The following is a 70,578-nucleotide window of genomic DNA, read 5'->3' on the forward strand; positions in this document are numbered from 1 at the left end:
TATTTCATTTCTAATTTCAAATGTCTTCAAACAGACCGCACATTGCTTCCTTGACACGCTCTATGTTATAGGACTGTCCTTGCTTTCTTGCCGAGAGCCGTGTAGGTGGGCGGGTTTCACAGCAACCTGGTAAGCTTGTCTCAAGTAGGTTCTACTCTAATGGAAAACCACCGCCATAGGTGTACAGGCTTGAGTGGAAAATCAAGTACCTAAATCCAGCACCAATTTACATTACAGTTACTACTGGAAATAATAAAATGAGTGGTTAGAAATAGTTTCTCCTCCCATTTGCTTTCAGAAAAAGAAAGTTGTCGGTTGTGTCACAAAGACCTTTAGAATCTCGTGCCCATTGAGATTGCTGGGTGACCGTGCAAACAGCCCCTTGTTCACCCTGCCGCTGGTCGTTCTGTGTATTTTAGAGAGACTGGGGCACTGGCTGGGTGTCATCCATACATCTGGTGGTTGCACGAGGGTGCTGGAGCAGGTTACCCTATGGGAGAGTGAGCCGTCCCAGAGGATATTAAAAGGATCCCATTTGCCCTCCTGCCTTCAGCTGTCGGATATCCCGTGGGTCAATGAGGCAGCTCCATTGTTAGGGTACATTTTGAACCAGCGCTGGTTTCCCAGCTCTGTAGATGCTCAGGGGCTGGTGGGCTTTGGGGCTGCCCTTGAAAGGGATCTATGATTCTGAGTGTGGGTTTTTTTCTGGAGCCTTTGTTCTGGAGTTAGATGGGATGTTAACAGAGGACCTGGGTTGTGCATTTTTCATATTTGTAGCTTCAACAAACACAGTGCCCCGCACACCGTGGGTGCTTGATAAACGTGTGCTCGCCGGTGTGGGCTACTAATAAGGAGAGTGCACTGTGTGTTTGGGGGTTAATTGTCCAGCTCTTCTGCCTATCATAAGGCAAGTACTGCACCAGCTTTTCAGTGCTTGCTGCAAAACTGTTGGCTTCTTAGCAGCCCGAAGACATAGTAGGTGATGATACTGGGTTTTTATCAGGGAGGAGGTAATTGCAAATCATCCACTCAGGAGTGTTAGGGCTGAAAGAGGTAGTCCCGACTCCATATTTTACATACAAGGTACAGGTTCAGAGATGCAGTGACTTGTCCAGGGTTACCAGCCAGGTGAATGTCAGGTCTGGATGGGGACCATGCTTGGGAATCTCAGTTCAGGGGCCACACCCCGTGGCGCGCTGCCTTGTTGGAGACAGATGATCACTGTGAGGGGGGTAAGCTTTTCCCAGGGTACACCCACAGCTGTCCCAGGCTCTCCAGGGCTCCCCACCCTGGTTATTGAGGCACCTGAATGATCCCAGTCAGCTCTGCTTTTTAACATCTTGTTTCTACTATTAAAACTTCGCTGTTTTTCCTGCATCTGTGTGCCTGCCTGTAGCTGCCACCTGCCTCTTCTCCCTCATTACTTCAGATTAGTTGCAGACAGGAAAATGAGACATCTATGCTAGAACTATATATACACTGAAAGCAGGTAGCCTGGAATGAAGGTCTGAGGGCCTCTCCTACAATAATACAAAGAATACATATCATTTATTGTGGCTTGGTGTGTGCTAGATGCCGGGTTAAGCATTTTTCTGAACATTATTTCCTCTTCACATCCATGCTGGGAGGAGATAGTTTTATTCCCATTTTACAGATGAGGAAGTAAAGTCACGGAATGGTGAAGTTAGTTGCCTGAGATCATAAAGCTGGCACAGACTTTAGTCGGATTGAAATGCAAGTCTGCCTGAGACCTTTGGCAGTCTGACTCCTGTAAGGCTTTGTTAGGACTGCCCAGAGAACGTTTTTGCTACATCCCAGCTGTCTACCAAGTTGCAAATCATTTGGTTCCCTAGGCCAGATGCAGAGGAGGAGCTGGCTGCAGATTTGTGGAGATTTGGTCTCAGAGAAAATGCCTGTTTCTTAAAGATATATTCTATGTAATGAAATAATAGTTTAGAATGTGTCTTCTAGACTGTAAAGCACGTGAAGTGGTCATTACTCACAAATAAAATGTTGATGATGAACTTAATGTCAAGTATGTTTTAAAAATAACTTTAAAAAACTGCCTGTGTTTTGTATGGCACACACTTTGAGTGAGCCAGGAAGATCCTGCAGGTCACAGTTTGAGAATCCCTGTTTTAGACAAAGCATGCAGAAGGTGTCTTAGTCATCAGGAAAGATGAAATCTGGCAAGGAAACCATGAGTACAGGATGCAGGAAGGGCTTGCTCAAGGAGAGGAGCAAGGAGGAAATTATAGTGACTCTAAAAATAGGCAGGGAGGAAGGTTCTTCATCAGGGACTGGGGAAAATGTGGTCAGTCATCTGATAACCATCTGATAACTAAAACATAACAGCTGTGGTTCTTGTAAATACGCATTTTGCCAGAAAATAACCTGATGTGTGACATTTGGGTAGTTTTGTCTTGATTTGGGAACAGCTGCCATCTGGGTTTCCAGCATTATTTTGGCATATCTGCTTCTGGTGTTAGCCAAAGCATTCTTCAAGGCCACAGCATTGGTTCAGTTGATTCACTGGGTCTTTGGATGAATTGCTTTGACCTGAATTGCTCACTTTACTCAGATAAAGACACTTTTTGGAACTCTTAAATGTATAATTATAGCAGCTTAATTTAGTAACATCTATTGTTTGTAACCTGTAGAAGAGTGTATCAGTTAACTTTTTTTTTTTTGAGTTAAGAGATTCTTTTAAATTTAATCATTTTGGTTGATAATAAAGCTTATTTACACTTGTTCTCCCCTTAATAGGAACAGAAAATAACCACCCACTATCAGTCCTACATTATCCAGTAACATCTTAAAGAGTAACTAAATCTCCCTACATTTTTCTCTTTTCTTTTTTTTTAATAAGATTTTTTTAACATCTTAATTAGAGTATAATTGCTTTACAATGGTGTGTTAGTTTCTGCTGTATAACAAAGTGAATCAGCTATACATATGCATATATCCCTGTAGCCCCTCCCTCTTGTGTCTCCCTCCCTCCCCTCTAGGTGGTCACAAAGCACAGAGCTGATCTCCCTGTGCTATGTGGCTGCTTCCTACTAGCTATCTATTTTACATTTGGTAGTGTATATATGTCCATGCCACTCTCTCACTTTGTCTCCCAGCTTACCCTCCCCCTCCCCATGTCCTCAAGTCCATTCTCTACGTCTGTGTCTTTATTCCTGTCCTGCCCCTAGGTTCATCAGAACCTTTTTTTTTTAGAGTCCATATATATGTGTTAGCACATAGTACTTGTTTTTCTCTTTCTGACTTAACTTCACTCTGTATGACAGACTCTAGGTCCATCCACCTCACTACAAATAACTCAATTTCATTTCTTTTTATGGCTGAGTAATATTCCATTGTATATACGTGCCACATCTTCTTTACCCATTCATCTGTCGATGGACACTTAGGTTGCTTCCATGTCCTGGCTATTGTAAATAGAGCTGCAATGAACGTTGTGGTACATGACTCTTTTTGAATTATGGTTTTCTCAGGGTATATACCCAGTAGTGGGATTGCTGGGTCGTATGGTAGTTCAGTTCTATTTTTAGTTTTTTAAGGAACCTCCATACTGTTCTCCATAGTGGCTGTATCAATTTACATTCCCACCAACAGTGCAAGAGGGTTCCCTTTTCTCCACACCCTCTCCAGCATTTGTTGTTTGTAGATTTTTTGATGACGGCCATTCTGACTGGTGTGAGGTGATACCTCTTTGTAGTTTTGATTTGCATTTCTCTAATGATTAGTGATGCTGAGCATCCTTTCATGTGTTTGTTGGCAACCTGTATATCTTCTTTGGAGAAATGTCTATTTAGGGCTTCTGCCCCTTTTTGGATTGGGTTGTTTGTTTTTTTGATATTGAGCTGCATGAGCTGCTTATATATTTTAGAGATTAATCCTTTGTCAGTTGCTTCATTTGCAAATATTTTCTCCGATTCTGAGGGTTGTCTTTTTGTCTTCTTTATGTTTTCCTTTGCTTTGCAAAATCTTTTAAGTTTCATTAGGTCCCATTTGTTTATTTTCATTTTTATTTCCATTTCTCTAGGAGGTGGGTCAAAAAGGATCTTGCTGAGATTTATGTCATAGAGTGCTGTGCCTATGTTTTCCTCTAAGAGTTTTATAGTGTCTGGCCTTACATTTAGGTCTTTAATCCAGTTTGAGTTTATTTTTGTGTATCGTGTTAGGGAGTGTTCTAATTTCATTCTTTTACATGTAACTGTCTGGTTTTCCCAGCACAACTTATTGAAGAGGCTGTCTTTTCTCCATTGTATATTCTAGCCTCCTTTATCAAAGATGAGGTGACCATACGTGCGTGGGCTTATCTCTGGGCTTTCTATCCTGTTCCATTGATCTATATTTCTGTTTTTGTCCCAGTACCATACTGTCTTGATTACTGTAGCTTTGTAGTATAGTCTGAAGTCAGGGAGCCTGATTCCTCCAGCTCCGTTTTTCTTTCTCAAGATTGCTTTGGCTATTCGAGGTCTTTTGTGTTTCCACACAAACTGTGAAATTTTTTGTTCTAGTTCTGCGAAAAATGCCATTGGTAGTTCGATAGGGATTGTACTGCATCTGTAGATTGCTTTGGGTAGTATAGTCATTTTCACAATATTGATTCTTCAAATCCAGGAACATGGTATATTTCTCCATCTATTTGTATCAACTTTAATTTCTTTCATCAGTGTCTTATAGTTTTCTGCATATAGGTCTTTTGTCTCCTTAGGTAGGTTTATTCCTAGGTATTTCATTCTTTTTGTTGCAGTGGTAAATGAGAGTGTTTCCTTAATTTCTCTTTCAGATTTTTTGTTGTTGTGTATAGGAATGCAAGAGATTTCTGTGCGTTAATTTTGTATCCTGCTACTTTACCAAATTCATTGATTAGCTCTAGTAGTTTTCTGGTAGCATCTTTAGGATTCTCTATGTATGGTATCATGTCATCTGCAAACAGTGACAGCTTTACTTCTTCTTTTCCAATTTGGATTCCTTTTATTTCTTTTTCTTCTCTGATTTCTGTGCCTAAAACTTCCCAAACTATGTTGAATAATAGTGGTGAGAGTGGACAACCTTGTCTTGTTCCTGATCTTAGAGGAAATGGTTTCAGTTTTTCACCATTGAGAACGATGTTGTCTGTGGGTTTGTCATATATATATGGCCTTTATTATGTTGAGGTAAGTTCCCTCTATGTCTACTTTCTGGAGAGTTTTTTTTTATCATAAACGGGAGTTGAATTTTGTTGAAAGCTTTCTCTGCATCTATTGAGATGATTATATGGTTTTTCTCCTTCAGTGTGTTAATATGGTGTATCACATTGATTGATTTGCATATATTGAAGAATCCTTGCATTCCTGGGATAAACCCCACTTGATCATGGTGTATGATCCTTTTAATGTGCTGTTGGATTCTGTTTACTAGTATTTTGTTGAGGATTTTTGCATCTATGTTCATCAGTGATCTTGGCCTATAGTTTTCTTTCTTTGTGACATCTTTGTCTGGTTTTGGTATCAGGGTGATGGTGGCCTCATAGAATGAGTTTGGGAGTATTCTTCCCTCTGCTATATTTTGGAAGAGTTTGAGAAGGATAGGTTTAGCTCTTCTCTAAATGTTTGATAGAATTCACCTGTGAAGCCATCTGGTCCTGGGCTTTTGTTTGTTGGAAGATTTTTAATCACAGTTTCAATTTCAGTGCTTGTGATTGGTCTGTTTATATTTTCTATTTCTTCCTGGTCCAGTCTTGGAAGGTTGTGCTTTTCTAAGAATGTGTCCATTTCTTCCAGGTTGTCCTTTTTATTGGCATATAGTTGCTTGTAGTAATCTCTCATGATCCTTTGTATTTCTTCAGTGTCAGCTGTTACTTCTCCTGTTTACTTTCTAGTTCTGTTGATTTGAGTCTTCTCCCTTTTTTTCTTGATGAGTCTGGCTAATGGTTTGTCAATTTTGTTTATGTCCTCAAAGAACCAGCTTTTAGTTTTATTGATCATTGCTATTGTTTCCTTCATTTCTTTTTCATTTAATTCTGATCTGATCATTATGATTTCTTTCCTTCTGCTAACTTTGGGTTTTTTTCTTTTTCTTTCTCTAATCGCTTTAGGTGTAAGGTTAGGTAGTTTATTTGAGATGTTTCTTTTTTCTTGAGTAGGATTGTATTGCTATAAACTTCCCTCTTAGAACTGCTTTTGCTGCATCCCATAGGTTTTGGGTTGTCATGTTTTCATTGTCATTTGTTTTTAGGTATTTTTTGATTTCCTCTTTGATTTCTTCAGTGGTCTCTCAGTTATTTAGTAGCATATTGTTTAGCCTCCATGTGTTTGTATTTTCTACATTTTTTCCTGTAATTGATATGTAGTCTCATAGCTTGTGGTTGGAAAAGATACTTGATACGATTTCAATTTTCTTAAATTTACCAAGGCTTTATTTGTGACCCAAGATATGATCTATCCTGGAGAATGTTCCATGAGCACTTGAGAAAAAAGTGTATTCTGTTGTTTTTGGATGAAACGTCCTATAAATATCAATGAAGTCCATCTTGTTTAATGTATCATTTAAAGCTTGTGTTTCCTTATTTATTTTCATTTTGGGTGATCTGTCCATTGGTGAGAGTGGAGTGTTAAAGTCCCCTACCATGATTATGTTACTGTCGATTTCCCCTTTTATGGTTGTTAGCAGTTGCCTTATGTATTGAGGTGCTCCTATGTTGGGTGCATAAATATTTACAATTGTTATATCTTCTTCTTGGATTGATCCCTTGATCATTATGTAGTGTCCTTCTTTTGTCTCTTGTAATAGTCTTTATTTTAAAGTCTATTTTGTCTGGTATGAGAATTGCTACTCCAGCTTTCTTTTGATTTCCATTTGCATGGAATATCTTTTTCCATCCCCTTGCTTTCCATCTGTATGTGTCCCTAGGTCTGAAGTGGGTATCTTGTAGACAGCATATATATGGGTCTTATTTTTGTATCCATTCAGCCAGTGTATATCTTTTTGTTGGAGCATTTAATCCATCTACATTTAAGGTAGTTATCGATATGTATTTCCTATTACCATTTTATGAATTGTTTTGTGTTTGTTATTGTAGGTCTTTTCCTTCTTTTGTGTTTCCTGCCTAGAGAAGTTCCTTTAGCATTTGTTGTATACCTGGTTTGGTGGTGCTGAATTCTCTTAGCTTTTGCTTGTCTGTAAAGATTTTAATTTCTCCATTGAATCTGCATGAGATCCTTGCTGGGTAGAGTAATCTTGGTTATAGGTTTTTCCCTTTCATCACTTTAAATGTGTCCTGACACTCCTTTCTGGCTTGCAGAGTTTCTGTTGAAAGATCAGCTGTTAACCTTATGGGGATTCCCTTGTATGTTATTTGTTGTTGTTCCCTTGCTGCTTTTAATATTTTTTCTTTGTATTTAATTTTTGATAGTTTGATTAATATGTGTCTTGGCATGTTTCTCCTTGGATTTATCCTGTATGGGACTCTGCACTTCCTGGACTTTATTGACTATTTCCTTTCCTGTATTAGGGATTAGGGAAGTTTTCAACTATAAGCTCTTCAAATATTTTCTCAGTCCCTTTTTTCCCCCCCTTCTTCTTCTGGGACCCATATAATTCTAATGTTGGTGTGTTTAACGTTGTCCCAGTGGTCTCTGAGACTGTCCTCAATTCTTTTCATTCTTTTTTCTTTATTCTGCTCTGTGGGAGTTATTTCCACTATTTTATCTTGCAGGTCACTTATTCGTTCTTCTGCCTCAGTTATTCTGCTACCAATTCCTTCTAGAGAATTTTTAATTTCATTTATTGTGTTGTTCATCATTGTTTGTTTGCTCTTTAGTTCTTCTAGGTCCTTGTTAAACGTTTCTTGTATTTTCTGTATTCTATTTCCAAGATTTTGGATCATCTTTACTATCATTACTCTGAATTCTTTTTCAGGTAGACTGCCTATTTCCTCTTCATTTGTTTAATCTGGTGGGTTTTTACCTTGCTCCTTCACCTGCTGTGTGTTTCTCTGCCTTCTCATTTTGCTTAACTTACTAAGTTTGGGGTCTCCTTTTTGCAGGCTGCAGGTTCGTAGTTCCCATTGTTTTCGGTGTCTGCCCCCAGTGAGTAAGGTTGGTTCAGTAGGTTATGTAGGCTTCCTGGTGGAGGGGACTGGTGCCTGTGTTCTGGTGGATGAGGCTGTATCTTGTCTTTTTGGTGGGCAGGACCGCATCCGGTGGTGTGTTTTGGGGTGTCTGTGACCTCATTATGAATTTAGGCAGCCTCTCTGCTAATGGGTGGGGTTGTGTTCCTGTCTTGCTAGTTGTTTGACATGGGGTGTCCAGCACTGTAGCTTGCTGGTCATTGAGTGGAGCTGGGTCTTAGTGTTGAGATGTAGATCTCTGGGAGAGGTTTCGCCGTTTGATATTATGTGGAGCCGGGAGTTCTCTGGTCGACAAATATCCTGAACTCGGCTCTCCCACGTCAGAGGCAGAGGCCTGACACCTGGCTGGGGCACCAAGACCCTGTCAGCCACATGGCTCAGAAGAAAAGGGAGAAAAAAAAGAAAGAAGGGAAGGAAGGAAGGAAGAGAAAATAAATTTATTAAAATTAAAAAATTTAAAAATTATTAAAAAGAAAAAAATTGAAAAGAAAGAAAGAAGAAAGCAACCAAACCAAAAAACAAATCCACCAATGATAACAAGTGCTAAAAACTATATTCAAAAAAAAAAAAAAAGGACAGACAGAACCCTCGGACAAATGGTTATAGCAAAGCTATACAGACAAAATCACACAAAGAAGCAAACACGTACACACTCACAAAAAGAGAAAAGGAAGAAAAAAATCTATATCTATATATAAAGAAAAGGAAGAGAGCAACCAAATCAATAAACAAATCTACCAATGATAATCAACTCTAAATACTAAACTAAGATAGACATAAAACCAGACACAAATTAGGTGCAGAAAGCAAACCCCAAGTCTACAGTTGCTCCCAAAGTCCACCTCCTCAATTTGGGATGATTCCTTGTCTATTCATGTATTCCACACATGCAGGTACATCAAGTTGTTTGTGGAGATATAATCCACTGCTCCTGAGGCTGCTGGGAGAGATTTCCCTTTCTCTTCTTTGTTCGCACAGCTCCTGGGGTTCAGCTTTGGATTTGACTTCGCCTCTGTGTGTGGGTCGCCTGAGGGCGTCTGTTCCCCGCCCAGACCAGACAGGGTTAAAGGAGCAGCTGATTAGGGGGCTCTGGCTCACTCAGGCCAGGGGGAGGGAGGGGTACGGAGTGCGGGGAGGGCCTGCACCAGCTTGAGGCGCGCCGTGCGTTCTCCCGGGGAAGTTGTCCCTGGATCCCGGGACCCTGGCAGTGGCGGGCTGGACAGGGTCCCCGGAAGCGGGTGTGGAGAGTGACCTGTGCTCGCACACAGGCTTCTTGGTGGCGGCAGCAGCAGCCTTAGCGTCTCCTGCCCGTCTCTGGGGTCCGCGTTGTTAGCCGCGGCTCGCGCCCGTCTGTGGAGCTCGTTTAGGCGGTGCTCTGAATCCCCTCTCCTCACGCACCCCGAAACAATGGCCTCTTGCCTCTTCGGCAGGTCCAGACAGTTTCCCGAACTCCCTCCCGGCCAGCCGTGGTTCACTAGCCCCCTTCAGGCTGTGTTCACACCGCCAACCCCAGCCCTCTTCCTGGGATCTGACTTCGGTTAACATTTCTCACATAAGAAAACAAGGCTCGATGACTTAAAACAGAAACCGTTTATTATTTCTCATATGTCTGTAGAGATTGGCTGGGGGTCAGTAGGGTATTGGCTGTTACAGGTTGGGCTCAGCCAGGCGGCTCTGGTCCATGTGTCTCTCATCCTCCTGGCCAAGCTGCCGTGTTCTTCCCACAGCGAGGGTAAAGGTGCAGAGGGTAGGCGGACACACTCGACCCCTCTTAAGGCCTGGGCTTGGGACTGGCCTGCTATCACTGCTGCCTCATTCTGTTGGCCAAAGCAGTTTCCAAACCCAAGCCAAAGGCTGGAGAAATGTATTCCACTCCTTTGATCGGAGGAACTGCAATGTCATTTATGTGGTGAAGGTGGTAAATATAGGGAGAGAGAAGAAACTGGAACCCAAATGCAATCTACCATAAATAGTAATAAACTGCCACTTATCCAATACTTATTGTGGGCCAGGACTATGTATATATAATAATAACTAACATTTATTTAGCACTGTGGGCCAGACACTTCTACGCACTTGACGTGAATTGTTTCATGTAATGCTCACAGCAGTGCTATGATATAGACCCTAAGGTTATTCCCAGTTTCCATCCAAGGAAACGGGAGGAGAGAGGTTTAGTAGACTTGCTCAAGGTCAAAGCCAGGTAACCCTGCGTGAGCACCCAGGCTCCAGCGCTGTATGTGATCTGTTACTATCGTCAAGGACTTTTGAGAATACAGAGGCCCGGATCACTTAAGGGACTTGTCTGCAGTCACTAGGCGGACACAACTTTAGCATCCTGGCCCACGTGACTGCTGGCTGTATTCTTCCCACTGTGCTGTCGGCCAATGAGCGTTAATTGAGGAATGTAGCTTTATTCTGTTCACTGACTGTGATGTGGTCAAAGGCATAAAATCCAGGTATGAGATTGAAGCTGATCATCTGTTGTTTGTCTAGAACCCTCCAGTCTTGTTAGCTTTCGTCTCAGTCCCAGTGACAAACTCTAAATGTGAAAGATGTTCCTTTTGTCACTTGTTGATTAATATTCCTTGAAAAAAACTTATTTCCATATGCATAGCCCAAAGAGAAGTGTCAGCAGTTAGACATACTGATGAGAAAAAGGCTTTGTGTTTTAGTAAAGGTTAATTAAGACCCATCAATTTTTTTCCTTTAAAACATTAAACTAAAATAATGTAATTAGCTATTTTTTTCCTCTCTACTCCCAGAGGGCAGATGTAAATGTTCCACCTAAATGAAGCTATTTATTTAAATTCATCCAGATTTCTTTGGAAGTTTTGTACATCTTTCTTCTGCCATATCAGCTTAGAGCTACAATAATTTAATAAGTTTTTCCTAGGGTGAAATTGGATGCCCTTTATCGATCTTACACTCAGGGGGCATTCAATTACTTAATCTGAAGTGGTATATCTGGGTCTCTCGATTACAGCTTTGTTATAAACGGCTTGCTAATGATGCTCGGGGTGCCTAGGTTAATAGGGGCCATCCTAGCCAGGGCTGGGTAACTGAACGCTTTCTATTTTGGGACCAGTTATGTGATCTCTTACAGTGGTACTAGGTTCCCACAATTACAGCCTGCACGCACAGGGCACAGTGCTGAGGCCAGGCTGGGGAGCAATCTCACTGAAATGTATACCTGAGAACTCTGGTTTAATACCTGAATGGGAGCGCCAAGGGTCCTCTCTCATCTGAGTCCACTGGCACCAAAACGTGGACATTCCAGACAGGTGAAGTGCAGTGATATCCATTGCTCATTTCTTAAGAAAGAATAACCTGGGTGTTAGATTTCGGAATGACTGTTCTTGGGATAATTGGTGGCATATGGAAAAGGCCAATCCAGGAAGAAAGCAACAATCCATTTTCCTTTCAATCCAGTCACATGAATTTGATTTTTCCTCACCGAGTTATGTTAGTTCATAGTTATATTTATTTTAAAGATCTTTTTGAAACCATACGTAGTGTGCATCTATGTATTTGGGCAAATACAAATACTTTGTGTTTGGACAAATCCTAGCCCTGACCCAGCCTTCCAGAGTCTTGCCCCTGCCTTTTCTCCCATCCGTTTACCCCGCCCGCACCTGCCGCATAGCCCAGCGGTCTGCTCTCCTGGTGGTCCCCATGGGCTTTGATCTCCAGCTTTTCTTCTTCATGGGGTCTTTACTTCCCTGATCTCCACGTAGCTGGCTTCCTTCTCATCATTCAGAGGTCCCCTCCTGAGTTAGGTCTTCCCTGGCCATCCTCTCTACTCTATCTCCCCTTCCTCTAAGGCATCAGCTCTCCCAGGGGATGGAGGCCAGGGATGCCGCTAAACATCCTACAGTGTACAGAACATCCCCTGACAACAAAGAATTATCTGGCCCTGGTGTGGCATTGAGAGCTCCTGTTCAAGGGTTTCCTTGTTTTCTCCCTTTATATTTTCTTCCTACCCTTTATTAGCATCTGAGATGGTGTTATTCATTTGTGACTTTTTATTGTCTGTTGCCCTGCAGCCCCTAACTCCTGGTGGAGAAAAGCCCTCCCTGTCATGGTCACTCCGGCACCATTGCTGTCGAGGCTGACAAGGGTGGCCTGGAAGCCTCCAAGCTCCAGGTCCTGCACTTACAAAGGCTCACAGCAATGTATTCACCTGGTTATATGGCTGTTGTTTTTATATTTACTTATTTATTTAATAAATTTATTTATTTATTTTTTATTCTTGGCTGTGTCAGGTCCTTGCTGCGGAGCGCAGGCTTCTCATTGCAGTGGCTTCTCTTGTTGCGGAGCACGGTCTCTAGGCGTGCGGGCTTCAGCAGTTGTGGCTCACGGGCTCTAAGAGCACGGGCTCAGTAGTTGTGGTGCATGGGCTTAGTTGCTCTGCGGCATGTGGGATCTCCCCAGATCAGGGCTCGAACCCGCATCTCCTGCATTGGCAGGCGGATTCTCAACCACCGCGCCACCAGGGAAGGCTTGGCTGTTGTTTTCAATCAAGTATTTGACATACTATATGCTGGCCATATGTTTTGATGGAATTTGTAAGTGTAAGATAGTTTTACATTTTTTTCCTCCAAGAGAGCACCCCCGGGGTTTTTTCCCACACCAACAAAATCTCCAACTCTTAAGACACCAGCTGGGTGTCCTACAATTCAGTTGAATTCTTACAGTAACTCCCTGGAATTAGCACAGACTTCACGGGTCAAGGGCTCAGTCCTCTGAGACTGCCTCCACTTCAGGCCACAGTCACAAGTCTTGGGTCCCCAGGCTACCTACACTTCTGTCCTAATTGGCTGCAAATTCAGAGGTTCCCACAGTCCCCTCCTCAGGTTCCATAATTTGCCAAAATGATGCAAAGAACTCAGGAAAGTGCCTTACTGACTGTTACAAAGGAGATAATACAAGAACAGCCAGATGGAGGAGATGCACGGGGCAGTCTGCGGGGAGGGTCTTGGACCTTCCACGCCCTCTCTGGCTGCACTACCCGCCCAGCACTGACATGAGCTCACCAACTAGAAAGCTCTCGGAATCCTGTGTCATTTAGGGGGTTTTATGGGAGGTTCCGTTGTGTAGGCACAAGTGATTAAATCTTTGGCCATTGGTGATTAACTCAATCTCCAGCCCTTCTCCCTTTCCTGGAGGCTGGAGAGGCAGGGCTGAAAGTTCCAAGCTTCTAATCAAGGTTTGGTCTTTCTGGCTACCAGCCCCATCCTGAAGCTCTCTGGGGGCCCCAGCAATAGTCACCTCACAAGCATAAACTGAGGTGTGGTTGAAAGGGGCTTGTTATGAATAACAAAAGGTGTTGTCCCTGTCATCCCTATCACTCAGGAAGTTCCAAGGGTTTTAGAAGCTCTGCGCCAGGAACAGGGGACAAAGACCGAATACGTATTTTTTATGACATCACAGCCCCCATCACATGCTGGTTTCAGGCCTCCACACCTGGACTTGCATCTCGGGCAGTGCCCAGTGCACAGTCTACCTTCAGAAGGGATCTGGTGAATCACAGAAGGGAGGAATGAATGAATTATAGGAGAGTGTTTCTTTGAGGCCCTTAAGGCATCTGGAATTGTCTCCCCAGTTCTCTGCTCCCCGTTTTACATTTAAAAAGTGAGACGTGGCATGAAGAACCTGGGGTAAGACAGGAATAAAGACACAGACCTACTAGAGAATGGACTTGAGGATATGGGGAGGGGGAAGGGTAAGCTGGGACAAAGCGAGAGAGAGGCATGGACATATATACACTACCAAACGTAAGGTAGATAGCTAGTGGGAAGCAGCTGCATAGCACAGGGGGATCAGCTCGGTGCTTTGTGACCACCTAGAGGGGTGGGATAGGGAGGGTGGGAGGGAGGGAGATGCAAGAGGGGAGAGAGATGGGAACATATGTATATGTATAACTGATTCACTTTGTTATAAAGCAGAAACACACCATTGTAAAGCAATTATATTCCAATAAAGATGTTAAAAAAAAAAAAAAAAAAAGTGAGATGTGGAGTGGGAGGTCCGGCTGGAGGGTGCAGCCTGCCCAGGGGACAAATCCTCTGGCTCACCACGTCCCAGGCCTCTCAGTTGAGACTGTCCGAGTCTCTGCCTACTCAGGTCTATTTGTTTATTTTGCTTGTCAAAGGAAACCTTTGTTCTTGTTGAGGAATGTTTTGCCCATCCTGTTGGGTCCAGATTTTGTACATTCTTGTCTTGGAGCTTCAAAGACCATGTTTGGAAAAAAATTGAATTAGGCCTCCTGTAGCCAGAGAGACAGAAGGGTGCGACCGGCTCCCCGCTGCGATGCTGGTTGGAGCCTCATTTTAACCCCACGTGGCCTTGTTTTCGGCGTGTGAAAAATGTTTTCTTGGCTTAGTGAGTGGGTTTCCAAGTAGGGGAGCTTGCCCTGTTGTTTCTCCTGTTGGGGAGAATTGTTTGTACCCAGTGATGGGTCAGGGGTGATTGAACAAGTTGGGGGCAGAGGTTTGAGCCTTGAGGCTCCTGGCACGTCCTCCCACTGCTCTCTGGGATGAGCGGGTGGCGGCCCGAGGCACTGGCCTGGTTCCAGCCGAACCCTCCCACAGCCCCTGCTCCTCTGCTCTTCTCAGAACTGCTCTGACCTGTATCTCAGCCCTTGCTTGCTAGCATTCTTCAAACTGCTTCCTTGAGACAGTAGTGAGAGTTCTTTGGCCAATTATGTTTTGGAAACATTGTGTATTATATTCTTCTCCTGTGAAAAGTCCTACTCTAAAGAAGTCTGTGTAGTTTGGTCCATCTCACCTTTTCTCCAGGTCATTTAAGCACCGACCTGTCGACAACACGCAGGACGTCTTGTGGAAGATGTTTTAGGAAACTGCTTGACTATTTCTTGGTCATTGTGTTTTGACAAAACATGGGCCTTTCGGTCCAAGGGAAGGGAATATTTCTGCTGGTGAGTTTTGATTGTTCAGCCTTTCAGCCAACGTGAGAGGGGGCTTAACGCAGGGTTAGTTAATATCACCTTCTCTAGGATTGTTGGAGGGGTGTGTGTATGCAGAATTGGAGGTGAGTCTGCCACCCTTGGGTAATTCTGAGGTGCTAAGGAAAAATACTGGAGTGGGATTACCCATCCTTGATTCACTTCAGATGTTCTTGGCATTCACTGACAATTAAAAAAGAAGAGCAATAGTCATTGATGATGCTATTATTATTCATGTTATCTACCTTTTATGGGATGCTAAATACGTGTAGGCATTATGCAAAGTCTTCACATGCATCAGCTGATATACTACTTGTTACACACTTGAAAGGGAGGTACTTTTTGTCCTGATTTGACTGGTGAGGAAACCAGAGCTCAGAGAGGTTATATGGCTGGCTCAAGGTCACACAGCTAGCTAGTATTGTTATACCACTGCTGCAAACTAAGTAGGTCTCCTTTTTTGCTCTTTTTACAACATCCACAAAGAAGTGTCATTTGGGCAACGATACATTTTATAACCGCAGGATTCTATTAATGGATTTTGAAGAGTCATGTTTTCCCCAGGATGATGAAAGTGAAAAATTGTTTTAGGGTCTAAAGTGTTCTGTTGCTCAGGGGAATACTGCACGTTGGATTTAATGGCTTAATTACTTAAAGTCAAAAAATTTTTTTAATATGATACATTCTACTGAAGGAGAGAATCATTTCAGTGTTTCTAAATTTTCATTAACTTTTGCGTCCTAAACTAGTAATAAATGTTAGCTCTAGGTTAAGAGACTATTGGTGCTACTGGGAGAGTAAAAACCATTTTCTCTGCCTGCTCCCACCCTAAACATCCGCCTTCTTGGATTTTTTGTTGATTTAACAGCACTGATATTTCAATTCATCCCTCAAATTCATAGTCTGACTGTGCATGAATCTGAGAATGACTGCAAGTCCTGGGACAGGGGGATCCAGTCACTTAGATGTGTCAAGGCAAAGGCATAACAGAATATGTGGGTTGTGCAAAGTAGGAGGTGTTTAATATGGTGCTGGTGGCGCTGGTGTTGGGGCCACATTTGGAGGCAGAGACTGAACTCCAAAGCCAAGCACCAAAGACCTGAAACCTCTCCCTTTATCCTATATGAATTTCTGTAACTTGCTGTGACCCCAGTCGGCTTGGCTAAAATTGAGAAGTGGAAAAGAAGCGTGAACGTCTCTCCTTGGAAGATGGTCCCAGGGTTATTGCTATCATCACATAATGTAATACAACCTCTTTTCTCTGTTGTTTAGGCGACCTGACATCTTAAAGATTTTGAAGAGGAGACATTTCAAAGGAACACAGTCTGTAAAAGAAGAAATCCTCACGGACTCTGTGTGGATGGTGCGCCAATCCATCCTTCACTGAGGCCATGAGATCTTCTAATCCCTTGGGTGTTCCCATGTTCTCCAGTGAGAACTCCTCCACTTCAGTTGGTGCCATGGGAAAAACCTGAAGGACAGGAAGAATTGCTCCCGACCTTGTGGCTTTTTCCAGGATTGCAGTGGCTCTTACAGACCATGACAATTGGAGATCATTCGTGTTGTCTTTCGGAGTCGAACCAAAGAACACGCTTCCTCGTTCTCTGGTGTTTTAGCACCTGATCATTTTTATATTTGTTTCTGTTGCTTGTGCCTTTCAACCATCGTATGTGATCACGAGACGTCCTTGAAGTTTTCCAGCACCACTTGCAGGCATCCGGACTCCCTGGGGGCTCGCCCATGGCTCGGCGGGCCAGCAGCCCAAGGGCGTTACGATGAGGCACTGCATTAATTGCTGCATCCAGCTGTTGCCCGACGAAGCACACACACAGCAGGTCAGCTGCCGAGGAGGCCCCCATCGCAGTCGCCAGGAGTGCCCCATGTGCAAAGGAGAAAACAAAATTGTGTTTCGAGTGGACGGTAAGCAGATGAACTTGCTTGCCGTCCTCGAAGTGAGGGCTGAAGGGAATGAGAGCTGGAGTGGGTTTTTGCGCTTCAAGAAGGGGAAGCGATGCAGCCTCGTTTTTGGATTGATAATAATGACGTTGGTGATGGCTTCTTACATCCTTTCTGGGGTCCACCAGGAGCTTCTGATCTCATCGCCTTTCCATTACGGAGCCCTCCCCAGCAATCCCAGCTTGATGGATGGTGAAAATCCGAGTGACACAAAAGAGCATCATCACCAGCCCTCTGTAAATAATATTTCGTACGTGAAGGACGATCCAGGCATTAAATTAATTATCAACAGCATCACAGCCAGGATTGAGTTCACAACCAGACAGCTCCCAGACGTGGAAGATCTCAAGAAGCAGGAATTGCACGTGAGTAGCCTGGCGCTCATTTCTGTGGACTCATTTTTTAAAAATTGCTGCTTCCTTTCCTGTCACCACCTTTGGGAAGAAAATGACCAAAAATTTCTCAAGTGTAGCAATGGTAATTTGACAGCCTTGTGGATGAGAGCTCACTGGGAGGTCCGTGTCCGCGCTGTCAGCCCAGAGAAGGGAATTCTGTACTGAATGGCGCAGCAAGCAGTGTTGAAGGACGCCCCTCCTAATAATTCCTTTCCGGGACTTTTTGCTTATAATGTGGCCCTGGCAGTTAAAGTTGCTTTTGTAGATTACCGTCATCTTGTTTCTAGTCTGTCCTAATCACAGTGTTTGCCTCTAACGGCCATTTAAATATCCAGCTACATAGTCAAAAGTTCCAACTCTTTAATTTAGTTAGATTGCTGTGTGTGTGCGTGCGTGTGTGTGTGCGTGCAAGGTAAATCATGGTAGAATGGAGTTTGAACTTTTATTTTCATTCTCTCCAAATTTTATTTTTATCTGGGGTTAAGGAAAAGCATGGTCATTGGCTGTTTATCAAGTTTTGCTTTGTTTTAGTATTTAGCCGTCATCCAATAATACTTCCAATGTGAACGCTGTAATAAGCCTCAGGACAGGATCATACTGTGGACAGAATGTGCCTGTGCTAATGTTTTCCCCTCGGTGCGTCTCTCCCCCTTTTTGTCTTTTCGACTGCAGATGTTTTCGGTCATCCCGCACAAATTCCTCCCCAACAGTAAGAGCCCCTGTTGGTACGAGGAGTTCACAGGGAGGAACACCACCGACCCCTATCTGACCAACTCCTACGTGCTCTACTCCAAGCGCTTCCGCTCCACCTTCGACGCCCTGCGCAAGGCCTTCTGGGGCCACCTGTCGCACGCGCACGGCAAGCACTTCCGCCTCCGCTGCCTGCCGCACTTCTACATCATCGGGCAGCCCAAGTGCGGCACCACCGACCTCTACGACCGCCTGCGGCTGCACCCGGAAGTGAAGTTCTCCGCCATCAAGGAGCCGCACTGGTGGACCCGGAAGCGCTTCGGTGCGTGCGCGGTCCCCGGTCCCCGTGGCGACGGTGCACGTGGGGGTCTCTCGCCAAGCCCGGTGCATCTGCCTCCTTCATCCAGTCGCTCCTTACGCGCACGTGGGGGTCGGGATAAGGGGTCACGGTCAGGGTTGGCGTGGGAGCCCTGAGACTGACCCGAGCGGGGCTGTGCGAGGCCCCAGGAGGGATGCAGGGCGGGGAGATGAGAAAACAGGCCGAGATGCAGCGATCAGACAATTCTCTGGTTTAGGGATCCCCGGGCAGACATCCAGCAGGACCGAGCACCCAGCTCCCGACCACCCGGTGAGCGCGTATGCAGCCCCGGCGGTGGGTAGGGCGAGGGCAAGGGGTCAGGATCAGCAGCTCCTCTTGTTCGGAAGGGCACGCGCAGCACCCGGGAGTGGTGAGTGCTGGCCGGGTGGACGTCTGTCGGGGGCTGTGCGTCCAGCTCCCAGCTCCGTGCTGTTCCTGCTGGAGCCTGGCACCCACGTGCCCACCCCCGGAGGTGGCGGGAGAAAGACGGCTGCATGAGCGGGGCTTCCGCTTCCTGCCAGTTCATCCCAGGGCCCTGAGTCTGTCGTTGAGCTGCTTCGGGCTTCTTTTCTCTGACCTGACCCTTCGGCTTCGCAGGGTCAGAATGAAAGCCCCAGGGAGATAATTCTGGGAGACCCTGCTCACAGCGCCCCACCCCTTTCCCGCGGGGTTGGCATGCAGGCTGCTTTGTGCTCGAGCCACCCATCCGCCCTTGGGTCACTGTTTCCTCTCCTTAACCTTTTCCCTTCTGCCAGGAGACGTTTGGTCACTGGAGGTAAGGGATGACAAATGCCGAAGTTCGGGAAGCCGTCGAGGGTGGTTTCCGTGCAAAGGACCTAGGTGGCTTGGAAGGGAATTTTGAACGTTTTCCGTATTACAGCCTAAGTTGAGACCAACTCTTAATGTGTTTCCCGACAAGCATTTGACTTAATCCCTTTGATGTTCCTCCTGGAGTGAACAGAAGCGTACATGTGTCTTCTGTGCTTGGCAGCGGCAGCTATGGGAGCCAGGGTTTCTCTACTCGTCTGAAGAGTGGCCTCCCCTACGCAGCTCACCATTTTCCCCCGTGAAAACCAGGTTCCCACTGGCAGAGGAGAGAGAGGCACAGGGGCATGTGGGCCTCTGGTGTCTGGCCTCCAGTGTCACTTTGAACCTCTTGCCCCTGGATGCTCTCTCTCCACTTTCCATTAACCTTGGTGGCTGTGGTTTAGGGCAGTGTGTTGTTAGTACATTTTCAAGTGGAATGTACCCACTTCTGAGGCAAGGGCAAAATCTAGGCTGCATGTGGCTGATGCCAGAATAACGCAGGTGTCCGTCCGGGGACCATCGATTCCCCTTATTGTTTGGACAGATGGACAGACTGCTTGAAGGAATAGAACCTCAGGAAGATGCTGGTCGGCCCTGGTGTAGAAGACTCATCTGAGCTTCAAAGGATGCTGCCCCTCCGATGGGCTGCCTTTTCTTTTGATCCAGCGTGTGTATCCTGACACCACTGCTGCCCCGCCCCTGGGGGGCCTCACCTGGTGCACATGTTAACCAGCCCCAGACTCTCTGTCCCTCCGAGTAGACTCGATTCTAGTTCTTGAACAGGCATGCCAGCCTTTCAGTGGCTACCGTGCAGCTTGATGGTGGTGCATTCCACCCCTCGAAGTGCACGTGGGTTAAAAGCTCATGGCCCATTCACAGACGCCCCTCCCTCTCTTGCAGCTCTTTGGGCTGAGCCTTGGCTGCTGCAGCTGGGCCCTTGGACCTTTCCATCCCCCGTGGTCACTCCCCGGAAGCCATCAGCCCAGCCGTGGCAGCTTTGTCCTAACTCCGGCTTCCTGGTTCTCGTAGGAATCGTCCGCCTGAGAGATGGTCTGCGGGACCGCTATCCTGTGGAAGATTATCTGGACCTCTTTGACCTGGCTGCACACCAGATTCATCAAGGACTGCAGGCCAGCTCTGCAAAGGAACAGAGCAAGATGAATAGAATCATTATCGGTATGGCTTCCGTGTAACTCCGCGAGGGCCCCCCTGCTTCTGCCCTGGGCCAGGCGGGGCTTCACTGCACCTGCGAGCATTTGCATGATGCCTGCCGGCGGCTGCCGTGCATGCACTTCCCCGCTAGCCATCACTCTCACCCCCGTGCAAAAGGTTCATAGTGCTCGTGCAACTTCAATAAAGCAGAAATGTTTAGTAGACTCTCTAGTTCTGTGGAGACTCAAGCACACCGGAACTGGCTTTTTGGAAAAGTTGCCATTTCTTTGCGTTTACTTGAATTAAGCTTGCATGCTTGATTTCTTTTCATGGTACACCCACCTGAGTAAGTTTGGTTGGGGGATCATGAATGTAAAATGAACCAGTTAGTCATCAGTTTAATTCTTGTGGTTTTTGTACTCCCTGGCCGCTGGGACCCTGCAAAGACGGAGGTGGCCTCTCCTGAAATAGACACCGCCCTATTGCATCGTGGGTGACTAATTGCTGTTGAAAAAGCTTAGGCCTTGTCAAGCTGATGCCTTTAGACATTCAAAATGAGGTGGTTTGATTAATAGCCATTTAAAAAAAATTCACAAGAGTGTTTTATAAAAAACATACCTATTCACTCTCTCTATTGGATTCAGCTTAGGAGAAGACATTTATCCACGTACACCTCTGAAAGGGAGAAATTGAATCACATATTTTGCTTAAATTGATTACCTGAGGCAGTGATCTATTTTTGTATTCTCCTAAATCTGTTATATTTTGATTCTCTAAATTCGGTGACTCTATTAGTGACTAAAAGGAATTGTAATCAACCATTTGAAAGGTGGATCTTTACTTGACTCCCATATCCAGGGGGACAGGCTTACATGCCTAAGCCCCAATTTATTTATTTATTTTTAACTCAAAGAAATCAGGTCCTAGGAGCCGGATGAGATCACACCCTCTGGCCCAGTGTGAACTGGCTACTAGCTATTTTCTTGCAGCCTTGAGTTCTAACACCTCAAATTACAAACCTTAATTAATATTTGACTGTGACTCCCATACCATATGCCTCTGGGAAAATCTCATGTTCCTAGGAAAGAGCTAAAAATATGCATCCTAGGGTCCGGAAATAGAGCCTAAGATAATGAATGAAAAAGGAAGGCTTTAGTTTGGTTTCCTAATTTTATTTACTTCTGGATTTAGAAATGAAAACTAAGGAATATATCTACAGCTCTGATGTTCACTTGAAGCAGAGTTCATTGAATTTTACGGTAGATGGAAAGCCGGCATCCAGCTCTGATAGTGCCACCAGCCAGCTCTGTGCCATGTGACACGTCGGTCTTTGCGTTCGTGAACTCAGTCTGCTCATCTGTAGAATGGACTTGTTGGGCCGGATCAGTTCTGGGCTCTTCCCAGCCCTGAAATGTGATTTAACTCTGCTTCAGCTTCTTTCGTTAGATCCTTGGCAGAAGCATACTGGTCTTCCTTCATCTTGGCTGATGGGTCAGAGAGGGCCTTTTCTCGATGGTCTGGGCTAATGGCTGGAGTCATGAAGGACTCAAGTGGCTGGGTTCTTTGGGCTGGGGAAAGGCCAGAGAACCCCTCCCCAGTGCAGAGAAAGGCCCCTGCCTCTGCTCTCATGGCCGCCCGGCTCTGCCCTGTCAAAGTGCTCACGTGGGGCTCTGATTGTTTATTGAATTATTGATCTTCCCCTAGATTGTGAGGTTTGAGAGGGAAGGGTCTCTCTTGTTTCCTGCATCTATCCCCAATGCCAAGCATAGTGCCGGGCACATATTAGACACCAAATCAGAGCTTTCTGCCTGGATGGATGAAGGATGAATGAAGGAAGGATGGATAGATGGATGGGTGGATGGACAAGCATAGAACCAGTTCATTTATGGGACTGACAAAATTTGTGCCAACTTAGTTTTACATACTTCCCTTGTCCTAATATTCCCTTATTCATTTTCAGTAGAATTTTCAAAGGACTTCTGATTGACTTGTTTTTTCTGTATTCTATGGTATTATCTCTTTAAAAAAAATAGAAATAAAGATCAGAATAGTAATGCTCACCTGGACATGATTGCACATCCAACAGAATACATAGGGCCCTGCTAACACTCTGCATGGCTGTGATGTGCTCATCACTGATCAAAGAGACTTTTGGCTCAGATTTTCACTGAATAAGTGACTCGGAGATGTATCATATAATCCCATGTAAAGTGTTTTGAAATCGAGTGTATAATTAGTTGATTGATTTGTTTTTCTTTCTAAATCTCTGAAGACGGTCCTGAAAAAAAAAAGTCAGGGAATTGGTTCAGTTATCTGAGATATAAATGTCGAAATGTCTGTGTCTTGTCCTCTCCCCTGTCCTAGAATGTGTGTTTAACGTTAACACGCTTCATTCACACAGACTGTGATCAAACAGGGGCTAGAACCGGCTTCCTGTTCACGCAGTCAGCACTGAGTGAACGCCACCTGTGTGCAGGGTGACGGGGTGGGTGGGCACGCAGGATGGAGGTCGCATGAGCCTTCCCGCAAAGCCTTCCTCTCGTTTGGTCTTAGAGTGTGCACTGGGACTGACCCTTGTGATTTCAAGGGAAGATTGATGCAGATTGCGTGCAGTTTCCTAATGAGAAATGAGGATAAAAACAATGCCGGAAGCAATAACTGTCATTGAGAGGGAGAAAAGTAAATGATCAGTGAAAAAGGCCGCCACAGCCATTTCAAGGAGCAAAATGATTAACCCAGAAGTTCGGATCCCCGAACTTCTCCTTCATCCCTGACACGTTCTGAAGGGAACCGTCTAGTACAGTCTCAGCGGACCCTTAAAATGCCACAGAGCTATGCACCGTTAGCAAGTTAAACATCGTGAAATTGGGAGGCCAGATGCTAGTAGAGGTTTTTCGGCACATCCTGGAGAGAGGAGCTGGGAGGAAGAGGGATGCTCAGTGTTGCGTGGATCACCTTGATCTCCAGATGGAGGTCACAGAGGGGGGGAGGGGGTGACACAGCGGCAGAGGGTGGTCATCAGCCTCCTTTTCCCGGAGTCCCGTCTGCCAGCGTGGCAGACCAGCTCACCCGCTAACACCTGTTTAAGAAGGTATCACAGCCAGGTTTGGCCCCTAATTCAGGCTGCTCTGTGGGAGCCCGTAACTCAGCACTGCTCACTCGTGTTCCATTTCCAGGGGAGGCCAGCGCCTCCACCATGTGGGATAACAATGCCTGGACGTTCTTCTACGACAACAGCACGGATGGTGAGCCCCCCTTTCTGACCCAGGACTTCATCCACGCCTTTCAGCCAGACGCGAAACTGATCGTCATGCTGAGGGACCCTGTGGAGAGGTGAGCAGTGTAGATTTTTCGTTCTGGGAAAAGAAAAGGCAGTTCTGAAGAACAGTCTTCTTTCTCATCAGAAACAAGATTTTGCTGCTGCTTCTTTTTTTTTTTTTTTAAATAAACAAGCTTAACTTGCAATGTTACTGCTATTTCTTATGTAAACATTATTCTTGGGGCAATCTTCACTGCATCTAAATAAACCGAGGACTTTTTTCTTAGCCATTTTGACCCTGGTCTGTGGGCCTTCGGCCTCGGCCGATCTGACCTCGGGACATGCCCCTTGGGTGATGTCCGGCCATGAAAAATGCCCTTAGAATTGGGGATATCGAAGTTCTCCGCAGGGTTTAACTCCTAGAATTCCTTGTCTCCCGACTTGATTGATGCCTTTATCCTGTTGGCTCTGAATGTGCAAGCTCCACCTTTCCTTGAGACACCAAAAGGCAGAAAACGACTGACAGAGCTGCTTTGTTGTAGAGGGCAGGAGGTGCCCGGTGCAGATGAGGCCAGGCTAGCACGGTATTGAACCGAGGGTTGTCTGAGGGTGGCCAGGCCGGCACTGGGTGATGCTGAGGTCACTGACGACACCTGTGCGGATGGCAGAGTCTTAGGGCTGCCAGGACTTTAAAATCACTTAGTCCACCCCTGCCCCGCCCCCCGCCCCGGCCAGTACCCCTACACCAGAGATAAGAGGCTCCAGTATGGTCCAGGAGTTCCCCACCCAGGATGGCCAGTCCTGCTCAGACAGCTCTGAGAGAGCATCCTTCCTGTTTTGAGCACAAGTCTGTCTTTTGGGAGCATCGACACTTCGGACCCATTTCTTCCCTACGCAGACCATGTCTAATCCTTCTAAATGGAAGAGCCTGCCAGATATTGAAGATGGCGGCCACAGCCCTGTGTCTTATTTTCCTTTGAGCTAAATGCCTCTTGTTATGGATTTAATTAATTAATTACACCCTCGCCCACAAAGATGTATGTGAATGTGACCTTGTTTGGAAATAGGGTCTTTGCTGACGGACTCAGGTTAAGATGGGGTCACACTGGATGAGGGTGGGCCCTAATCCAAGAGCTGGTGTCCTTATGAGAAGAGAACATTTGGACACCGAGACCTGCAGACACAGGGAGGACACATGTGACGATGCAGGCAGAGGTTGGAGTGATTCTGCCAGAAGCCGAGCCTGCCCGGGGAGGCCGGCAGCCCCAGCAGTGGGACACAGGCCCAGAACAGATTCTCCTCAGAAGCCGCAGAGCGAACCGGCCCTGCCGACACCTGGATTTCAGACTTCTGGCTTTCAGAACTGTGAGAGAATAAATTCCTGCTGTAATAAGCCACGAGTTTGTGGTAGTGTTACAGCAGCCCTAGGACACTAATACCCGCCAGTTCCTTCCTTGGATGGCATACATTCCTGGCCCCGTAGCCTTGCCGATGATGACGATTTTAAAAACACCTATAATCTCCTACCCAGATAGTAATTATTTTTATTTTGCTTAGTTTCTTCCAAAGTACGTATCTCTGTCGGTAAGTGTAGTACGTGTGTGCGTGCGTGTGTGATGTGCAGCTGTGTGAATGTTCAGTCTTGCAGCTTCTTTCATTTCGAATTGTTGATTTACCTCCTTGTCCCCATCGTGGCGTCTCTGAACGGCCCCCGGGCACCACAGTCATCTGGTCAGAGAGCTGGATGGCCCTTGCTCCGTCTCCACCCCTGCAGCCCTCCCTCCTGTGTCGCACCATGGGGCCTGTCTCGATGCTGCACCTCCTTCAGCCTCGGGAATCCATCCGCTCTGCTAAGGAGGCAGCCCTGACCTCGGAGCAGCTTGCCACGTCCTGCCTGCTAGTTCCCATACCTCGGGAGGCAGGAATTTGACCCTTCTGCTCAGAGCGTGGGCTGGTCCCCCACGGCTTGAGAACACTTGACACAAACCAGCCATATTCTTGTGTGGATAAGATTACATAACCGTCAGCCTTGAAAGGCCTGGTGATTAAGTGACCCCACGCTGCCCACTGAGGTGTTTTCACAGCTGCTCTGCCATGCCCCCGCCCCCCCGCCCCCGGGCCGCCCCTCCTGTAGTTCACGAGGCCGGAACATTCTCTCTCGGGGGTGCTCGCTGCTCGTCCAGTGTCTTCCTGTCACATCTCCCTGTTCCTCCTTCTGTGGGAGGTCACACTGCCTTGACTCCAGAGGGCCAAGAGGGTGAAACTTCAGCCTCTGTCACTCCCTGGGCACAGAGGTGGGAGCCTTGGGGATGGGGCGCTCACAGGCGTGGCCATGGTCGTTACCATCTGCGGTTCAGCCTGGGTGGGGAGGGAGGGCGAAGTGTGGCACCGAAGAGGGAAGGAGCTCCTAGTCGGGGGTCCAGAAAGGCCATTCTGGAGGAGCTGAGGCCAGGCGGGGTTTTGAGGGCTGAGTAGGAGTTTGCCAAGTGAACAGAGTAGCAAGGTGGTCAAGGGGAAGGAGTGTTCTGAGTAGGGAGCAGGGAGAGCACGAAGGGAAGGACCGCGTGTTCTCTTGGAGAGCGGGGCCAGCTTCCCTGAGTGTGTCCCTTTCTCCCCACAGTCCTGAGTCCACCTCTGAGGACACACGCACCATAAAGGTGAGCTTTTAATAGGTAGGGTCGTCATGCTGCCTGGGTTCAGGCACTGAGTGGGGAGCTGGACCTGCCTGACTCTCCTCTCAGACCCCAGCCCCAAATCCCCCTTTCAGAAGGCTCTTGGGCCCAACATGGTGTCCTCTTGTTTCCTTTTTTTTTTTTTTTTTTAAGGAACAGATACTCTACTTATACCAGAAACTGAAGGTTCTTAACTTCCTGGTGCTCACTTAACAGAAAGAGATCATCAGTTAAAATGTTCATCGATTCCCAGTCACATGCTGGGCACCATGCTTGGTGCTGAGCAGACGTGTAGGTGCCTGTCCTCCGGGAGCTGTACTTTGTCAGGAAAGCGAGACATTGACTCTCATGATGCATGTGATGGTGCCAAGGAGAAGGGCAGGTTGCCATGGTGACAGCCTCATCAGGAAGCTGACCCAGTCGTGGGGTTGCCTGCTGTATTTGTCATCTACTGCTGTGTAACAAATCGCCCAGAAACTTGGCTGCTTAAAACAACACACTTACTACCTCACACTATCTTCTGTGGGTCGGAACCCGGCACAGCTTTCCTGGATCCTCTACTTCAGGGTCTCTCCCAAGGTTGCAGTCAGTGTGTCACCAGGGCAGGGCCTCATCTGAAGGCTTGACTGGGTAAGGATCTGCTTTCAAGCTTGTGTGGTTGTTAGCAGAATTCAGTTCCTCAAGAGCTGTTGGAAGGAGGGCCACCGTTCTTTACTGGACGTCGGCTAGAGGCTTCCCTCAGTACCTTGCCACTGGGCCTCAACAACATCAGAGGTTGCTTGCTCCATCAGCGCCAGCAAAGGAGAGAGCTGCTACCAAGTTGGAAGCCTTCATCTTTGGTAATCTGAGCACCAGAGTGACAGCCCATCACCCTTGCCACGTTCTCTTGATGAGAAGCAAGTCACGAAGTCCAGGCCATAGTCAAGGGGAGGAGATTACAGGGAGTGAATACCAAGAAGTGAGGCTCTTGGGGACCATCTTAGAAGTTGCCTCCCGGGACTTCCCTGGCGGTCCAGTGGCTAAGACTCCACGATCCCAATGCAGGGGGGCCTGGGTTCGATCCCTGGTCAGGGAACTGGATCCCACATGCCGCAACTAAAAGATCCCGCACGCTGCAACTAAAAGATCCCGCGTGCCGCAACTGAGACCCAGTACAGCCAAATAAATAAATAAGTAAATAAATATTTTTTTTTAAAAAGGAAGTTACCTTGCACACCTCCTTTGCCCGTGCTGCTCTCTGTTCCTCCAGGGAAGCACACCCTTAGAGCCAGAAGAAGAGCAAGTACCAGTGTAGCACCATGTGTAGTGGCAGGGCCCGCACACGCATTGGGGAGTGTGTGTGCATGTGTGTATTTTCTGTGTGGGTTACCGACAGTAGCAGCTGTTCTATTGCTTTTTAAACATTTATAAAAGTATGTAACAATAGGAATTTCTTCTTTTTTGAACCACGTGACTCATAACCTGAAATGACTGGCTTATTTCCCATCCCAACCAGAAAGGATGATAAATTCTGGGTGGTTAGGTCACTCTTGAAGAAACAAACACTTGGGACCCAGGTTTCTATTAGTCTAACTGGGTCCTGTGCCGTTAGCCACTTCAGCCATTCCGTGACCTTGCACTTCTGCAAGTGGGAGATTCCCTGAGTTGCTTGCTGCCAGTGGGATTGGACCAAATTGTTCTTTCCTTCTACAGATAGGCTCGGAGAGGAGTGGGGAGAAACCTTTATTTCTAGTTTTAGATTGACATTTAGCCTTTAATTCTATAACTGATCAAAGGCAGACGGTTTGAAAATGTTGGAATTGTAAGCAAAATCAAATCAATCACTTTAAAGTTTCCAGAGGAGGATGTAAACAGCAAGTCCATTTATTTTTCTGGAGGGGAAGAGAGAATAGTGGAAAGCGGATGGGATGTTTCTTAAGGGCCAAAAGGGCCAGCCAGGAATTCCTGTTGCAAGTTTCTCTATGTTAGAGATAACGATACTTTAAAATTCAAGTTCATTAATTTGAATTAACTAGGCTAAATCGGCCCAGTTAATTAAAAAGAAGCCACCAATTACAAGCAGGATTTTCCTTCATTTAGTTCAGTGCTTAAGTGGAAAAGACTTCTTTTCAACAGTGCTCACACTGGCCTCCTGTCTCTTCATTTGTGAGACGGTTGATAGAGGCTGACTCTTAACGCAGAGGTGGTTGTCTCCAATGTAGTTCATTCAGAAGGCGTTCGGAGAGTGGTCCTGCGCCATCGGTCCCGGACTTTACCGTCTCTGTGTCTTGGTCTTAATTCTGGGTGTAGTCTTACCACAGTGCATGGAAATGACCACCTCAGGAGCCTTTGGTTTTCACGGTTAATGAAGGTAAGTCAGAAGGGAAGGAGAGCTCAGCTCCATTAAGAGTAGAACTTGATTTTGACCCAAATGTTTTGAGCCTTGGAACCTAAGGAGTTTTTTTCTTCCTGTGCTTTTATAAACTGATTTCTTTTAACAACTCACTGGGCTGGTTAAATAATTATTCTACTTATGGTGGTAAACGAGGGATGGAAGGAATGAAGCTCTAAATGAAATGCATCCATTTATGTACCGTTGTTCATTCAAACAGAGAGTAATGAGTGGGGATGAACCTTTGGACTAGAACCTTGAACCTTTCATGAATTTCACTCCATCTCCAGAGTGGCTGGTGGCATGTGTGGGTGGTGAACAAGGACCCAAGATCATTGTGGTAGAGAGACAGCCTCAGGGACCAGATGGTCTGTATTTGAACCCCAGCTCTGCCACTCACTGGCTGTGTGACCTTGGGCAAGTTACTCAACCTCTCTGTGCCTCATTTCCTCATCGGTGAAATGGGGGAAAATAGTCCTACCTCTAGAGTTGTGAGAATTAAATGACTTAATGCGTGTAGCATGTTTAAACAGTGCTGGGCAAATGGTAAATATTATATAATTATTAGCCATTATTGTTAGGCCACATTAGTGGCAAATAATAACAATAACCAAACTAAGCACTCATGTACTCATGAGACGTTTATTGAACACCCTTGATGTGCTGGATGCACTGCATGGATTGGAGAGCAAAGTCCTTCCTGTCTGCCCTCCTGGAGTCTTCATCCGGTGGAGGGGTGGGAACCTAGCATTAATTGAGCACTTACTCCACCCTGGCTCTGTGCTAAGCCCTTTTCAGGCATCGCCTCCTTTGAACTTTGCAAGCAGGTGAGAGGGCTGTCATGATGCGTCACAGGTGAGGTGTGTGGGCTCAGTGGGGTTGTCACCTATCCACCCGTCACCTGGTTAATAAGTGGCCAGACTGGGACTCAATCCCATGTCAGTCCGACCGAGGATCCAAGCTTTCCACCTCTACCGTAGGTCAGTTAGTGGGGTGCAGACTCTGAAACAGCGTTTTGTGTGCAGGAGGTTTATGAGTGCTTTCGGGACAACCCCTGTGAGGGGCGACAGGGCAGGACTGACAGAGGGAGGGGTCACAACAGAGGTCTCAGCCAAGCCCACGGGGAGCTGTGCCCCTGAGATGGCCCTTCCGCGAGGCATCTCCCACCCACCAGCCATTGGCTGTGTCTGACCTGGGGAGGTTGAACCTCGGGTGGGGCAGGGCTTTTCAGTGAAGGGACTGAACTGCAGCCAGGACCAGGATGGCTCCCCACTTCTGCAAAGTTCTGTGAGCAGTAAGGGTGCCAGTCTGTGTAGGTACCTAAGCCTGGACTCTGCTCATTCAGTTATCTCCGTATCAGTGGCATCAGGATGCTGACCCAGGGCAATAACCAGGTCTCGTAGGAGGGAGCTGAGCCGGATCGAAGCTTCGGGATTGCTGTGGACCTCTGACTCCGGACGAGAATCTCTATTGTGACTCAACAGGTGCCAAAAACCTTCTCCAAACAGCCCAACTTCTCCAGGTCTCTGGAAGCACCGATTTAGTGCCAGAGACATGTTCTCAGGCAGAAGAGGAGCTCTGGCGCTCCAAGGCCGTGAGATGTGTTCTCTATAACAGATTTGCACGAGGATTAAAAAGCAGGCTGTTCTTTAGCACCGACAGATTGATTTTTAATGTAAACTGTCTCAAATGGAGATTAGGAGAGCTCCCCTGTGGGCAAGAGACGTAGCCGTGGAGTGTAGGGGCGTTGGAGTATAAAGGCCGTGACGACAGCCACAGATCAGTTTCCACTCCCCCGCCCCCCCAGGTCCTGCTCTCTTCCCTCTTCCCGCTTTAAGGCCTTGGAGGGTTAGGAATCCTAGGCAGCGGTCTTGCGGAAGACTGTTGGGGAGCGTCCTAAGCTGCTTGTTAATTTCCTGGTGGATTCAGGCATTTTGCTTCTGAGAAGCTGCCTGTCTGGGTGTCACTGACACACCTTTGTATGGGCCCTAGAAGTGGTGTGAGGTCACTTCGATAGAGCTGCGCTGTGAGCTGCCCAGGGCAGGGAGGGGGAGCTGGCCGGCTCCGGGCTGGGGCCACGCGCCCTGTTCTCTGAAAGCCGTTCAGGAGGGACCGCATCTTGTTGGTGGGAGGAAAACCATCGTGCTGAAAATTCCTGTGTGTGGAATGCTGTTTATTTTGGGAGAAGTGTTTACAAAGTCATTGGCAGACCTGAGTGTTCCCACATGGATGGTCTGCAGAGGGAGGCTCTGTGTGCCGAGGAGCGCTGTCCTCGGTCTGCAGAGATTGGAAGGTGATGCGGGCACGGAGCGCTGACTCTGGGCCACCAGGTGGAGTTCAGGGACGTCTGCTACCCAGAGTGCGGGGCTGATGAGTGAACGCGGCCCGTGTCACGGCCCGGCCAGCCTGGGGAGTGGTGGCCATCGCTCTGCAATGAGGTCCGCCACCTGGGGATCTAGGTCTGGCTTCGCTGCTGCCTTACCCAGGGGTACCCCACCCATCCTCTGTGCGCCTGCCTTTCCTCACCTGTAGAGACACCTGGTGTCGGGATCACGGGCGCATCAAGTGAAAGTGCTTTGTGAGACATACCGGGCTCGTAGGTAGAGAGGATGTTGGCATTGCCTCCATCTGTGGATGTTCACCAAGGCCCCGTGATTGGATGCTCAGGGAGAAACGGTGGTGGTGGTGGTGGGGGGTGACCCAGAACCCCTCTCGTGCTCAAGGGGAGCAGAAGACCTGGCCCAGGCAACCCTCATGAACCAGAAGCTTTGCATCCCTTTGGACCTTTTTAGGTCCAAGCCTGTATGTTCTTCTCTGGCAGAAAATGAACTTCATCAGTGTCACCCGCAGGCACAGCCTGGGTGACTCGAGACATTTCCTCCAAATAAGCTGCTCTGGCCAGTCCTGCTTCAGTGTTCCTCGTGATGAGATGTTCACGGTGTGTGATTCAGTGGACGAAAGGGCCTCCTTCCCAGCTACATTAAAGGGTACTTTTTCCTGTAGGAAAAATAAATATAATCATTATTGATGACACCGTGTCGGAGGTCGGGAAGTGATCAATCAGTGATTTGGATATGGACGCCAGCAAATGGAGAGTAATGTCCGGCTGCTCTGGCTGTCACTTTGGTAACCACGTGTATGTGACCCTCCACAGCCGCGGAACACTGTGCTCTCACGGGGGAGGGGGTGGATTAGAAGATGTGAGTGAGCCCACTCTGCGGGGCTGCTGGTGATGAAATGTGACCTTTCACACGTATGTGGCTGGCCGGCAGGTGCTCCGGGAGCACAGGGAGGCCGGGGCGAGCACGGCCTGGGGTGAGCCCATCCAGCAGCCGTGGCCGCCCCCAGCCATCCACAGCTTCAGCGTCTGCCCCGGGTCTTTCCTCCAAGCACGGCTCTCTGAGACGGCCGAGGGGTGAGCGGAAGCCAGGAGAGATGGCGAAGCTCCAGGCCTCCGACAGCCTGCACTTGGCTGGGCGGACCTGACCCTGAGGCTCGAGCTTCTGGGGGCCTCTTGGGCTGGAGGATCCGAGCGACTTCTGACCCAGGCCCTCTGGGGACTGACAGGTGAAAGCCGTCAGTCCCTTTGGGGTGATGAAAATGTTCTGGAATTAGATGATGCTGGTGTTTGCGCACGTTTGTGCATTTACTGAAAACGACTACATCGTTCACTTTAAAAGGGTGAATTTTACAGTGTGTGGATTACCTCTCAATTTAAACACGGTATGAACAAAAATATCACAAAAGGAGGAGAAACCCGCCGCAGTGGGTGGTCTCACTGAACAAGTAACGCACGAGCCGAGCCGGAACCTGCAGGGGCCCCGCCTTGAGGGAAGGCTGGTCAACATGTACCTTGTCCTCTCAGAGCCAGACGGGTAAAATCGAATGAACTATTTGCAGTGACCAATGAATGGTAGCTTATCCAAGTGATGAAAGGTCAGGAAGTGAGGACGGAAACTGTGACAGGTACCTGAACCTCTGTTTGTTGTTGCTGTGATTTCTAGATGCCCGTGCGGTGCTCCGTAAACGCATCTGCTGTTCCTGGTCACGCCAGTGCCACTCCTGTTCGTCCTGAATGTTTGCTGCTCTATTACACGTGCAACTGCTCTTCAGTCTCCTGTAACTTACTGAGTAGTTCTGTAACAGAACTGACTCTTGCTACCAAATCACTCTGCACCTAAAACAATAAAATCTTAAAAACAAACAAAACCCCCAGAGCATCAGCTGGCTAGTGCCCCACTCAAGTCAGCTGCTGACTTGGCTACATCCCTAAACTGTGAGGCTGGGCCAGGTCCTGCTGGGTCAGTGGGCTTTGGGGTCAGGCAGGCCTGGGTGGGTTTGGGGCCAACCCTGAGGCTTCCTGGGCAGCATGACCTTAGGAAGCTCTGTAAGACTGGTAACGACAGTGCACATCTCAAAGGCTGGTTATGAACAGGGAAGGAGGATGCACGTGCAGTGCCGAGCACAGGGCCGGGGGAGGGCAGCCCTCAGTGGCCACGAGCAGGCACGCGGCGGGTGGACACCAAGAGGATTCTGGGAGCTGAACCTGTACAGCACTCGAGTGAGCCCGGCTGGAGGAGGGGCCCACGGAGTAGTGGTTGCCCCTGTTTTCCGGATGATCAATACACCCATCTCTGCTCACCTGGGCTCAGAGCAGTGCCCTGTCACTGTTGGGTGCATTCAGCTGTGACCTTGGGTAACCACCAAGATTTTACATGTTGAGACCTGCAAGCTCACTGATGGCCACTCCTCTGTTCCCTTGGGAAGAGACGCGATCCCTTCCAGAGGCACCAGGTGGAGGGAGCCCCTGCCACATCCACTCCCCTTCCCAGCCATGCTGGGGTCCCGGGACCTCTGCCCCGGACAGAAAAGGCGTCTCGCCCCCATGAGCAGGCCTGCCGTCCCAGGGCCACCCCAGCGGCCTTCAAAATAACCGCAGCACAGAGGCCTGGAATGTCTTTGGACTTATATTTGGAATTGCTGTTGGAAACAGTTCTGGCCACATATAACACCCATCTGTTTGGGAGGGTTTGAGAGTCAGAAGATGAGGTGGTCCCGCAGGAGGGGGGTTGGCAGCACCAAAACTCAGGGCTGGGGGCAGGGATCAGGGTCAGCTGGCCCTCACCAGCCAAGGAGCTCTCAGCCCCTGCAGCCTTGACCTTTGCCGCTGGGGCCGCTCCCGCCATGCTGGACGGGATCAAACCAGCCTTTCTTCCTGGCCCTTCTACCTAGGGTCGGTCCTTCAGGAGTCTGGGACATGTCTTCTCCCAGCTCCGAATACCCTTTTAGCTGTTGAAGCTGGCACCCTTCTTGCTGAGTCCTGCTTCTCCAGATGGAACGGCCCCTTCCCCCTTACTGTTTGTCAGCCAGCACTGAAGGCAAGTGTCCTTTGGGGCTGGGACCCGCCAGGGTGGAGGAAGCAACGCCCTCCCACATTCTCAATGCCGTACCTTTGTTAATGCATCCTGGAGTCGCGTCAGTGTCCCTGCAGTTCTGTGAGGATTCGTTATATACTTATGTCAACTAAACCCCTTGTGCATTTTCCAGGTTGGCCTCTTTCCCCTACTTCATCATTGTACAGTTGGTTTTAAAGACTCAAATGTGGACACTTAGGCTGATTTCTTTACGTTTCCACTTGTTACATGAGTGTGCCTGTAACTGAAAGGGGGGGTCTGGCTGCTCGCTGCTCGAAAGCCAGTAAAGAGGCCAGGTTGGTGGAAGGGAAAGTTTGCTTTACTTTGAATGCCGGCAACCAGCGGGGTGGGGGAGGGCGGACGCCTGTCCAAAGGCTGACTCCCCCTCCCCCAACAATCAGGGGGCAAGAGCTTCTATAGACGGAGGGAGGGGGCTGCGTGCAGAAGCAGCACAGCCAGCTCTGACAGTCATCTTGAAATCGGTCGTCGGTGGTCTGACCAGCGTCATCTCGATTGTTTTAGGTAGAGTTAATCTTCAGTTCCAGGGTCGGTTTGTTTCCATTTCTTTGAGGCCAGTTCTCGGAATTGTGGCAGCTTATGTCGTGGCTACAGTCCGGTCACCATGTAGTTAATTTCCTCCACCTGGTGAGGGTTCCAGTATCTATAAGACAGCTCGCAGGATGTGGCTCAGAATATGATCTGTAGCCCTTGAGGAGGAACTAAAGGTCCTTGACTATGCTTAATGACTAAACTATTATTATTTGGTCTCCTTTGACTGTTTTCCTTTGTTTCTGCATTTTCTCACTTCTCTGATTAAACTTATTCTTCGGCTACAGTTTTTCCACAGACAAAAGGCAGGCGGAGGACACGGGGGGCGAGGACCCTAGGGTGCTCCTCCGTTTCATGCCTACTCTAGCGTTTCGAGGTCCGTTTGGATACTTATTCATGATATGTTTGCTGTCCTTCTCAACGTTTTCTGAATGGTTTTAGCCCGTCCAAGTGGCTTTGCACTAATCCAAGGTCATTATCTGACTCTTCTCTAGAGAGTAGTTGTGGGGAAATCATAGTATGGTTCGTTGAAGACACATGGCAATCGTCCACATGGCCATCGTCCTCCCGTACACACAGGTCACTCTTCTAGGGTCTCAGGGTGGGAGAGAGGGCTGGCAAAAATGACTCCTCGGGAATCAGGGTTGAGAATCTGGACTAGTTTCTTAGGGGCTCTTGTAACAAATTATCACAAATGTAGTGGCTTAAAACAACAGAAACTTATTGTCTCATGGTTCTGGAGGGCACAGGTCAAAATCAAGGTACTGGCAAGGTTAGCCCCTCCTGGAAGCTCTGAGGGAGATTCCATTCCATGGGTCCCCAGCTTCCTGTGGCTTCTGAAATCCTGACATCCCTTGGCTTGTAGGTAACACTTCAGTCTCTGCCTCTGTCTTCACATGCCTTCACATGCCTTCACATGTGTCCCTGTCCAAGCCTCTTCTTATAGGGACACCGGTGCTTGGATTTAGGGCCCACCGTAAATCCAGGATGATCTCATCTGGAGGTCTTCAACATAATTAGGTCTGCAGAGACCCTATTTCCAGATAAGATCCCATTTGCAGGTACTGGAGGTTAGGACTTGGGCATATCTTTTGGGAAATCTATAGAATCCAAATGGGAGAGGGGGAGGGGAGAGGTCCCTGCTCAAATAGGGCATGAAGGACTTGTTACAGACATGCATCCCAGCATGTGTGTGGGCTCTAGGAAGCCCACCACCCACCCTGAGGGCAGATCCAGGGTCTCTGGGGGACTGAGGGGCAGGAGAAATCTCCCGTCACCCTCCCGAGGAGGTGGGCCTGGCCATGAACCTGATTCACAGAAGGTGGGGTCCTGAGTTCATTTCATTGTACCCCAAACAGATGACGATCAGTATTTTCACCCTGCTGGGCCTGGGCTGGCCTGGTTGGACCATTGAACACGTCCCAGTTTGTCCCCTAGAATTACTTCTTGATCTCTAAAAATTGTATGGAAAGCTTCTTCATGAAGTTAATATTCTTCATGAAGTTACTATGTGTTTAAAATTCAGCCAGGTTTAGAGGCTCTTGTTTTATTCATGAGCCCCACGCCTATAAGAAATGTTATTACCACAAAATAAACAGCATGGAAGGCTTGAGCCGAGGGTTGGGTTCTTAAGTGGCAGTTTACGTGATAGAATTCCAATTCTGCCAACAAATTTGGATAGCTGTGTGGGAGTCCTTGGTAAGAACTCTGGACTTGGACTTCCAATTAGGCACAGATTTTGATGACAGCTTCAGAGGCGTCTTTCTTGGGCAAAGTCGTAATATCGACAGTACTCATAGGAAATGTGTGAGCCAGAAGAAACCTCCATCAGACCCATTGCCACAAGGTGCCCGGTTGCGTACAGCTCAACTGCACTTTGAGGTCCATGCAAATCTGGTTTTGGCGTTTATCCATCAGCTTTTAGATTATCCTATGACCGACCCTGCAGTGACAGGTGCCATGTTTGTCTTGATGGAGGTCCTGTTTTTGAAGGGGGAAAACAGCACAGCCAATGTGGGGGGACACTTGTAATGGGGGGACAAATGTAGTGTCATCTGGGTCCTGTATTTGGGTGAACATGGATCTGGGGGAGGATCTACTCACCTGAGCATCTCTAACGACTAGTCTTGAAGCAAGTCATTTTGGAGGTTTGGCTGACCAGGCTGAGATGTACGGACACTTTCCAGTGTGTTCGGATTCTAGGCAATCTGTGAGCAGATCCCAAACATCTCAAGACTTCTCAGAGGTGTCCTCTGTGGACACTGGCAGTGGATGATTTCTAAAGGGCCGTGTAGAAGGCACTGTGCCAAACGCCAGAGGGGAAGACAGTCTGGTCCCTGAGAAGCTCTGCTCTTTTTAGGAAATCTTTGGAAACGCCTACAGCTGTAGCGAGAGGTGAGGGGTGCTGGGGAAGGAGTGTTTGCAGCTGACCTGTGCACCAAAGGTACTGCCGTCTCTGCAGGGGTGAGGTTGGCTGAGTGCCACGACGGAAGCCCTGGGTGCAATCAGCGGTGCACATCTACAATCCCCAGACCTGTGGGTACCTAATACGATTTGCTGAATTTCCTTCCCTGGAAAGAGGGAAGCTATAGGTTGGAGAAGTTGGCAGAATAGAAAGTATGGAGCTGAGAAAGAGAGAAACGTGACACCACAGAGCAGGGAGCCAGTCTGAATCAGCCTGGTTTCTGGGCAGCTGGGGGTTGAGTGTGAGGGTGTCGGGCAGAGCAGTGGGGGGCCCTAGAGGGTGTGCATTGAAAAAGGCATAAGAGGGCTTCCCTGGTGGCGCAGTGGTTGAGAGTCCGCCTGCCGATGCAGGGGACACGGGTTCGTGCCCTGGTCCGGGAAGATCCCACATGCCGCGGAGCGGCTGGGCCCGTGAGCCATGGCCGCTGAGCCTGCGCGTCCGGAGGCTGTGCTCCGCAACGGGAGAGGCCACAACAGTGAGAGGCCCACATACCGCAAAAAAAAAAAGAAAAAGGCATAAGACAGAAACAAAGGGGTGATTTTTGAAAAGCAAAAAAAGTTAAAGACTTACCCTCTCTGCCTGCAGAAACAGAGGAGAAAAGGGCATAGGAAACTCACAACAGAACTCAGAAGTTCTGTTAATAGAAAAAATGACTGGGGGGCTTCCCTGGTGGCACAGTGGTTGAGAGTCCGCCTGCCGATGCAGGGGACACAGGTTCGTGCCCCGGTCTGGGAAGATCCCACATGCCGCGGAGCGGCTGGGCCCGTGAGCCATGGCCGTTGATCCTGCGCGTCCGGAGCCTGTGCTGTGCAACGGGAGAGGCCACAACAGTGAGAGGCCCGCGTACCACAAAAAAAAAAAAAAAAAAAAGAAGACTGGGGAGTTCCCTGGTGGTCTAGTGGTTAGGATTTGGTGCTTTCACTGCTGTGGCCCAGGTTCAATCTCTAGTCAGGGAACTGACATCCCGCAGGCCATGTGGCATGGCCCCACCCCCCAAAAAACAAAGAAAGAAAAAATTACTGGGTGACAATGGAATAAGGTTTATACTGGGCTGCTGTGTATGTACTATCTTATCTACTTTTACGGATGTTCAAAATTCCCCCAAATTAAATAAATAGGGGAGTGCCGTAATAATAGATACATTAACTGATCCCATCCAATATGACCTGATACATCTATGTTTTAAAAAACTACAAAATATGCAGATATATGTTTGTGCACGGGAAACTTCTGGAAGGATATATAAGAAGCTGATAACGAGGGTCACCCCTGGGATTTCTATGGATTATCTTGTTTATACGCCACGAGGAGAGCACAATTAGTACTCCTGTTTTACAGATGAATTTAATGCTAGACACCGCGTCCCCGCTATGACTTAGAGTACGGGAGAGAGAGCGGGCCTGGGCATCAAAAGTTGGGGCCACAGGGGAAACTGGGGCCAAAAACGTTAAAACAAGGCTGCGCTCGTTACAGTGCTGTAACTTGCTTTGTTTTACTTATTGTTTATTTGATATAAGAAAAGAATTATCCCGTGGTAAAAGAAAGTATCTATCTGTAATGTTGAAAGTCCAGTAAAGTATATTTTCAGAAGATTTGCAGAAAAGAAAGAGAGAAAGAAAATTATTCTGACTCGTGTTAAAGAATGGTAAAAGGCAGTTTATTCAGGGCTGTAGCAATAGGTGCAGGGACCCCTGTGGTCGGGTCTTGCAGTAGGGGAACGAGATCGTGGCCAACTCCAAATACAAGGAAGAGTGGGAATTTATAGCCAAGGAGGATGTGGATCGGTGGATGGGAAGTTACTAAGAAGAAACAGCAGGGGTAAGGCGGGGGGGGGGGGAGGTTGGCTAAACGGACCTAGCAGGATTCTTGTTGAAATTCGGCGATACAGAGACCCACAAGGAAGTCTAAAACTCAAGGCCATGTTGGGAAAAAGGTTCAGAGGAACCTGAGAACAGTTTGGTCAAAGAGAGACGCTGTCTGCTCCTGTGTGAAAACACTGTTACATACGTGCGGTGGGGTTTGTGTGAACAGATCCATGTGTGTGGACTCTGCATGCGTACATGGGGGTATTTTTACACTGTGTTAAAAAATAGGTCCCTATCAACCTAGAAAGATACGTTTCATAATTTTTGTTTTAACGTTCAGAGTCTGTGGTAAGGGCTGGGAATTTCACGCGGAATTGTAATACGGGAAGAGCGACAGCTGTTCCGTTATTACTGCCGCCGGCAGAGGAGAGGGGAACCGGAGCGGACGTAAAATTTTCACGGCCTCTCTCTGCTGTTGTACGGTCTTTGTATTCTGGTGTTTTGAAGTTCACTGTTACTGTGAAAACAGTCACGGCCTGAGGCGCCTAGAAAGAACCAAAAAAAAAAAAAAAAAAGAAACCACAGAAACTACGGGTGGCTTGTCTGGGGCCAGGAGAGCGGGTGGCCCTGGGATGGGTGAGGGTGTCCAGGGTGGTAGGAAGTGGCTCTCTGCCGGGGCGGTGGGGCGGGAGGTCGGGGGGTGGCGAGAGGAATGGTTGTGTTTTAATGAACCAAATGAGGCCATATAATTGCTTGTAGATTTCCATTGTCACTCAGATGTCCAGATTTCACATTCCCGGTGGTAAAAGATACCCATTTGTTTTATTCACAGGTTGTACTCAGACTATCTCTACTTTGCAAGTTCGAATAAATCTGCGGATGACTTCCATGAGAAAGTGACAGAAGCGCTGCAGCTGTTTGAAACTTGCGTGCTGGGTTATTCACTGCGCGCCTGTGTCTACAACAACACTCTTAACAACGCCATGCCTGTGCGTACGCGGAGGGGCTGCTCGGCGGTTATTATGCGAGGGCATTGTGCATCGGGATCTTAGCAGATAAACAGAGAAGCATTTTCATGTGCAAATGCCTCTCCCCGTGCCTTTGAGCGGTGGCTAATGCAAAACAAATAGTCATGGATGTAAAAACTGTAAAAGCTGACGGACCCTTTCAGCTGGCTCCCTGCTTTCTCCCGCGCCGATCTCCCAGTTACAATGCTCTCTCCTCCCTCTGCGAGAGAATGAGGGCGCATTTAGGAAAGCACACCCTGCAATTAGGATTGGCAGACCGACTCTCTGATTGTCTTAAGAGCGTTCTCTCCAATGCTGGATTGTTTTGTTGGTTTAAAAAATTACCCACCAGTGACTTTCAGTGTCTCCGACAGGGTCTTAATGGAAACATATTTTCCATTGATCCCTTTTTTCTTTGTTCTTGTTTGCCTTCAGGAATATAGCTGTACGTTTCTTGCCCGTTTTTTTCTTTTAAAGCACAAGAAGCTGTTGATGGTGAATTCAGCACGGTTTAGCTAAGGGATGGTTTGCCTTCAGGAATATAGCTGTACGTTTCTTGCCCATTTTTCTTTTAAAGCACAAGAAGCTGTTAATGGTGAATCCAGCGCGGTTTAGCTAAGGGATGGTTTGCCTTCAGGAATATAGCTGTACGTTTCTTGCCCATTTTTCTTTTAAAGCACAAGAAGCTGTTAATGGTGAATCCAGCGCGGTTTAGCTAAGGGATGGTTTGCCTTCAGGAATATAGCTGTACGTTTCTTGCCCGTTTTTTTCTTTTAAAGCACAAGAAGCTGTTAATGGTGAATCCAGCGCGGTTTAGCTAAGGGATGGTTTGCCTTCAGGAATATAGCTGTACGTTTCTTGCCCGTTTTTTTCTTTTAAAGCACAAGAAGCTGTTAATGGTGAATCCAGCGCGGTTTAGCTAAGGGATGGTTTGCCTTCAGGAATATAGCTGTACGTTTCTTGCCCGTTTTTTTCTTTTAAAGCACAAGAAGCTGTTGATGGTGAATTCAGCACGGTTTAGCTAAGGGATGGTTTGCCTTCAGGAATATAGCTGTACGTTTCTTGCCCGTTTTTTTCTTTTAAAGCACAAGAAGCTGTTAATGGTGAATCCAGCGCGGTTTAGCTAAGGGATGGTTTGCCTTCAGGAATATAGCTGTACGTTTCTTGCCCGTTTTTTTCTTTTAAAGCACAAGAAGCTGTTAATGGTGAATCCAGCGCGGTTTAGCTAAGGGATGGTTTGCCTTCAGGAATATAGCTGTACGTTTCTTGCCCGTTTTTTTCTTTTAAAGCACAAGAAGCTGTTAATGGTGAATCCAGCGCGGTTTAGCTAAGGGATGGTTTGCCTTCAGGAATATAGCTGTACGTTTCTTGCCCGTTTTTTTCTTTTAAAGCACAAGAAGCTGTTGATGGTGAATTCAGCACGGTTTAGCTAAGGGATGGTTTGCCTTCAGGAATATAGCTGTACGTTTCTTGCCCGTTTTTTCTTTTAAAGCACAAGAAGCTGTTAATGGTGAATCCAGCGCGGTTTAGCTAAGGGATGGTTTGCCTTCAGGAATATAGCTGTACGTTTCTTGCCCGTTTTTTTCTTTTAAAGCACAAGAAGCTGTTAATGGTGAATCCAGCGCGGTTTAGCTAAGGGATGGTTTGCCTTCAGGAATATAGCTGTACGTTTCTTGCCCGTTTTTTTCTTTTAAAGCACAAGAAGCTGTTAATGGTGAATCCAGCGCGGTTTAGCTAAGGGATGGTTTGCCTTCAGGAATATAGCTGTACGTTTCTTGCCCGTTTTTTTCTTTTAAAGCACAAGAAGCTGTTAATGGTGAATCCAGCGCGGTTTAGCTAAGGGATGGTTTGCCTTCAGGAATATAGCTGTACGTTTCTTGCCCGTTTTTTTCTTTTAAAGCACAAGAAGCTGTTAATGGTGAATCCAGCGCGGTTTAGCTAAGGGATGGTTTTCTGCTACACAGCACCCGGGGTTGTCCTAAGTGCCTTTTCAGCAGGTTCGCCGCAGTGGGTAAGCCTTCTTCAGCGAAGCTAATATGTCACCTGCCCCGGAGCCTGGTTCACAGCCTTGCTCTGCTGAGCGTGCCATGTGGTGAGATCTGCTTGAGGTGGAGGCTTGGGAACCCCCAGGTGCGGTGGGGTTCAAAGTCAAGAGGGTTCACCCCCTCTTCCTCATTATCTAGGCCATCTTATCTGGCAGGATGCACAGAGGCCGTAGGTAGGATTCCAGGCTGTCCTGCTACGCACACAGAGGATCGACACAGAATCTGGCTGGGGGTGTGGGGTAGAAGGAGTGGCCTTTGGAGCCAGAGAGTGGTGTGTGTTCAGTTCCCACTCGGGCAGCTGACTCTGGGCAGTTGTCTTAGCTTCTCTGAGACTCAGCTGCTTCATCATAAAATGGGGTAATAGCACTGCTTCACTAGGCTGTGGTAAGGGTTAGAGAGTGGTAGTTCATTCGCGTGTAGGGGGCGAGAAGGTAATCCTTTTCCTCTACCCATCTCAGGTTCATTGACCGGGGCCCTGTAAATTAGACTGACGGAAGATAAACAAGAGAAAAGCAATCAGAAGTTTATTAACACATGTGTATGCACACGTGCACATCTCCACGGGAGCCCGGGTGATGAGTAACTCGGATGGGTGGTTGGTTAGAACTCGGGCTTATATAGCGTCTTAACAAGAGAACCATAAATATGTAGAGAAATGACAAGACAAAGGAAAAGGACTTTGACTTTCTAGGGTGGCAAATTGTGGGAAGGCAGATGTAGGTGGGAGCCAGTGGTCAATAAGGGCTAGTTTTAGCAAGGTCTGTCATGTGGACTCCTTTGGTGCTGTCTCCAGGCTGATCAGGGTCTAGAGGTGTCCCCGGTGATTAACTTCTGTCCTTCCTGCTAGAGAGAGGATGAGGGGCACCTTGCAGGTCATCATCTTGTTCGGTCCTCTCCGTTTCCCTGAAATCCAAGCCCATTTTACAGATGAGGACACAGAGGCTCACAGAGGTTAACTCTCCCACCCAGAGTCACGTAGCTTGTGATGGGCAGGCTCAGGGTTTAATCGCAGGTCCCATGGCCTTTGATGAGGCTCACGGCATTTCCACCTTCCCTAGCTGGCTCCTAAAAAGGAGGGTTTGAACCGGCGGGAGGCACGTGCTTTTTAATTCAATTCCATGAATTGCTGAGGATGACGAGGCATCTCTGGTCAGAATGAGACCCCAGGGCAGGATCAGTGACAGGATGGCGGGGCCGTGAGGTCACGCGGATCGCCGTGACCCTTCGGTCCCTGGAGAGCTCCTGCATAGTGGGAAGAGCCAGGAAGGCAAGAGCGGTCGGAAACCCTCCTCCTCGGGGTGAACCTTCATTTCTGGGATGAGAGAAGCGAATTTCCCTCCAGCTGTGAATCCCAGCTCAACCACAGTGCGGGGAGGCCCATCTTTTTCATACATACGTGGAGCGGGGTGCTACCCCGCTTAAGACCTTCCCTGCCTTCCTGTGGCCCCTGAGCGCACGAGCCCGCCCCGCCCACCTGTCCACCTCCTCCAGGCCACCTCCCCTGCCTCCCTGTCCACTGCTGCTCTCCAGCCACGCTCTCTCCTGCTAGGTCCTTGTGCCTCAGAGCAGGGCTTTGCAAGGTGTGCTCCCTGGACCAAGAAAATCCGTCCCCCCGGGAACTTGTCAGAAATGCAAACTCTCAGGTCGAGCCTCAGACCCCAGAATCAGGAACTTTGGGGGTGGGCCCATCAGTCCAGTCTGTTTAACAGCCCTCCAGGTGGGTATGTTTTGTGCTTGGCCTGGAGAAGCCTGGTTCCAGAGCCTTCCACACTCCCCTCCCCGGCACGTGCTTCTCCTGGTTTTTGCAGGACTCCTCACCTTTCAGGTCTGGCTTCAATCTGACCTTCTGTTCTCTCTCTCTCCACACTATTCATTTCCCCACAGCATGTGTCACAACTGGCGATTATAGATCATTGTTTCTTCACCATTTTGGCTCTGTCTCCACTAGATTACAAGCGCCACGTGGCCAGGGGCCACGTCTGTTACATAGCAACGTCTCTCCGTTGCGTACCAGGGTACCTGGCGTGCAGGATGCACTAGATTATTTGCAGAATGAATGAACGGGGAGTTTGTGAAACTAGTGGAGAGGCTGAGTAGAGAGTTCCAACCAAATCCCTAATGGGGACCAGAGAGGTTTGGCATGTGCCTGTCAGGGGAGACTCTGCACTGGCTCCTTAGCTGTTTCCCAGCACGGGGCGGGGACAGGCCCCAAGCACAAGTACCTGGCTTCAGGACCAGGCTCTGGAGGGTCTTCTCCGCTGACCCTGGGCAGGCAGGACCCCGCACTCCCTGGGCCTTGGTTGGTTTTTCCATCAAGAGCCGGCTGAAGCAGGTAACCTCAAAGGCTTCTCTCCGCTCTGGTGTTTTAAAATTTTAAATGTACCGGGCACTTCCCCTAAATAACCTTTTTATGTTCATTCCATTTTGATTCTCTGGCCGGTACTGGGGAAGGGTGCGGAAGAAGTGTTGAGTGGCTGTCTTAGGTTTGTTGGTACTTACGCTGTGCACACTGTAAACTGTCGCTCGAGGCGAGCGGCGCTTCCCTTAACTGGTAAGGGGTCTGGGGGTTGGAGTGAGCCAGAGGATGGAGTGTTCAGGGGGCCAGGGGAGGCTTCCCCACCTCTCTTCCCCTGAAGAGCCCCCAGATTTGTTCCCTGCCTGCCCCCAACGGCCCCTCCGCTGCCGGACCAGCCCTCCTGGGAGAGAAGACTCAGCTGCTGGAGGCCTGGGCCAGGGGAGGGGGCTCTCCCCACGAAGACACAGACCCGCTTTCAGGGCAATACTGTCACCCGTGGACAGGTGCAGGGACCTCTGCAGCTACTTTAAAACACCCTCATCCTGCCGCAAACTCCCAGCTCCTTTCCTTCTAGAAGGTTCTGAGTAGCAAAGGCGGGTTCCCCGGAAGATATAAAGCTCATCAGGCTGGTCCTCCCTGGGAGGGGCCGGCCTGCGAGGCTGACAAAGAACCAGAAAGCTCTCGCTGGCTTAACAAGGAGACGGTCTCATAGCGGTTTGTCTGTGTTGGAGGCGACGCGTGTATTTATTTCCGAGGCTGGCATGTGCTCATCTTCTCTTTAGCTCTGGTCCAGCTTGACGTCTTTTCCTGAGCTGGTGTCTAAGGTAGTGACAACCTGAGGGCTGTAGACAGCTAATGAAGTTTGGAGACAGCTTCTCCCCTCTAATTGTTTTTCTTCCTCCACCACCTCCCACACAATTAGAAAAACAATGAAATGGAGTGAGACTAGCAAGAGATGAAACTAGTGCCTGTACCTATTTTGTCAAGCGTTTCAGCGTCTTATTGTTGCCACCGCGTTCAGTGTGAGTGGCTGGGCGCAGGCCACTTGCGGCTGGGATGATGGAAGAGCCTGGTCCCCGCCCTGGAGGAGCTCAAGGTCAAGCTGGGAAGGAGAGGAAGTAGGATGTGAAAGTGTCGGCTGCAGGAACTGAGACTGGGCACTGGGAGGGGGTGGGCCGGGAGTCCAGTCAGACCAGGGACTTGCCCCACGTGGAGAGCCAGGCGAGGCCAGGCATTGGTGTGGGAAGCTCACGCTCAGAGACTAGAGGTGGGAGCGCCAGTCAGGGGGCTGTGACAGTGCCAGACAGGCGCCGATGCGGCCTGAACAGAGACGAGACGGGGGCAAATGAGAAGCAATTGGGAAGACCACAGTGAGGCAGAGCCAGAGGCAGGACACAGAGCCGGGTCCCAGAGGACGTGGTGGGTAGGGGCAGGGGTGGGAGTGCCGGAGAAGGGGGGCCTCCGAGCAGAAAGGGAAGGGCCTGTTCCTTTTTGGAGCCTTGCCAAGAGTTTAGAGCCCACTTTGAAGTTAGAGGGAGCAGTCCCCAAGACTCTCTTCCTTCTGACTCCATGTGCAAGCTGGGTGCAGTCCCCCAAACCACTGTCGGGTTCAGTAATTCACTAGAAGGAATCACAAGACACGCTGATGGCTGTTATACTCGAGGTTGCGGTTTACAGCAGGGAAGGGTCACAGACTAAACTCAGCCAAGGGAGGAAGCACGTGCGATGATCCACGCAGAGTGTTGCCATCCAGGGAAGCCCACCCAAGCCTCTGGTGTCCCAAGCACTTCTTGAGGCTCCCTCACGTAGTACCTGCCTGACCGACCTTTATTGTCCAGTCCCTCCTGGAGGTCAGGCCGGTACTGCATGGCCCAGAGCCCGCATCATAACTCACACTGTTAGACTGTCCAGTGGCCAGACCCCCCGAGGCCAGCAAGATACCCTTACCAGGCAGGACATTCCAGGTGGCCTAGAGATCACCTTCCAGGAGCCGAGGACAAGGGCCAGACCTCTCTGTGGTCAGGTTCACGCTTCACCACGCATACTTGCAGCTTGGCATGAGACAAGGTACAGGAGGAGGATGGACCCCGATGCGTAGGCGGAAAGGGATGGCTTCGTACAGCTCTGCTTATATTGGGGTGTGCTCACACACTCAAGGTCATGGACGTCCGTGTGGCGCCAGGCGTCTGGCTGTTCCCTCTCGGGGCTTGTTGCTGGAGCATTTGCCGCCGTTTCTCACGGCTGTGCTGTGCTGGGCATAGGAGCTGAGGCAGCCGGGATATGTGCAAAGAACATTTGCGCCATCGGTGGGTATGACCTTGGCCTCTCCGTTCTCCCTACTCCTCACCATGAAGTGGTGTGGAGCTACCTGCGGGGTTGACCTGAGGATGGCATGGGACCCTGAGGGTGGGAATCCTTTGTGCGGGGGGCACCAAACCCATCATGGAGAAGCAAGAACACGTGACATTTAAAATCCAACCTCTGGGGCCTCCCTGGTGGCACAGTGGTTGAGAGTCCGCCTGCCGATGCGGGGGACGCGGGTTCGTGCCCCGGTCCGGGAAGATCCCACATGCCCCGGAGCGGCTGGGCCCGTGAGCCATGGCCGCTGAGCCTGCGCGTCCGGAGCCTGTGCTCCGCAACGGGAGAGGCCACGGCGGTGAGAGGCCCGCGTACCGCCAAAAAAAAAAAAATCCAACTTCTGAAGGCAGTTGTTCGCTGGGACAACTCTTCACTGTTGGTTTATAATGACGTGTGTAATACGTTTGGAAAAGCGCCTTTGGTGTCGGAGGAATTACCCCTGAACTAACGCCTGCCTTCTTCGGTCCTAGGTGAGGCTGCAGGTCGGGCTGTACGCCGTGTACCTTCTGGACTGGCTCACGGTCTTTAATAAAGAACAGTTCCTCATTCTCCGCCTGGAAGACCACGCCTCTAACGTCAAGTACACCATGCACAGGGTCTTCCAGTTTCTCAGCCTCGGTATGAATGTCGCACTGGAGGCCCACGGAGCAGGGCGCGAGCTCCGAGGACACCGGCTCTGTGAGGCGCTCCCCGCGTCCCACGCAGACCCCTGAGCCGAGCAGGGCGGGGCTGAGCCGGGAGGCCAGTTAGTACCTGTTTGTCAAGCACCACGTGCACACGGGGCCTTGCGCATGGTGTGGGGAGCCGTCTCTGCGGAGGAAGAGATGGCCTCTCGTCTGGGAGCTCCCTCACTGGAGGGAGAGGAGGAAGCCGAGGCTCGAATAGCCGAGTAACTGGTAGAGTGACATGGGGGAGGTTAGCGATCTCACGGTGGGTCCGTACACGTGACTTGGGGGCCCAGCCGCTGAAGCGATCCTGGAAGGGAGGGTGTGAGCTGGACACCCTCTGGGCTCCACCCTGGACAGGGTGTCTGGGCTCCTGGGACCGTCTCGCAGAGGCCTCAGGGCCTGGGGGTCGGGGGGGATGGACAGGTCCGTGCTTGTCTCAGCTTTGCTGGGAACCCCTGGAGGCACAGCCCTGTGGCTGGGTTTGGGCTCCTGGGCCTCTAGGGAGGGGAGCCTGCCCCCAGCCAGAGGAGACCATCCCCCTGAGTCCCAAGGGGCACTTTGTGGCAGCAGGCCAAGTTGCTGGCCACGGTGACGGCTGGTAGAGGAGTGTACGTGGGTGCAGGGTGCTCCCCCGTAGGTGGCACCCAGGACCACTGGAGAGGCTGGAGCATCCTGCACATTCCTCCCAGAAGCCCCCACGGCCCTGTCTCACGAGCTTGCCTGGGAATTTTGTTAATTGAACTTTTCCTGAAATCTGTTTGCCCACCACTGGGACTCGGGACCCTTTTGTCATTTGATTTTCTTTTTCCTTTTCTTGGAGAGCTTGTAACGTGATGGAGTGTGATTACTTTTTCCTTTTAAGGCCTAGAACCATTTTTCTTTGATTTGGCCACCTGTAGACTCTGTCACATTCATGAGCTTGTCTTTAATCCCTAAGATGGACAGTAAGGCCAGTTCTGTCCCTTCCCTGTCACGTAACCCGAGGACACTGGGATGTCGTTTTTCTGTGCATGGGCTCAGGACTTCAGACTGATCGCGAGGACCCGGGACACAGAGGCTGAGCAGTGGTCCTGGGGGTTAAGCGAGTGAGAGGCTTGCGGTCCCGAGGGCTGAGGGTGGAAGTGGCAGCCTCAGGGGGCAGCACGAGGCCTCTCCCCATGGATGTGCCTGCTGCAGGTGGAGGTTCAGCCAGTGGGGGTCTCTGGGCACAGGTGGCCTCTCCCCTTCCCCCGTGGCCATTGACAGCACGACACACAGGATGAAATACGGCCCCATCAGGAGGCCCTTTGCATCGGCCTGAAGTAGAAGCAGTGGGGGCAGACTTCCAGTGGCTGGTGAGCAGGAGAGGCTACGTGCAGGGACTGTGTGTGGCAGGTCGCCCAGTTACCCAAGGACAGGCTGGCTCCCGTTTACGGGCAGTTGGAAATGAAACTGCGCCCCAGAGCCCCAGCCTTGCTTCCAAGGGTGGGGTAACACACCGGACCACAGAATCTCTGCTCTTTCACACTGGAATTTCCACCTTCCACCCTCAGCAACTCAGAAATGGATCCAGCCAAAGAATTTGAACCTCCAAACACATTCTTATGGGAAACTCCTGTCTCAACAGGAAGCACGGCTGGGATTTTCTCAAAGTTTCTTTTGCCTCCTGCCTCATAGGCTCTTTCCTTTGTGTTCCAGGGCCCTTAAGTGAGAAACAAGAAGCCTTGATGACCAAGAGCCCCGCATCCAACGCGCGGCGTCCCGAGGACCGGAACCTGGGGCCCATGTGGCCGGTCACACAGAGGCTCCTGCGGGACTTCTACGGGCCTTTTAACGCCCGGCTGGCGCAGGTCCTCGCCGACGAGGCCTTCCTGTGGAAGAAGACGTGACGCCGGGTTCCCGCTGCCACCATGATTTCCATGCTTTGAAAATCTCTCTTGGTGGGGAACCCTTTCGCTCAGAGCCTGGAGAAAACCCCTCCCCGGCCCACGTTTATGGAAACCAATTCAGAGTTTCCTTTGTGATGTTAAACAGCCCGGTGATGGACCCTTCACCGAGCCTCGGATGGAGGCTGTTGGAAATTCCACTTGGGAAAGGGTCCCCTTCTGCTCCGAGAGTGGCTGGGGTCCGGGGTGAGGCCGGCGGACGCTGGGCTGGGTGCCGGGAGGGAAGCGTGGAGTCTGGGCTTTGACAATTCTGGGTGGAGGTCCTGCCCCGGGGCTGGCCAGACGTATACTATACATTCAGCGTCGAAACCCTCTGTTTGGATCACTAACCTCATTTTGGCAGAGAATGGAGGCTCTCATTTTTTTTTCCCTTTTACCCCAAAGTCAGCCCTTCCGTCTCTTCAGATTTAAACCCTGTTAACTTCACTGTTGACGAGAACAAAGACAAAAGTCGATTTTTGGTAGCACATTCGTGTCTGGGACCTCCTCCCCTTCTGGCCTTGTGGACTTCACTTATGTTTAACAGAAAACGAACACATTTAAAACAAACCACTTTCTACGTTTCACTGGCTGGAGCTTTCTTTTCTGGCCCTTTAGATGTTTTCTCAAGGGTTTTTTCAGTTTCTAATTGGAATATAACTTCAGTTTAAAATCGGAAGGGAAAGTTTTGCTGTTAATGCCAGACTGAGCACCTCGAAGGAACTGATGGAAAATCTGGGCATCTTGGCCGTCGCCGTGCATCTGAGGTCCTCAGAGAACCGCAGCCGTTTGAGGTTTTAGTTGTAGGTGCGACAGGCTCCGCTGCTCTGCCTTTCCTCCCAAGTGAACTTGTTAGCACATTCTCCGCCGTGTGTGGACAGAGGTCCTTCCTCACTCAACGAACTGCAGGATGCTTTTTTCTGATTCGGAAGCACAGCACGTGAGCTATGCCTGGGCCAGACATGCTGTGCTGGGATTTGGAACGAGAATGCCGGGAGCTGTGTCCTTGACAGAACTTCCTGGGCCACTTGGCATCCTGGTTTACTGTTGGATGGGCTGAAGGTCTTGCTGTTACTTGGAGGTGACGGGAAAGATTGAACACAGTCCTTGCACGCAGCCCCAGGCGGGACCCCAACCAAGCTTTGCACGTGGTCGTCAAGGGACGCTTCTGCGAAGCAGAGGTCCCCAAGTCGAGGTCCCGGATGCACACCAGCCAGAGAATGCAAATGCCTGCACGCCCAGCCGCCAGTCGTGGGAGTGAGGATTTGCTGAGCTGTTCAGCCCTAGTGCCGTTGGAGATGGGGTGCTCGGCCCATTTGAAGGCGTATGGAGGGCTCTGAATGGCACGGCCGGGCTGTTTCTGCTGTGAAGGAGCCATGGGCCTGAACACCCGCTTTCAGGGACAGGCCCCCATTTCTCTCCTGGTGGCCCTCGGAGCAGCAGCCAGCAGGCAAACCTGGCCTGAGCACAAGGTGCCGTAGGGGACGTCACTCGCATGTGCGTGTGTATTTATTTGCCGTGCAGGTGCGGTGTGCGTGGGTGTGTGTGTGTGCGTTTCTGAGTGGGCTCCCTTCAGTTCTGTTACTGGTCAGCTTTCTCCGCTCTGGACACACCCCTTCACGGATTGATTTCTCTTGCAGTTCGCTTGTCACTTTCAGCCCAGATTTTTGCTCTTCGGCCCCGACTGTAATTACAAGGACTTTTCTTACGCACCCCTGTGCATGTGAACGTGTAACGTAATTCTGCTTCTTACAGAAGCACTACTGAAAGTCTTATTTCCAATATTATTTGGTTTACTATACAGATCTTTTTATAGACGATCCCTTGGTGCCGATCAGCGCCGTGCAGACCCGGTTTCTCCAGGGGCCTTTCTCCAAAGGGCTGTCTGTCTGTTCCTTTGCTTTCCTCTGTTCTCTCTCACTCGAGGCCCCACTCTTGGTGACAGCACAGCTGCCCTTTCGAGCCGTGGTCCTCGAGCCTGTCATCCCAAACCAAAGCGAAATGGAGGATTTCTCACGACCCGGTCTGGAAGTTCCTTTGTGTCCCCAAAGCTGTGCATCGGGTTGTATCAAATTGTACTCCCTTAGTCGCGTAAGGTATGTTAATGAACCACTGTTATGCTGTACGTTTATTAATACTGAACATAATTAAATGTGGACCCCTGTGACTGGGACCCGGGGGTGCATGCCCTTCCTCATAAGCCGTCAGAGCACTTGGGGGGGGGTTTTCCGCCGTGTCCACTGTGCGTGAATGAACCACGGGAGCAGTTCTGTGTCTCACCTGCGTGTGATGTGCACCCGGTACGCAGGGGACCCGCCGCACGTGGTGACGGTGCGAGAGAGTAGAGCAGGCGGGAGAGGTCAGACGTTACCACGGACGCCCTCGTGAGGCCAGCCAGGGGCGTGAGTCAGGGCGGCGAGGTCCAGCCCTACCCACAGACGGACCTAACGTCATCCTCAGACATTTAGATTTGATGGTTGGGTGACCCCCGGACTCCCAGCAGGCTGCTGCCCTCATTCCCGGGGCCTACCTGGCCCCTGGGGGCTGCGAGTTTGAGACCCCTGGTGTCACTGGGTGCACGGCATTGTCACTGGACGCTCAAGGCCCCCAGTGCAGCCAGGACAAGCCTGAGAGATGAGGTCCTCTCAAGTTCGGGGCTCTGGAAGCCGGGGCCATCCTGGGGGCAGCGGGGAGCCTGGGTTGGTCCCCGAATTCTGGGAAGACTCACCCTGGGCGAGTGTCTCCCCAGCACTGCCCCCCATGGGTTGTGTGCTGGGGGAAGAGGGGCTGGTGGGTCCAGACCTGGAAATGAGGAGGACCCCAGCTCTTGATGGCAAAGCCAGGGACGGCTTCACTCAGCAGGGAAGATGCTGTGCCTGGGAGGAGAAGCGGCCGGTGGGAGACGGGGGTCGGGACAGAAGGGTGAGTCTGGAGGGCTGATGGCACAACTCCCTCCCCCGGGGCCTATCCAAAACCCTCTCTGCTGTGGGACCACCTCCCGCCCTGACTCGGGAACCAGCTCTCAGGGACCGTTCTGACGAGGATAACCTCCGTCTTCGTGTAAACCTCCCCTCGGAATAACCTCTCCCCAGATGACTCCGTTTGGGAATTGAAGCAAAGGCCACGCACTGCTGGAGGAACCTGGGCCTCGTCAAGCGGTGAGAGGCCTTGTGTGTGGGCGGGTATTTTTCTGTTGCTCCAGAATCCTCTCCCTGTGGGCAGATCCTGTTGAGACTCTAGGCTAAAGGCCTCACTTTCCCAGAGCTTCACCTGGCAGGGCTGCCTGCAGAGCTACGTTAGCTGCAGCAGTTACATCAGACCGCGTGGCTTAACCTAACACCACAAGGCCATTACCTCACAGGCCTGGGGCTCAGAGATCCAAGCTCAGTCTCACGGGGCTCAAGTCAAGATGTCGGTGGGCAGGACTGGTGCTTCCTGGAGGCTCTGGGGAGAATCCGTTTCCTTACCTTTTCCAGCTGCTAGAGGCCGCCTGCATTCCTTGGCACGTGGCCCCTTCCTCCACCTTGAGACTCTCTCTGACACTCTTTCCCTCGTCTTGTCACCTTCTCTGCTTCTCCCCCTCTGGCCTCTTGCAAGGACCCTTGCCATGACTCTGGGTCCATAGGATGCTAACGCAGGATCATCTCCCCATCTCAAGGTCACATCTGCAAAGCCCCTTTTGCCAGATAACGTAACATTTATAGGTTCCAGGAATTAGAATGCAGACATCTTTGGGAGCCGTTATTCAGCCAGCAATAGGGGGGTGGGTCCAGTAGGCTGGTCGGCAGTCAGAGGATGGAGTGGGTGCCCACTGGTCTGTCCCTTTCGGCTGTGCCCTGAGGGGCCCACGCAGGTCTGAGTGCCTAGCAGAGGGCTGAGCTTCCCGACACATCTGTTCTGAGATGGCGAATCTTCCTGTCCAGGCAGGACCTTGTGACTGGAGTGAGGGGGTCAGGGTGAACGGCAAGTTGTCGTTTTGTATGCTTCTCCCGAGTGAGCCAAGTGATGGCCCCAGGCCCGGATAGGGTTTTTTCTCCCTCAGGAGACCCACAGAAGCCACATGGGCAGTTTCGAGTTTCTCCAGGTCAGCTGTTTCTGAGTGAGTTATGCTCCCAAGGGAGCAGCTTGTGAAAACTACAAATGTGGTTAGAATGTTTGCTGGCCCCTGAGAGAGCCTCAGGGGCCAGTGGCCTCGTGGCCCCATGTTCCAGGGATGCCTTTGGAAGGCAACCTCCAACCTCACTTTCAGTGCTCGTGCCTGATGGCCCCCGAGCTGGCCTTGACTCCGCGACCTCGACCCTGTCCCTGCTCCTGAAGCCCCGCGCCGTCAGCCTGGCCCTTGTCTCTAGCCCTCCCGCCCCTCCCCCTCGGGGTTCCCATCCTTTGCAGAACTGCCCCTGCTCAGGTTCTGAGTGGCAGGGCGGAGGCTGGGCGGTCCTGGGTCTCTTAGGCCTGCAGGTTGCTGTCCTGAGAGCCTGCAGGTGACGAGGACGCCACAGAGGCGGAAGTGGTGGCATCTCAGTGACTGCAGCAGGCCCCCGAGGAAGAACAGTTTCTCCTCGGCCACCACCTGGGAGTGTCCGAGTCTTCCTGCCAGGGGCCCAGGACCCACCCAAACTGCACCTGTGCTCATTACCCGCACGCTTGGGGCGAAGCAAGGAGTAGGGTGGTCCATCCCGTGTGACCGCCCTGCTCTGTGGGTGCCCAGCTCCGAGTCTGGGGCACAGAGGAGAGTAGGAAGGGGTCTTCCCTTCCCACGGTGGAGGACCCCATGGGTACAGTGGCACAGGGAACACGGAGGCCGCTGGGGCTCCTGGGGCTTTCTGGTGCACCCCCGGCTCTGTGTGCTCTGAGCAGCCCCTTTGAGATCAGGCCCCGGTCAGATCTAGAAGTAGGTGAGTCCAAAGCCTGGGCCTCTCTGAGTCTCAAGACTTTCCCAAGGCCTCACGTTGAGGTGGTAGTGGGGACCCAGCACTTCAGCTCCCTGAACAAGTCCCTTCTCACAGAGCCGAGAAAGGCTGGGTCCAGGGAATCGAGATGGGGAGACTTCCAGCATCTTCTCCTGGAGTCATGAGCCATCTTTCTTCACCAGTCTTCTCCTAAAAGGGACAGTCTGACTTGCACCCATCAAACTCGGTTCCCCCAGGACAGTGTGGGGAAGGGGTGAGCCTTGGGCCTTGAGCCAGATGAGCTGGGTTCAAGGCCTGGGTTGTGTCCATCCCATAACCTTGGGGCCACTGTGGGTCCCTTCCACATCTGCAGGTCTATGGGCCTCATGAATGGGTGTTGAGAGTTAACGAGGCAATGGTACATGAAAGTATAAAGTGACGATCAGAGAGGCTACACACCTGCCTGAGGTCACACAGCTCCGATCTCCAGAAAGAGCAGAATGTCAACTCAGATTTTTCACTTTTTAACTTCATAGTCAATGATTTTAACCATGGTCCTACAGCGGACATCCCCCCCACTCCCCCATCAGGCTCCCATCCCCAGCAGCCTGTCTGCATTTCACCTGTCAGCTCTCATCTCATCTCCCCTTAAGGATGGGGCAGCAGTTCCTGGGTCTTCTGGGGCAGAGGTTTCCGCAGACCTGCCCATCCAGGGATCTAGGTGGTGACTGGGGCTTCTAGGGAAAACAAAGGGAAATAAACATGGCTTTGTTTTGCCAGAAAAGTCTCGCAGCTGAGAGTCCTGCTGCCAGAGGCGTCCTCCCTGCCCTGGCCGGCTAAGCCTTCCACTCACAGGACCAGGCTGGCCTCACAGGACCTCGGGCTGGCTGTAGCGGGGGGCTTCAGAGTCACATCAGAAGTGGATGGTCTGACCCTGGGCTCAGCCCCTCCTGTGGGCCTCAAAGGCACCAGGGGACATACTCAGCTAGAAAGTCTGCAAAGAGTCAAAATTTCATTTTTTTAGCAAGGGTTTTCTGAACATCTCCTTTGCACAAGGCGCTGGGCCAGGCATTAGGGTGGGTGGGGGCTGGTCGTCTGCTCATTCAGTGATTCTTTCACTGGTTCTTTCACCACGTATTCGTGGAGCCCAGTCTGCGTGAAACGGGAGGTGGGAAGGCCAAAGGCCACATGGCCAGAGGCCAGGCTGAGGCGTGCAGCTGGTGTCCGCGTTGGGGAGGACGGGCTGGGTTGGGCCAGACTTCTCAGAGCATCTGTAAATCCTACTTAACCACGCATACATTTCTTAAACCTTTTATTTTTACTTAAAATATTTAAAGTACACTAATTTGTCTGTCTTTTGATAAAAGGGCCAAAGCCTTTGGCCCAAACATAAGTCTGCCCGTTGGAGTTTTGGGTCATCTTTATGGCTGAAACTGCATCACGAGGCATCAGCGCTGGCTTCCGGTTTCGGTTCTCTAAAGGGGCCTGAGAACAGGAAGGCCCTTGCGAAGCCTCTGAAAACGGTCTTCCGTCGTATATGTGGTTATTTCCCTCGTGTGCTGGGACTTTCCGAAGCTTCTGACCTGGTTTCTAGAGATTGGCTCATGTTTTGTACTTGTATTTCATTTGTTTCCATCAGTTGTTCTCAAAGTGTGGTCCAAGGATGAGGGTGACCCTCGAGGCCCTTTGGGGAGATCCACCAGTCAAAACTAAGACTCTGCATGCCCACACCAAGACCTCATTCGCCCTTTATCCCCTCATTTCCTCATGATGTACAAGTGATAATTTCCAGCGGCTGAGGCCCACTCTGATGCCTGGTGGACTGTGCTTGGGCTTTGAAATTCTTTCAGCTTTAATTTCTAATATAGTAAATACTGATAGGTGTGAACCACCTAAACAAAAGCTCTTTGGGAATCTTCAATAATTTTTGAGAGTGTAAAGGAGTCTTCATTCTTAACAGTTTGAGAACTGCTGGTTTCAATATTTATTAAATCACATATTTCTAATATCAAGCACAACTGGAATAAGAAAGACTTGGGAACAAACATAACTGACTTGTAATAAACTCAGAATCGACTGGAGAGCACTGAGCATGCCCTGAACATCAGCAAGGGTGCCTAGGGATCGAGGAGGCAGGCATCTGTCAGTGGGGGGGCTGGATAAGAGGTATCTACGGTGTAAGTGGTGACAGCAGTAATACGGGTGCTAGCTGTTTACTGAGCACATGCTGAGCGCCAGGCCCCGGGCTCAGTGCAGCTCCACGTGTTGCCTTAGATCCTCACCGCCACCCTAGGAGAGAGGTCCTATCTTTCTTCTGGTTCTGTCATTGCACAGGTGGGGGAACTGAGGCTCAGAGGGGCCAAACAACGAGCCCCAGGCCCCCAGCCCCTAAGGAGCAGAGTTAGTCCTTGATCTCAGGGCTATTGATCTCCAGGGCCCGAGTCTTCACCTGCACTTCTCACCTCTGAGTCCCTGAAGTCTCTGAGTTTCTAAGGAGGCAGAGCCTCAGGTGAAATCAGGGGGCTGCTGGAACCTTCGGGACGGTCTGGGCTGGGAGGCCGACACACGCACTGGGGACGAGGTCAGGGCCAGGTGGCCTCTTCAAGGTCATTTTCTTGTGGAAGCAGCAGAACTGACCGAGACAGCACCCCACCCCACCTCCTGGCACCCCGTCGGTGCCCAGTCTTGCAGGGGCCCTTGGGCAGGGACTCGATCCTGGCCTCTGCCGCCCTCTTACTGCATCCCTTCTGTGTCCTGTGTCCACCTGGATGGGAGGAAGCTGAGCTGCGTGTGTGCTGACCCTCAGGAGGAGCCCCTGACTTTTTGGGAGGTTGAACAGGTGGGACCAGCTGCTCCAGGGGCCCTTCCGTCTCACCGTCTGAGGCTTTCTCAGAGCCCGGGAATCCCGGGCTGGTCCCATCCTGCCAGTTCTGAGGTTGTTCAGGGGACCCCTGTGGCCCCCCGTGGCCAGCCGCCGCTGCTGCTGCTGTGGGTTGGAGCCGTGGTTGAGGAATGGGGAGTGGCAGCTGCCCTCCACATCTCCGAGGGGCAGCTGGACATCCCAAATGAGGGGCCACGGTCACCATGGAGATCTTTTGTTTACTCCCGCCTCCACGTGAGATAATCTGCAGAACTGCCGTTTTCTACACTTTCAACATAGTGGAATTCAGGAAAATTCCACGGCCAGGCCAGCCTCCAGTTCTAAAGGCAGCAACCCAGGCAGCCTGCACAAGACCTCAGGATGCAGGCGAACTTCTCTGGCCTCTAATCTCCTACTTCCCCTAAGAGAGCACATGCTTCTCCTCTGCTCCACGTTTTCTGCCTCCGTGCCTTTGCTCAAGCCAATGCACCACCAGGAGGGCCCACCCTCCCCACTGTTCAACTGAGCCAGCTTCTTATCTCACCCCAGGGCCAAGGGCAAGTGTTACCTCCTCCTCCATGCTGGCCTCCTGGATTCCACCTTGCCTCCTGCCTCCCACCTCCTGACCTGCTTGAGGCCTCTTCCCCTTCTTAGTCTCTCTCCCATCTTGTGTGGTGTTGATTACTTTCTACGTGACTCTGCAGTCATTTCTGTGTTTTCATCTCGCACCCAGACAGCAAATCCTGGGGGCACACAGGCTGTTCCTTCCCCCACCTGCAGTTACCCCAGCCGTGGAGTGATGTCCCCAAGAGGGAGGCAGTGAGTGCCTAGAGAGAGAACTGACCTGGGAGCTAGGGATCTGGATGACACTGAGCCAGTGACTTAACTTCTCTGAGCCTGTTTCCCCAGCTACTGAGCAGGGTGGGGGCCTGGAGGATTTCAAGGGGCCCTTTCAGATCTGCCTTTCTCTTTGTCGCCTTTCCCCAAGCTGCTTACGAGCCCAAGGTGTTTTGCAGAGGAAGAGTCTGGAGAAGGGGTTGGGCCGCGATGGCAAGCCCCCCCGCCCAACTCTTCTGGGATTCCAGGATGGCTGCCCTGGGAGCAGAAGGCACCGAAACACAGCCCTGTGCTGCCCCCGTGTGTCCTCTCTAGGCACTGCACCCAGGGGGCCTGTCTCAGCCAGCCCTGGCAGATGCACATCACCAATCTGGACGGCCCGCTTGACCCTCCACTGTCTTCTTGCTCAACGCTCACCTGGGCCAGGGAGCTCCTGGGGACTAGCAGTAACCCTAATAAGAGGGCGTCCAAGGGTGGAAGGACTGTGGTCTCAGATCAGCCAACCAGGAGCCTTGTTCTGGAGGTGCCATTATGTGGCGAGAAGGATGGTCGTAGGAGCCCCCAGAGGTGTTCACATGTGCTTCTTGGTCTCCAGGCACTCCCCCCGCCCCGACCTCCACCGAGTGGCCTGCAGGCCGTGTAGGATCACACCCACAGCGCCTGCAGGGAAAGGACGGCTGGGAGAGGGCCAGCCTGGCTCTCCGTCAGGTGCTCCCGCCGCTCTATCTGGCGCGGCCAGAGCACAGCTCCTAGTGGGCTGAGTTGAGACCCTTCTGCCCCTTTAGGACTGGTAGTGGTCAGGCACCTCCCCAGCCTCTCTCCATCTTGATCCTTCCCACGCGTAGGCCTCCCCTTCTCAACCCTCGTCCTCTATGCCACCCTTCCTAATACCCTGTCCTGAGCTGACCTGAACCTGGGTCTCGGACACCCTCCTAGGACTGTGCATGGCTCAAGAGGGCCCTGGGGGAGCCCTCACCCGCCCCAGGGGGACCTCAGATGTGGGAGTATTGGTGACGGGAAGGGGCTGGGCTTGAAGCTTCTGCCTGCAGACCTGCAGAGCTCCACCCTCACCCGTCCCTGTTCTGCCTTCTCCACTCCTCCCAGCATCACCTCCTTCCTGGGCTCTCCTCTCTCCTGCCTGCAAGATGGCCCTCCTGGCTCCCGGCTCCAGGCCCCACCTCCATAATCAGTGCTCTGTGGCCTCTCAGCCCTACGCAGGCAGGCTCCTCTGTTACCCTTGTCCTTCCCAGATGTGGGGGAGGAGCTCAGGGGTCCTAGGGGACACCCTCTCCCGAGATGTCCTGTGCTGACCCCCATCCTGCCTTAGTGTAGATGAGCTGAGGTCTGGGACCTCCACGTGGCAGTGGGTCCTCCTCTTCTTTTTTATTTTTTTTAATTAATTAATTTTATTTATTTTTGGCTGTGTTGGGTCTTCGTTTCTGTGCGAGAGCTTTCTCTAGTTGCGGCGAGCAGGGGCCACTCTTCATCGCGGTGCGCGGGCCTCTCACTATCGCGGCCTCTCTTGTTGCAGAGCACAGGCTCTGGACGCGCAGGCTCAGTAGTTGTGGCTCACGGGCCCAGTTGCTCCGCGGCATGTGGGATCCTCCCAGACCAGGGCTCGAACCCGTGTCCCCTGCATTGGCAGGCGGACTTTCAACCACTGCGCCACCAGAGAAGCCCGGTCCTCCTCTTCTTGACCTAGTCCACCAGGCAGACCTGACCTCTCCCCTGTCCCATTTGCCTTCCAGCTGTTTCTGCTCTCTCCTCTCTCCGTCCCTTCTCCTCCTTCCTCCCGGCTTGCTCTTCCTCCAGCAGTGACATGCGTGCCGGACGGGGTGAGGCTGTACTGGGCTGGGGCTGTGGTTCCAACAGGCAGGTCTGGAGCTGCTGCCACGGGGCAGCTCTGAGAAGGTCCAGGGTCTCGATGGCAAGCCATGCTTAGCGTAACCCGGATACATCGCTGTGCTCGCCCTGCCAGGGTGTTCAGGACTGGGTAACAAGCAAAGAGAACCAGCCCACTTTATTAGCACCTGCCACAGTTGTAGCCCTCACTCTGCTTCTTCACAGCTCTCTTCCTCGGGCTCCTCCATCCCAGAAGCTCCAGGGGGGGCTTCTTCCTCCCCAGCTGGGGGCTGCCCCTTCTGGAACATGTGACTTTCTCAGCCCCTGCCTCAGCTGTGAGGTGACCCTGTCCAGGCTGCTCATGTTTCAGTGGCCAGGACTTGTCACGTGCCCCCCTCCAGCCAAGGGATGGGCAGGCTGCTATGAGCTGGATGGAGAATTGATGTCGGGCGGGGCACGTTCAGTGTCCCCCAGCTCCCTCAGAGCCCCCACTGGATTCTACCCTGGCCCTTCTCACTCATTCTCCCACCTGTCAGTCTCTTTCGGATGTTTAACCTCTTTATACCCGCACTGCATTCTGTGAAATTTCCTTCCAGTTATGTCTCAGTTCACCAAATCTTTCTATTTCTCTACATCACCAATTCTGCTCTCTAAACTATTAATTTTTTAATTTTTAAGTGACTTTTTTTGGGGGTGATTTTCAATTGTAGAATGTCAATTTGGTTCATTTTCAAGTCCATCTGTTATTTTTTCATAGAACCTTGTTTCTTAGATTTTTTTAAAAGATTTTTTTGATGTGGACCATTTTTAAAGTCTTTATTGAATTTGTTACAATATTGCTTCTGTTTTATGCTTTTGGTTTTTTGGCCATGAGGCCTGTGGGATCTTAGCTCCCCAATCAGGGATCGAGCCCGCACCCCCTGCATTGGAAGGCAAAGTCGTAACCACTAGACCACCAGGGAAGTCCCTTAAATATGGTTTTTAATTCCTTCTTTATGTCTTTAATCATTTTAAACATGATTTATTATTTCATTTGAACTGTTATTATAAGTGCTTGGGGGATTAATCATTCTGTTTAGTTTTTAATCTGCTGACTTTCCCTTGTGAATTGTTTCCTTGTGTATTTTGTGATTTTAAAAAATTATTTTGAGTTTTTCTTGGGGTGTATTACCATTTCTTTTCTAGGGGAGGCCCACATGCCCTGGGATGGGAGGTATTTCCAGGAAAGGATTTTATCTTTGCTTTGGTCTGGATCCAAGGGATCATTTGTCTAAAAACAAATTTTGCAATAACTTTTTGGTTTGGGATGTCCTTGTTTTATGGGAAGTATAAATTAAAACTGTCCATCTGGTTGGGTGGGGTGGGTTTGGAGCTTCCGTTTTGTTTTGTTTTTGTTTGTTTTATTCTCCAAAAAATGTTTTATTCTGGAAAAAATCCGGCACAATTTATCCCATTTTCCATTTGTGCATAATGTGTAAAATCACTGAAAAGCCCAGTGAGAGCATGGTTATTATCTGATACTTATTTGTTTCCTACAGTGTGGTGGTCTAACATTAACTAAAACAGCATTGGTCCTCATATCTGCTTTCAGTTGAGAGCCAATATTTTGGAGCTCCCAATTTTAATGGGAACTTTTATGCACCCTCATCTTTTCTGAGCAGAGTCAAGCTTTGCTCCCGAGATTGCGCTTGTATTTTCTGAGTCTTTCTTATAAGGAAGGGCCAGTCTTCCAGGGACCTGACTTTATTCAGAGTACCCAGTTCACCTCTGCCTCTTCTATGTCAGGGATGTATTTCCTCTCTTCCCTGAGTGTTAAAACCCAGCCCCTAGCCCTTAGGACACATACTTATATTTGACCCCTCCCTGGGCTTCTGTGGTGTTGGCTCATGAATGATCCTTCTGGCTTGTGGTTCCTACTTTATTTCTGGCTCAAGAAGTGCCCTCTTTCCTTCTTTCAAACTTGCCTATGAATTAGAAAGAAATTGACAGGTTTTGGGTGTGCAGAGATGGCTAGCAGGGCAGAGATGGGAATTTTCTAGTCAACTTTTGTTATTAATTCCTACATTAATTTTGCAGTGGTCAGAAGACATCTCTGAATGATGTAAATCCTTTAAAATTTGTGAGGTTGGCTTTGTGACCCAACATATGGTTCATTTTCTTAAATATTTGTGCATTTAAAGAGTGCGTATTCTGTCATTGTTGGATGTAATATAGTTCAAGCTAATTGTGCTGTTCATACTTATAACCTTATTGCTTTCCTATTTTTATTGAGAGGCATGTGCTAATGTCTTCTAACATTATTATAGATTTGTCTCTTTCTCCTTTTGGTTTAGTGCTTATGTGGCATAGTTTTTTTCCCCAACCTTTACTTTCACTATTTTTTGCTTGTTTTTGAGGTAGATCTCTTGTAACCAAAATATAAACAAGTTTTAAAAATCTGATGTGAAGCTTTAGTCTTATTTGGAGTATTTAGTCCATTTACATTTAATGTAACGATTAATATATTTGGATTTATAGCTACACTTTTACTATTTGCTTTCTATTTGTTGTACCTGTTTTATGTTGTCTGCTCCCCTTCCCTTTCCCCCTGGTATTTGGCCATTTGGTCCTGTTCCTTGGCATGCCTAGTAATTTTTCATTGAATTCTGGGCATCATTCATCCTTTTCTCTGATGGGTGGATAAACTGTGTGTGTAGGGGTGGGGCTTAGTCATCTTAATCCAATCAGGAACTGAGTGGATGCTATTCAAGTACTGCTACTCAGGGCTGGGTGGCAGGATTGGAACACCTCTGCTCATGTCTGCTCCTACAGCATGGTTTTAAGGTGTGTTCATCAGGGCTCTTGCCCCATGATAGGTCCTGAACTCTAGTCCTTGTGTCCTCAGCACAGTGAGAAAATTTAAAAACTTCACTTACTTTTCAGGCTCTGTGTTTACCTTTCTAGTTTTCATCTTGTTCAGCTTCAGAAATCTTCAGATATTTTGAGGGGGAAATTGACTGAGAGCTGGGCTTAGTTCTTTGCCCCACTGCCACCCCCCAAGAATCTCATTTTTGTCTTTCCAGGTCCATAAGCCTATCAGCATCTTTGTTAGTTTCCTTGATTCCCCTGGTAGCTCTAACCTGGACCCCTTGCCTCTTGCTCTGTCCAGGATTCCCAAGTGCCCTGAGTAGAAAAGTACACATTTATTAAAAATTTTAAGTTTAATACAAAAATAAAGAAAAAAAATTCAAGACCTAATACTCAGCAAATGAACCTTGTTCAAGGTGCCAGTGCAGGACCTTGGCCTTTTAGGCTTGATTGCTTCTCCAGTGCCTTCAAACAAATGTTTTTTGGTGTGTCATCAGCCTTCTTGTTGTCCTCCATATTGGTCCTCTGCAAGATCTCCAAGAAACAGGAGTCCCTTTGTATTATGTTTCAACCATTTTATATTTTGGGGTCTATATGTTACCCCAACCTTTCCTATCCTAACTAATACATATTTTACCAGCATTTCTATATATTTTTAGGAGGAAGTCATCCATAATAACTAGTCTTCCAGTTGGTTGAGCCAAAGGACCTTATACTGATTACAATTAGAAAATATGAAGGACATACTGTCGTTGGTCACGTGGTACAGAATACACAGTTAAGCACGTGTGAAGAGAAATGTTTAAAAATGATATGTCTTATTAAAAAGATAATACACATTTATTAAATATTTTAAGTTAATACAAAAATAAAGAAAAATATGTCAAGACCTTGTACTCAGCCAATGAAGCTTGCTCATGTTGGAAACTCTGGACCCTGGCGTAGAACACAAAGCTCAGCGTTTTGCATTCATCGAGTCAGGGAGTTATGCTATTTATCCAACAAATCCCTTTAAGTATTGGCCCGTGGGAGTTTCTAGAGGGCATTTACACCCAGCACTATACATATAACACTATACATATATTATAAACACATGTATGCATATACACACACACACACACACACACACATATATATATTTGTTCATTGCCACAGACCCAATGCCTAGAAGAAACAGGTGTTTAAAAAAACATTTGTTTGGGCTTCCCTGGTGGCACAGTGGTTGAGAATCTGCCTGCGAATGCAGGGGACACGGGTTCGAGCCCTGGTCTGGGAAGATCCCTCATGCCACGGAGCAACTGGGCCCGTGAGCCATGGCCGCTGAGCCTGCGCGTCTGGAGCCTGTGCTCCACAGAGAACAAGAGAGGCCGCGATAGTGAGAGGCCCACGCACGGCGATGAAGAGTGGACCCCGCTTGCCACAACTAGAGAAAGCCCTCACACAGAAACGAAGACCCAACACAGCCATAAATAAATTAAAAAAAATTAAAAAACACATTTGTTTAATAAATGAATGAATAAACTAAAATTTAAAAAAAAAGCCCTTGCACTCTGTGGCAACTGCTATCGTCATATTTTTTTCCAATCTTATTTTTCTACACTTTTGATTTGTTGAGTCATATTATATAGACAATTCTATATGCTGCTCAAGGCAAAACACACATAAAACAAAACTTAGTATAGCATGTGCTGTGTGCCCCTGGCCCAACCAATTCACCACATAGAGCCCCAGTTTCTTCCTCTGAAAAACAGACATATGGTGACAGGGTTGTGGTGAAAATCCAACGGTAAAGCTCTTACCGTTATTCCAGAGGCATAACTGCACAATACATTGTACACAATACATTGTAGCTATTAGAATTTTAGGATCAGTAGTATCAGTAGTGCCCCCAGTCTAGAGAGGGGTTAACTAACTTGCTACAGTCATACCTGAGGTCCACACTCTGGTCTGCCCGACCCCAGGCTCTTTCCATCTCCACCTTCAGCCTCAAGCCATACCCGGCCCCATGCTGGGTCCTGAGACTTCAGAGAAACTGAAAGCTTCCTCTGGCAGCTGGAGTTGGAGTGAATCTGTCATCACTTGCCACGACGATGCTGCATAACAAAAACCTTACCAAACCTCAGTGTCACACTGTTAGCATTGATTTAGCAGGTTATCAGTCTGGGGGTCAGTGACTTAGGCTGGGCTCTGCCAGACGGTTCTTCTGGTTGTGGCTGGGCTCACCCACATGTCTGCCAGTTGGCTGCAGGTTGGTAGACCCAGGGTGGACACAGCTGGGACAACTGGTGACCTTGGCTTTACCCCACATGGCCCACCCTCTGGCAGGCTGTCCTGGGCATGTTCTTGTGGAAAAGGCTGAGGAGCAAAAGGGGGTGAGGGAGAGATGCAAGTGTTTCTTCAAGCTTCTGCTTTTGTCACGTTTGCTAAAATCCCATTGGTAAAAGCAAGTCACGGGGTAGAGACTGAAATCTCTGGGGCAGGATGCCAGGCCCACAATGGGGGGCCCTGAAAGTGTCATGGCAAAGGGTGGGGTACAGGAAAGGTGAGGAATGGAGACATCACTGCATTTCATCTGTTTCAGGGAGGAGAAGACACAGAAATCATCCAGTTAGCCAGGGGAGCAGACAGATCAGAGCCCTCCTGTGTCATGCCAGCAGGATGACCTGTGATACATGAACAGATGGGCTCTTTCTAACCCCCAAACCCTTGAACTGGGCTGCTGGTCAGGAGGCCCACATTGCCCCGGGGGCAGGTCACAAAGGAAAGTGTGCAGGTGGCAAAATCCTGGCTTTTAACTTCAAGAGCCTTTGGCTGGGAATAAACAAAAAATTCAGAAATTTACGCAACAACATGTTCTTTGATCAACAGGAACTCCCCTTCCAGACCTCCTAGGAGGAGCAGAGAGAAGGATGTTCAACAGCTGAACTTGAACTTGAACTTGAACGGGGGACGTGTGCTCCTGAACTGAGCATGTCAACTTCACCGAGAGCATCAGGCAAGGAGCTGAAAACAAAGGCAGCGACCATCCTTGTGGAAGATGACCAGGCCTGGTGCACTCAGGAGAAGCGCTGAGAGCTTGCCAAAAACCCAGGCAGAAGGCACAGGGCCTCCTTCGTCCTTCTGTCGGCAGTAACCTTGAACTTCAAGGAGCTGAACAGGCCTGGTGCCAGGAGCTAAATTGGAGCAACCACTGGCCCCAAATAAGGAATTTATAAGTGGCTCTGGGCTTATAAGAATCAAAAGCATATTCTTGCCCCAGTAGAGTTCGCCGGGATCCAGAAAGAGTCACACAAAGAGAGACCAAGAGAAACAAAATCTCTGGAGAGTTACATTTGGGGTGGATGGAGGCTAGGTCGGCCCTAGGGTGACCTACGTGTCCCAGTTTCCCAGGACTTTCTTGAATTCAGCACTGAAAGTCCTGCATTCTGGAAACCCCCTTGGTCCGGTCACCCGGTTGGCCTGGTGGCTGGAACTGCAGGACAGTGGAGAGCCATGGACTCCTGTTCTGTCCCTCTGCTGGGTCCTGCTCACCTGGCTGGCTGTGGGTTGGGACTCGAGGGGCAAGGCCTCCCAGCAGCCCCCATGGCTGGGGGCACCTGCAGCGTTTGGGGGACAAGCCTGGTCCCTGAAGAGCACGGGGAGAGAGTCCCTCTTCTCGTTGCTGCCACTTCCCATCCGACACCTGGACGGAAATCTGTATGACCTGAGTGTATGCGGAGGGACAAGGACTTGATGGAAAGCTTTCCATAAACACAGACCAGCAGGGCAAAGGGCAGGGTTCTCAGACAAGGCAGGCACCTCCCTGGTTGCAGCTGATGGTGGTACATGCACATCCCTCGGTGCCCAGCATCTTCAGGCCCCTGTCCTCACCACTGTGTCTCCAGTGCGAGGCAAGGCGGGGAAGCCTGGGGGGATGGTGGCACAGAAGCCCCCCTCCCCTTCTGCCCTGAGCCTGCTTCCTAGGCTGGGAATTAGGGAACATTTATTTAAATATTTAAATATAGCACCCAAACAGTTTGACCGTCCTTTCCAGGAGAAAAGATGAAGCAGCACCCCATGCGCCGAGCTGGCTCCCTCTCCGCAGAGAACAGACCTCAGGGGCCTGGGAAGCGGTCTGCGAGGAGCGAGCTGGCGGCCAAGCTTCCTGCCCTGAGCCCGGAGCCCTGAGCACTGTGGTATTCCCTCGTCAGGGGTTTGCAGTGACAATGGGATGCTGAAATTCAGAACATCCTTACCACCCCTCACTCCCAAAATATATTTGTATACGTTTGCACTGTTCCTATTGTGTTTGTCATCATTTTCAATGTCTTCCTGACAATTTGAGAGATTTGTGGGATTGGCTCGGGGATCTGGACAGGACACACTTCCCAAAGGCCAAGCTTGTATCCTCTGCTGTGTCCCTGTTCAGTGGTTCCACTGTTTAAAGAAGTGTCAGCGTCACTCCCCATCACACATCAAGTTCATAATTGATACTTAACATACTTCTTTACGTTTAAAAAATGCACACGGGTAGAGCTGGGTTTTTAGGCCTCTCCAGTCCCTTCCCCCCAGCAAACCCTCGGGCCAGGGCTGAGAAAGGGAGGGGGAGGAGGAAAAAAAGAGTTAAATCCTGTGAGTGTGTGTGTGTGAATGTGCGTGTGAGTGTGTATGGCGAGGTCTTCTACCCCAAGGCCCCCGGGGCAGGGTCCTGCAGCGTGCGGGAAGGAGGCCCCTTTTCATTAGGATCCCCCATAGCAGCGGTGACCAGCTGGGTCCCTGGGCTTCACCGTGGGGGCCCAGGTCACCTCCGGGATGCTCTGGCGGAGGGGAAGAGGGCAAAGAGAGGCCTGTGGGGGGGCCGGGGGGCCGTGTTCAGCCACTGAGTGTCCACGGGCGGCGGGAACGTAGCGAGACCAGTGTCTGTCTTCTGGGAGCCGATGCTGTCCTGGGGGCGGGTGCTGGGCACCACCGTGTAAGCACTCAGGGTCATGTCAAGGGCTACCGGGTGCTACGGCAGCTGGGAGACAGGGTGCCTCGGGAGAGCACGGGTAGATGGGGGGCTCCTGGATGGGAGGCCAGAGCGGGAAGTGAGCTTGAACGTTTGCAGTGATAAAGGACATGTGGGTGGCCAGGCTCAGGGTGAGGGGAGGGAGAGGAGTGGACGTCGCCTGGGCTGACACTTAACCTTCAGGCCACGTGTCGGGTGGGGGGCGGACTTCTCTCCAGAGCGGCCACCTCCTCCGCAGGGGTCCAGTGGGCACTTCAGCCTCCTGACCTTCCCCATCACCCACTCCGAAAACCTGCCAGCCTACCACGTTCCCTGCCTCAGGGGCCAGCCCCTCTGTCCTTCCCGTGGCCCAGGCCCCCAGCCGGGAACCGTCCTAGGCTCTCTCCCACGCCACACCCCTCTGGCCGGGGATCCCGTGGGCACATCCCTCAACTAAGCCCAGACTCTGACCCCCTCTCATCACGTCCACGCTGCTCCCCAGTAGCTGGGCAGTGGTCTCCCTGCCCTCAGCACCCACCCCTGTGTCTTTACAATCAGCAGCCAGAGGGAGCCTGGCAGAGGTGAGCTGGGGGCTGTCACTTTGCTGGAACCCTGACGAGACTCCCCCTCGCCTGGACGATTGCTGAGTCCTTCCTGTGGCCCCCAGGGCCCTGCACGGCCTGCTGTCATCCTCTGCGACCTTGGCTCCTGCCATGTCCCCTCACGCCCTCACCCAGGCCCACGGGCGCTCTGGCTGGTCCTCAGTCCCCAGGGCTGCCCACATCTCGGGGTCTCTGCACCGCTATGTGCCCCGTCACCTGGCAGCAAGGCCCCCTGATGGCCATCCCCTGGCATTCTGGGTCTCTCTCCCTCTGCTTTTTTTTTTTTTTAATTTTTAAATTGTATTATTTTAAATTTTATTTTAATTTTTTATACTTTTTATTGGAGTATAGTTGCTTTACAATATTGTGTTGGTTTCTGCTGTACAGCAAAGTGAATCAGTTATACGTATACATATATCCCCTCTTTTTTGGATTTCCTTCCCATTTAGGTCAGCACAGAGCAGAGTTCCCTGTACTATACAGTAGGTTCTCACTAGTTATCTATTTTATATATAGTAGTGTATATATGTCAATCCCAATCTCCCAGTTCATCCCACCCCCCCTGCCCCCCTTGGTATCCGTAAGTTTGTTCTCTACATCTGTCTCTATTTCTGCTTTGCGAAGAAGTTCACCTGTACCATTTTTCTAGATTCCACACGTGAGCGATGTTATACAATATTTGTTTTTCTCTTTCTGACTTACTTTACTATGTATGACAGTCTCTAGGTGCAGCCACTTCTCTGCAAATGGCACAATTTCATCCCTTTTATGGCTGAGTAGTATTCCATTGTATATATGTACCACATCTTCTTTATCCATTCACCTGTTGATGGACATTTAGGTTGCTTCCATGTCCTGGCTATCGTAAATAGTGCTGCATCCCTCTGCTTCTTTATGTCCAAGCACTTCTCACCTTCTGCATGCTCATCATTTACTCATGAAGTTGGCTTACTGTTTTCCCATCTCCCACTAAATAGCTCCATGGAGGGGGGAGTTTGGACTGTCGCTCCCTGACATCTCCTATTGCAAAGCCCCCAGGTCAGCACCCGGCACATGGCTGGGGCTCAGAAGGTGTTGCTGAATGTTGGATGAACATGAGGCCTGGTTGGTCACAAAAGGAACTGGAATTTTCTTTCTGTTCACTGGAATAGATGATGGGTGAGTTTAAGCAAAGGTGTGACGTGAGCCAGGAGGAGACAGGGACCATGGAAGGAGAAAGCATCTCTAGAGCTGAGACACAGGGTCCCTCCTGACATGAGCCCGAGGTGATGGGATTCTGTTCGCTGCTTTTAGGTAAACAGGGACTTGACTGTCAAATTAAGTCTAGGTTTAGAAAACGAATACCCAGGGTCCTCGCCGAGGGAATGCCAAGTTAGACTTTCTTCCACAGTTACTCAAATATTAGCAGCTGATTGGAAGCCAGTCTGTCTGGAAGCTGAGATTTCATTGGTGATTAAGTTTGGGTCACGAAAAGAGGCAAGTCAGCTGGACTTCTGATCCTCTGTAACTCTCCTGTGGGATCAGAGTGGGTTTATAGAGCTTGGAAAAGATGGAGCCAGGCTTAAACAATGACATGACCAGGGCGGAAAATCTCTCTCAACTAGCAACATGCTGTTGCCTTAACACACTGTCACCCTTGTTCCTAACTCCCCAGGGTTCAGCTAAGCCCCAAGTCAAGTGTTTTGGGCTCTTAGGTCTTGGGTGTCAATGGCCCTGGAGCCTGGACCATGTCTTCCATCACAAGGTCCCTTATTAAGGACCTGCCAGCAGGGGGTCAAGTGGCTCTAACTTTGAAAGCAGAGCAATACCCTTGCTTCCATGTAAATTTGAATGGCCCCGACATGCTGGGGGTGGGGAGGTGACCTGGAGCCCAATGCTCTAACCCCTGCCCCTCAACACTCCCCTCCCTGACCCCAGCTGTGACAGAAATGTGCCATTCACACATTTTATACAATTCAAGCAATGGTTTCACTGACAAGCGGAATAAACTAAAAGTTCTCAGCCCAAATAAGTAGTTAGAATGATGATAAACGTGTAAGCAGTACCGTCCTGCAATTCTGTGAATTATCACTCAGTTTACGAGCATGGGCCTCTGAGAAGTCACCCGAGGATGCTCTGTTTTCTCGTCCCCCAACAGGCCCAGCAGAGGGCAGGCTGAACCTGGGAATGTGCTGGAGTTGCTGGGAATGAGAGGCAGCTGCTTCCCAGGCAGAATCCAAGGATGCCGGAATCTCTCTCCAAAGACTTGCTCCCGGTCAAAGAGAAAATCTTCTCTGGCAGTTCTCAGCCAGGTCCCCCTCCCTTCCTACAGTGCCTGTCCAATACCACCACCTGGTCCTGGCTGGCCTGGCTCTTGGGGCCTGGGGTACTGGACTGGAGTCTTGTGAGAGGGCTTGTTCCCTCCTTCCCTCCCTCCTGCTGTCCTTCTAGGCCAAATCACTTGGTCGCCGCTGTGTCTGTGTCTCTTAGCCAG

General features: G+C 49.9%; 1 protein-coding gene across 1 annotated transcript; it reads left to right on the forward strand.

Moving 5' to 3' along the window:
* Positions 1 to 16,867: 16,867 nt before the first annotated feature.
* On the forward strand, positions 16,868 to 49,226 carry CHST15 (carbohydrate sulfotransferase 15). The gene is made up of 7 exons (XM_065894667.1): positions 16,868 to 17,413; positions 18,116 to 18,455; positions 20,328 to 20,474; positions 23,627 to 23,783; positions 39,817 to 39,973; positions 47,161 to 47,308; positions 49,036 to 49,226. The coding sequence occupies exons 1-7, from the start codon at positions 16,868 to 16,870 to the stop codon at positions 49,224 to 49,226; spliced, it is 1,686 nt and encodes a 561-aa protein (XP_065750739.1).
* The last annotated feature ends 21,352 nt before the right edge of the window (positions 49,227 to 70,578 follow it).

The sequence above is a fragment of the Phocoena phocoena genome, chromosome 16 (genome assembly GCF_963924675.1).
Source record: "Phocoena phocoena chromosome 16, mPhoPho1.1, whole genome shotgun sequence".
NCBI classification, from domain to species: Eukaryota; Metazoa; Chordata; class Mammalia; order Artiodactyla; family Phocoenidae; genus Phocoena; species Phocoena phocoena.

Bases quoted from the DNA above. Each gene is read 5' to 3' on its own strand.
- CHST15 (XM_065894667.1), top strand. From the start codon at position 16,868: ATGAGGCACTGCATTAATTGCTGCATCCAGCTGTTGCCCGACGAAGCA. The intron at 23,784-39,816 runs GTGAGCAGTGTA...TTTTATTCACAG, and splicing joins CTGAGGGACCCTGTGGAGAG to GTTGTACTCAGACTATCTCT. The intron at 39,974-47,160 runs GTGCGTACGCGG...CTTCGGTCCTAG, and splicing joins CTCTTAACAACGCCATGCCT to GTGAGGCTGCAGGTCGGGCT.